Consider the following 72,089-nt stretch of genomic DNA (forward strand, 5'->3'; position numbering starts at 1 on the left):
TTTCGAGGACCTGTCCGCCACCGGGCTCCAAGTGATGGCCGAGAATATGGTGTACGACGAGCTCGTGGCGAACGATGATCTGCCTTCCGGATTAATGGGAAGATTCACGTCCGTCGAGAAAGAGGAGAGGACCTCCATGAATACCTCCAGGGCGTATTTTAAAACCGAGATGGAAGGCAAACTGCTGGAGATGGCGATCTTGGACCATAAGGGCGAGCGACTCTTCAAGGTCTCCGATCTGTGCATCATGTCGCAGTCGCGCGTGCACACGATGCCGTTAAAATCGTTGTTCAAGAACGAAATTAACCAGGCGCTGCTGAAGCTAGTCGATTACGGCTTCGTGAAGAAGCATAAAAAAGATTTTTTCTGGAAGAATATCACGAAAAACGAAAACAAAATCATTGGCAGTGATCATTCCATTAACATCGCTTTCCTCGTTATTCTCGTGGGTTACACGATATCGCTCGTCGCATTTATAGGGGAATTAGTAGCCGGCCAAGTCGCAAAACGCAAGAGTTTGTTTCGTGCTAAATGTCTGAGTAATCCTGAGTAGTCCCTGCAGCCATATTGAAATCGTCAGAAGCGAAAAATAACACGCTGAAAATTCTTGCTTGTCATTTTTAAATAACAAATATTTTGAAAAAAATAACACTACACTGAGGAAAAAATTATCTTGAAATAAAAAAATTTTAGTTAACTCAAGAAAGCTATTTATTCGGTGGATACTAATCACATATTTACTTGTATTCAAAACATCTGTTTGCTTAAGTTAAGTATTTATTTACATATGTTTAAAAAAATATATGTGTTTAAAAAAATATAATTTTTAATTAAATATTTTTATTTTAATTTTACAAAATATTTATTAAGATGCATTTTTTATCTCCAAAAATTTTAAATTTTTTTAATTTTAAAAAGCAATATATTTAATTTAATAAATTATAGTATATATTTTACAAAAATAGTATTTAAATATAAAAAATATATAAATGAAAATAATGTACTTAATATAACATACATATTTAGTTAAAATTAAATACTTTTGCTTAAATGAAATAAACAATTCTTTGCATTTAAAGCAAAAGTTTTAAGAAAACAAATTTATTTGATTTAACTAATTTTTCCCTCAGTGTACAGATGGTTTTAGCACACACTTGTAAAATATTCCGAAAACTAAGTTTTTCCCTTGACAGTTAATAAATAGCCTTTAAATAAGTGTGAGATCAAAGTGAAAGAAAACACATGGTTTGAGAACTGTTGAAAAAAATAGTGGGAAATGGTTTTTTACACAATATATCTTGCTAAACATAATTTTCGGAATGCTTCATAAACACATTATTAGTGTAAATGTATCATAGCACTATTAATATAAAATGAATAATAATTATTTACAGCTTAACATCGTATTTGATATTTAAGTTTTTTTATATATTATGGAAGTAAGAAAAGAAAAAAGTTTATAAGTGTATCATTAGAGCGTTTCAACTATATCATTTTATCATATAAGTATTGGTTCTATTATATGTTAGTCATGTTTGATAATTTCATGGATGCCATTGTGGTTATTATGATAATATTCCTAATAATCATTGTTATTAAGCATTATTATTATTATTGGGCAATATTCTTACCTTTAGGCAATATTACTATTATTTGATACTAATAGTATTGTCTGCAATAAAAGTGCTTGTATTTAAGGAAAAATTCTTTAGATATTTGGAATTATTTTTATAAGTTATTAAATAAAAATATAACGAAGAAGATATATAGCATACATTAAGTAATTTACAAGTAATACAAATTTCTCTCTTAATCTGCATTTTTCTCAAAAAATTATTTATTCAAAATTTTGTAAGAAGAATTATTGTTTAAATCATTAATGTATCTAAATGCAATATTCAATGTATTTAATGCAATTGTATATCTCTTTATATGTAACTCTTCTTTATTTTATGTGTTACATTATATAATAGTTATATTGATTAATTTTTATATTGTTTTATATTTTTTTATATTGTTTTAAATGAAACAACTAATAAAAAAATATCTTTCTCTATATATTCTTTATAAGAATTTACAATTATTTTTAAAACTCTCAATAGGTATTATAAATATTTTAAAATAGATACTTTAAAATTTAAATTTTTGCACAAACATAAAAATACATTGCAAATAGCCTATTGTAAAAGCTGCAATTAGTTGGAAATTAGTTTGTTGCGAAAGAACTTAATAATATGTGCAATTTTATATAATTATTTGACTGTTTTATAAATGCAGAACTGAACTATTGTATGTCATTGTGTAGCAAAATTTAACATTGTAAAACTTGTAAATTTGTAAAATTTAATTTGTTAAACTTTGCAATTGCAATTTAACTTGAAATTTGGATTACAAATTTCTCCAAGAAGGATTAAAAATGAGTATTAAATAAATTTTATGTGCATTATATATATAAAAAATAGAGAATAAGAGAGAATAAGATATTTTAATAGATAGTTTATTGATTAGATAGATATTGTGATCTTTGTTTCTATTTTCTATATTCTTTTTTTAAAGAGAATTATTTATATTAGAATTATTTTATTGAAAAAAATGATTAAGTTTTACAATAAATTAAATTTTGCTACACAATAACATACAATATTCAGTTTTGCATTTATAAAACAGTCAAATAATTATATAAAATTGCAGATATTATTAAATTTTTTCGCAACTAATTTCCAATCAATTGCAACTTTTACAATATATAAATTTTTATCAATATTAATAAAATGAAAACAAGTAAAGATTTATTTCAGTGTACAATTAAATTGTACTGACGATATTAAAGATTATAAATATTAAATAGAAATTAATTAAAAAACAGATTAAATTTTTATAATTTTTATTATATTTAAAATAATTTTTTAGAAAAAATAACATGAAAGAAAGAGAGAAGAGAATTAATATTTTTAATAAAATTATAATCTATTATTTCCTGAGATATAAATAATATATTCAAATTCAAAAACACGAATTATTAATTATTATTACATGAGTCATTGAAGTTTTAAAATTTGCAAATATACCCAAAATATTTGCGAGTTTATTTACATCTCATTATTGTAAATAAATTAATGTTTGCTTCAGGTAAATATCTCGAAAGAGAAAGAATTAAACAACCTATTTGTGTGTGGCTGTCCTTATTTGTCTAAACCTTACTGATCTAATAATAAACTTCGAACTCATACATATATGTTCTTTCTTTGTGTGCGTTTCACGCTTAATGTTTAACAATTCGTTATTTGATGTCATTAATTGATTGTTTTATCAATTATAGAATTGCACAAGATACCAAGATTAGTTTTGATATTGTCTTGTCTTGTCTTGAATTTCAAAACAAGACAAGACTTTTAATTAATTATCAAGACAAGATTTTTAATTAGTTATCAAGACAATACCAAGACTAAGACTGTCAAGATTATTAGTTTTGTCAAGATTATTGGTTCTCAAAAAAATTAAAATATTTATATTTGTAAATGAAAAAAAATCACTATATATGAATTTAAAAAAATTGTATTCGATAAAAACATTTATATTGATAAATTTAAAAACATTTAATATTAATACAATATAACATTTTTATAAATTAGAAATCAAACTCGCAAATTTTAGACATTAAAGAACATTTCCCCAGGAATTGATGCACATTAGTGCTTTTAAAGATTTACATTGTAATCTGGTTCTATTTCTTGACATAGTCAGAGTTTCTATTGAGACAAGTCTTTCTACTGGCACGGACGAGGCAATTGAACTTAAAATGTCTCAAGCCATTTTTGACAATGTGGGATAAATATGAACCTGATTTTTTCACCACTCCAAAATATTTATATCTGAACATTCCCTTGGAGCCTGTAAATAGTTATTAATTTCTGTTTTCCATGAAACAGTAAATGTTTTTTTATGTAAATAGACGGCATTTATCAATTACATAATAATCATTATAATTAAAATATAATACAATAGTAATAATTATTTCAAATTATATTACAAAAATTATGTTAAATATTATTTAAATAATTTTTTTATATTAGATAAAAAATTGTTAATAAAATCGAGACAAGACAATACAAGACAAGATTTTTGCTACCAATATTCACTCAAGACAAGATTTAAATTTTTTAAAATTTTCAATACCAATACAATATTTTTACGAATATTGTCTTGTCTTGGGTCTTGTGCAATCAATTAGTAATATACTTCACTTATTTGGTAAATCTTATTCTTATTGCATGGTTTTTATTTTTAGTTTTTATGTCGTCACCGTCAATTCAGAACTTCGCGGTGAATACTCAGAAGCCTTTAGAAAAGTCGAAGCAGCCGAAAATTAGGTCTAAATAGAATGACACATTAATTCTATGCGTTTTCAGATATATTTACTCCTAGAAAAATGCTTTAGAATGATTAATATAACACACATATCATGAAGACAAATTAATAAATATTTACAAGGGTCACATATACCTAAATGATCCATTTTACAAGCATAGATATTTCTAAATGATTCATTTTACAAGCATAGATATATAATCTTATTTTTTTATGCTTTTTTTTTTAAATCTGTACAAAATTATTTAATTATATAATAATATCTTAGCAGCTTTGAAGCTTAATTTAAAAAAAAATCATTTATTTTAATATTTATAATTAAAAATCCAATTTCTCAGATATATTTTCGTGGAAGAAAAAGAATGATTCAAAAGTGATGGAAAATCGGCGGATTAAAGAAAAAAAATGTGTAGAAATAGATAACACTAGACATTTAATATATGAACTTATGTGTAATGTACGAAGCTCTTCACTTCAATGATGCGATAATATTTTTAAGAATAAAACGTCAGTAGATTGTCGTCTGTAAGCTCAGTGGTTGACTAAAGGAGGCAAGTCCCGCTTCTAGAATATTATCTTACGAAGAATGTATATAGCATGAATTATGACGCAAATATAACAAGTAAGAGCACATCGCATCGACGTTGCGCCTCATTCGCGCCAATAAAATCTTGCAAAACAATTTGCAATTTGCATTTCTCTTAAGATTTGACACCAATAAGACAGCAGGAATATATCGGGCAACTGGCGCGGCGCCAGTCTGCGATATCGTTTGATAAACGTTTGGCCTTTTTATTTTTTTAGCCTTTTTCCTTTTTCTTTTTTTTTTTTTTTTAAACATTGCTGCAATATCTCGCGATTAAATTTATCTTCCCCACCATAATCGACTTAACTACGCACCGACATAAATAATCAATGGAGATTGTGCAATACCTAAGTCTGATAATAATGAGATAAATGGTCATTCTCGTAAAAAGAAAGATAAGCAAATATAAGTCACAGAAAATTTTTCCACAAAAATGTGATATGTTAATTTTTTCAATTTTTTCAATTTTTTAAATATTTTAATTATTAAAATTTTTTTAATATTATTTTAATTATTAAAATTTTTTAAATATTATTTTAATATTATTTTAATAATTGAACTTGTATAATTCCACGATTTATTAAGATGACTCGTCATGCTTTAATTGTTTCGTTTCGAAAATTATCAAACCATGAATTATTAATGAAATGATACGATGTCAATTGTTCCTGCCAGTACATTTCCTTTAAAATCGATAGCGAGAGATAGATTGTTGGCTCTAATATCCACAGTGGAAGATTTGTAATGCATGAATGTGATTTATGTTTATCATAGACGATATAATAGCTAGTCGCTATAATGGTCATATCACGAGATCATTGATGTTATCTAAATTGCCCGATAGCGCATATCACGTGTCGTACATCGCTATCATCGTCGAAACGTGAATACTACACGTGAACGTCTTCATCATGACCACGATATTTGTCCATGATTCTGCCAATGGACTTTACGATATTAATATATATATACTTTATGATATTAATTTATAAGTCATTTGAAATATTTGCGAACTCTGCTTACGTTAAAATATCTTTATGTAAGAGTCTTTTAAAGTTTTATAAAAGGATTAAAAGTGAGAGAAGACGACCTCTCTAAAATCAGAAATTTTTTTAAGAAGAGATTTCCCAACTATACAAACAACCATAAATGTGACTCGATAATTGTAATTTATTACATTTAAATTACACGCCTATTTGCAATATTCCTTATCTAATAATTTCTATTTCCCTCGAGTTTTAAGCTGCAAGCGACCGCAGTCGAAATGCATCAAAGATCTATGCCAAATCTTATTCTCAATATCACCGTGCAAGGTTGTCTTAAATTAGCTACGACATTGCAAAAGTTTGCCATGAAAGCGACTCTCTAAAAGTGAATCAGTGAAAATATCACTAATTGAAACAGTAAAATAAGATTTCACTGAGAATCAGTGAGTATTTTACTGATCTTCAGTGGAAACGCTTATTTTTTTGTTATTTTATCTTATATCTCACTGATTATGGTCGGTTAAAATAAAATTCACTGTAAAATCAGTAAATTTTATTGTAAAACCAGTAAGCGCTAGTTCGTTCATTTATCGCTACAATCGCTATCTCTCTCGTATTTAATTTTAGTTATAAGAATTATATAAAGTTTGCAAAGAGCGACATTTAAAATTAGAAGTATTATTTCGATTTAATTTCTGATGCAAGCTCAATAGAGAGGCTTCAGATATTAAATCGTTCTTTATAAGTCGGACAAATAAATATCTGGCGACTTAATAAAAATTATTTGTTCGTTATCTATTGAAAATAACAAATTCAATATGTATGTAATATAAATAAAATAAAATTTTTAATATAATAAATATTTAGTAAATATAAATAAAATTTTTAATTTTATATGAAATAGATAGAGAGATGAATTCTAGTTAAATATTACTGACAATAACGAAAGAAATATTATTGATATTGAGAAATATTACTGATTGAAACAGTCAAAATTATTAACTGATTCTTTCAATAAAATATCACTGATTTACAGTGCTGTACTTATAACTGCTGTAATCAGTGACTATTTACTGTTTTTCAGTGATAATACACTGATTCACTTTCAGAGAGGACTGTCAAATTTCATTTTTATATTTGTAGGACGTTTTACATTTTTCTGCAGCATTAATATAATTGCGATATAATAAATTTAAATAAAATTGACTGATATATCTTCAATAAAATATTCAACATCTTAATTTAATATCTCAGTTTCAAGTGGAACGCTTATCTCATGTCATTCATGTGTTGAATGCTGTAATTACTATACACACAATAAGTTTGATTAAATGAACAATTGCGCGGCATTTAAATGACGCACGTGCGTGGGAAGTGGGATGTCGATTATGGAGGGAGTGTGCGTGCCATTGGTCCGGCACGCGTGCGCATCCCCGCATTTTTTTACCCCCGCCGATTCATTTCTCTCTATATATGACGTCACTGTTACAGGGTCGTGGCACTGCTTTCGGCTGCACTCGCAGTAATCACAGCGACGGTGACGTCGAACCACGACAATTCAGGTACGATCACGACATGCACAGAATTTCTTTTACTATTAATTATTGTATTTTATTATTAATTACTGTTGTAATATTTTTCCATCAAAATAATATGCATTTTAAAATAATAGCTAAATTATTTTGAATATGCTTATTGTGTGTTAATATTGTTTCACAGATGCACATTTACCAGTAAATTATTATGTATGTTTATTTTCTTTTGCAAAAGTTTGCAGTATAAAATTACGTTTTCAATTTTTATTAATTATTTATCTTTAAAGAATAGCACTACAAATAAAATGGCTCACTTTTCGTTGATTATTTTTTTCTTTTTACAAAGATATTGAAGGAATTCATTTTGTTAACTATCGAAAACTTTTAAGCTACTTTCTGTACAAATAAAAAGTTCAATATTATGTTATGTCCAATCCATGTACTATGTTACATAATTGTCGTAGAATTAATTATGAGATAAATGTAACTAGAAAAATAATTTTTTCACGAGAAATTAAAATAAATAAATTTCTCTTACATATTCGTTTTCACAAAAAAATATATATAAGTAAAGATTATAATTTAAAACTTGAAAAACACTTTAAAATATCGTTAAAATAATAATAATTAAAAATTATTTTTTATATGTATAATAAAAAATATAAAAAATAATTTTTAATCATTCTTGTCTTAATAATATTTTAAAGTATTTTCCAAGTTTTAAATTATTAATCTTCACTTATATTATGTTTATTATATATATTATTTATTATATATATTTATATATATTATTTATATATATATATATTTATATATATTTATATATATTTATTTATATATATATTTATATATATTTATATATATATTATATATATATATATATTTTTTTTTTCTTGTTGAAGTTTCTTTTGCAATATGAGGTCACGCACGAGGCCACGTGCGGAAACATTATATACTTATACATAATCATGTACACTTATCAGCTACCGGAAAATTACTGTTCAAATCTCCTATCTTATTTACATTCACTTGCTTATTGTTTTAGATTTTCGTTTCTGTTATCGCACTTTATTTTCATAACGAAATCTATATTTGAAGATGATGATTAGTTGATGATGATTTGATGATGATTAGTCTCTTTAGCGAAATAGATAGATTGCAATAATATCTTTCAATTAAACGATTGAGGAAGAAAAAACTTTTTATGATAGAGAAAAACTGGAAATGAGTAGTTAAATTGCATTTGTCAGCTATAATAATTTCAAACAAAATTTGCTTTGACGTTATTTTAATATAGGCTTCAACAATATATGCATATAATTTTAATATAAGACTGGTTGAAACCCAGTTATTGATTGGTCGAAAACCAATATTTTGCATAACGAAAAGTATGTTCGAAAGAGAGAGATCGCTGAGATGTTCTTTATTAAGAGATTTAATAATCTAATCAACCTACAGAAAGACATGGATAGTTTAAACAACATTTATGACAAAATAATAAAGGTCACGTAGTCTCGTGTTTTCCTCTGGTTGTGTTTAGTTTCTTGTCGAAGTCTCACACGGACGCATCAGTTTCCCTCAAATTCGAATCTAGTTAAATAACGTTTTTTTGTTAATGTGACTTGTGCAAAATTGCAAGATTATCGTCTATGCCTGTCTCCTGATTATTATTACATCGGTAAAATTGTTCACACTTTATTTCGTTGTGCTTGTTATATTATTCAAACTGAAAATTAATTGTTAAATTTATTTATAAATCTTTCCAGTATATACTTGATAAGGACCACAACCATATGGTCGAAACGTCGTATTAATAAACTAAATTTCTGGCTAATTCGGTCGACTACACTTTTTTCAACGATCCTTTAATATAGGCTTATAAAGATATATAATGCTAAAAATTAGAAAACTATAATAATTTCTAATATTTTACACTATTTTTATTAAGAAAAGATCTATATACAAATTAGTCAAATATTTTAGCAACGCACACTTGATTATAGAATCTCCTAAATATTTCATAAGTTTAACGATACGTAAGAACTGATCATAATATCATCATAAATATTATATGTATGATCTCATTTGTATTATCAGGAAAATTTGAAAATGATAAATTAATTGCGATAAAAGTTCTTATCTCATCCTTATGTTTTTACCATTAAACTTCGTTCTATTAAACAAAGTTAAATGGTAAAGACATAAATTCGTTCCATTAAACAAAGTTAAATGGTAAAGACATAAGGATGATAAGAACATTGTTTAATGGTAAAGATATAAGGATGACAGATAAGAACTTTTCGGAAAAATTTGAAACATCGGAAAAATTTGATAATGCTTATGTGCTTCGTTCTCTTTCAATATATTTATCCGATATCATAAAACATATATAACTAATATGGGTATATTCCATAAATGTCTCAAAGAGAGTTTATCGTGTGATTACATGTTAGAGAGTCAAATAATGCATAATCATCAGTTGTTGATATGATAAGTCAAATTATTAAATTTTTCATAAGGCGCCGAAGATTGCAACGTTTATTATATTTTGTAGATATTGACAGTATCAGCAACCTGGCGAAAAGTTCAGTTATGGAGTCTTTAGAACAGATGCCAAAATCTGATACCATAAGACTTCGCGATCGTCATATCGGGTAAGTAAAATTTAAATCAACAGGATAAATATATAAGATACATAACGAAACATTTCGCTTCTGGTTCAACGCGCTTTAGGTCTCGCGAAAATAAATAAACAATAATTTCAGCTATTTTATATTTATTTTATATATTTTTTTATATTTATTTTAATTCCAGGCAAGCGTGTAAGCTGTTTTTCAAGTCGAATCCCCTCAAAATTGTAAGGGCCGAGGGACAATACATGTACGATGAAAAGAACAATCGATATTTGGATTGCATAAATAATGTCGCGCATGGTATGTATTTTATTAATTCTCAAGAATCAGACAATCTACTCCTCATAATATCGCATCGGTTATGCATTACACGATAATTGCAAATTTTTAATGTAACGCAGTTCTCTTAAGGATGTTTTATATGTACAATCCCAAGCAAAAAGTAGCTGAAAATTACTATTGACGAATATATCCACTTTTGGTATATTTTCAGTAAGAAATTGTATGGAATATTACAATTTGATCTTATTTTTTAATATTTATTACGTTTTTACTGAAATATTCCGAATTTTGTTAAGGATGTATTGGACGGACCGTCGGTCTCAAAAGTTAATCCAAAATATCAAAAAATTAAAGTTGGGCAGAATACGAATTCTAATTGATCAAAAATTTTTTTAAAAATCACGAAATCATACTTCGAAGTATTCTTTAATATAAATAGGTCTTAATTTCCAAGAAAATGTTGCCACGTTTTATCATCAATATTGCGTCAAACCGATAATCACAATCATTTTTTAATTATAATTTCAAAACGAGCAAGTAAATCGTTCGAAAACTTTGTGGGAACATTTTTACATGTATGAAGAATATAATATAAGAAAATGAAATTTTTATCATCGTTTTTTTATAGTTTGTGAATAATTTACTACCTGTCTCTTGAACGCTTACATAAAATCCTATGTTAAAATCGCAAAATTCAAAAATTAATAACTTTTAAAGGAGCAAGTAAAAAAATTTAAAATAATTCATGACAATTTAGAATGTTATTAAGAATGTTAAATTAAAAATTCACGGCGATCTCATTGATTGTAATACATCTCCAATACATCCTTAATCCAAATGATTAACTTTTGGCAGAAAATTTCGTCTTGTCAGATAAATGGCTAACTTTATTGAATTATATTTAATATGTTTTTAACCAGTTAATACTTGTATAATATTATTTGACCAAATATTTTCTCTGTATCTAAACTTTTGCAAATTTAAAAAAAAATCAAATTCTTGAAAAATTCTAAAAAAATCAAAAATTTTAAAAAAACAAATTCTGAATATTATTTCCATGTGTTTTTGCCATTTAAATCGACGTTATACGTTTCCCATCAGAATACATGTTAATTCGGTGCAAATTAAAATCCTTATAACTTGTGAACGCTTTAGTGAATCGATTTAAAAATTGTACCGAAGATTCTAAACATATGTAAGGACATTCTGTACAATTTTCATTAAATTCTCAATATTTTGAAAATAGGTACAAAACATCCTTAAATAAATTTATTTATATTTATATGTTTATTTTATAAACTATAAATACAAAGAGTACTTTTATTATTAACATTATTAAGGATGTTTTGTATGTACAATTCCAGCAAAAAATAGCTGAAAATCAATATTTACGAATATATTCACTTTTGGTGTATTTTGAGTATGAGAAATTGCGTGAATATTTCAATTTGATCTTAGCTACAGTGCAGAGATGTATTTTTTAATATTTATTGCGTTTTTACTGAAATATTCCGAATTTTGTTAATCGAAATGACTAACTTTTGGCAGAGAATTTCGCCTTGTGACAGATACATGGCTAACTTCATTGAATTATATTTAATATCTTTTTAATCCGTTAGTACTTGTATAATATTATTTGACCAAATATTTCCTCTGTATCTAAACTTTTGCAAATTTTAAACAAATCTGAATATTATTTCCATATGTTTTTATCATTTGAATCGACGTGGTTATACGTTTCCCATAAGAACACATGTTAATTCGGTGTAAATTAAAATTCTTATAACTTGTGAACGCTTTAGTGAATCGATTTAAAAATTGTACTGAAGATTCTAAACATATGTAAGAACATTCTGTACAATTTTCATTAAATTCTCAATATTTTAAAAATAGGTACAAAACATCCTTAATTAAACGCAAATTAATTAATTTGCAGTTGGCCACTGCCATCCGGACGTCGTACGAGCCGGGCAGGAACAGATGGCCTTATTGTACACGAACAATCGTTTCCTTCATGACAACTTGGTGATATGCGCAAGCCGGTTGGCATCATTTATGCCGGAACCGCTGTCCGTTTGCTTCCTGGTGAATTCTGGAAGCGAGGCTAACGATCTCGCTCTCCGTCTCGCTCGGACGCACACCAAGTGCAAGGATGTCATTACGTTGGACCAGTAAGTTTCCCTCTCGCTATCCGAGGTGCTCTACATGCGATATTTCTGTAACATTCTACATTAAGCTCCACGTGCTCCACGTTCCACGTCTGAAATGAAAGTTCTGTCAAGTTAACGAGACGAATATGAAAAGAACTTCCATTGTTCGTGCCTACTTCGGATCGGACTTTGGTCTTCTTGGCGCAAGCAATTCCGCAGTGTTGTTGTCTCGAATATGTTGAATATTTCAGGCTGCGAACAAACTCGAGCGAGAAAATTCACTGCCGAACTAATGGAATCGATTTGTCTTTTGCTTGTTTGCAGCGTCTTTCCACTCTAAATCAGCAGGGACGTCGATGAGCGTCGACGAGCACCGAGATCGAGCGTGTCCAGCAGATTCGGACAAATCGGATGTGGACATCCGATTCTTTTCACCAAGGCGAAAATAGAATTCACCGCCATAAAGATCTTGTCGCTGTTTTAGGTGGCGACGACGTATGTGCCACGTATGATACACACACTATATTTATTTTCTCCTTCTATCGGTGAGGATGATGTCGCTGAATGATGATGGACTGGACTTTATCCGAGAGAAAAAGAGAGAGAGAGAGAGAGAGAGAAAGAAAAAAAAAGTGATAAATGATCTGAGAATGTCGTAAACTAGACAAAGCGGGGTCACATCACACAAAGCGAAATCAATCAGGCTCTATTAGACAAGTTTCGCGTCAGCATTGGAAATGTATAAATTTATGAAAATTATTGTGTGAGATAATAACAGAGAATCTGAAAACAATTATATCGAAAATATAATTAATCTCACAAATATATTATACAGAGTTGGAAAAAATTAATATCAGTGCGTTTGTACTTTTATTGTCGCAAAGTGTTGTAGACAATTGCGCTTTGTCTTATTGTCGATATTAACGAAAGTTCGCACGAATTAACAATAATTACTTGATATCGTTGATCGAGTTTATAAATGAGTAGCCCTCCCGGCAACTTTTAGATATTGTAACCACGGTGAGGTCGTTGGTCTTCGACAACAATGGAAAAAAATGAAAAAGTTGTATTTTCAGGAACTGTGTTTTTTGATTAGATAAAATAACATTTATTTAAAAATATATATTATAAATGAGAAAAGACTATATAATAATCTTTAGAAAATTACGTTATAGCTTTAGAGGGCTTCGAAGAGTTTTTAGTTTCAGTAAAAGCAAAGAGGAAATTTCTGTTCACGTTTGCCTTTCTACTTTTAGCGCTTATCATGGACACCTCACCACGACAATCGATATCTCACCATACAAATTCAACAAGCCTAACGGTACAGGCAAACAAGACTGGGTACACGTGGTAAGTATTTAGAGTCTCAAAAGAATTATTAAATAACATAGTGGAATAGCGTATGAAGAGTTAAATCAACATCTTATCATTTCTAAAAAGTTAACATAGATTAAGATATCTTATAATTAAAGACAAAATTATTTATAACATTAATTCGGCGATTTGAAATATCGAGATTTGAGAAGCACTCTCGCAAGAAAAAATTTTTATTATTAGAAAATTAATATTATTTTTAATCAATATGTGATGGACAAATTAAGATATCTTATAATTAAAGACAAAATTATTTATAACATTAATTCAAGAATTCGACGATTTAAAATATCGAGATTTGAGAAACACTCTCGTAAGAAAAAATTTTTATTGTTATAAAATTAATATTGTTTTCAATCAATATGTGATGGACAAATTAGATATCTTATGATTAAAGATAAAATTATAATGCTGATTCAAGAATTCGACGATTTGAAATATCGAGATTTGAGAAGGACTCTCGCAAGAAAAAATTTTTATTGTTAGAAAATTAATATTATTTTTAATCAATATGTGATGGACAAATTGAGATATTTTATGACTAAAGATAAAATTATAATGCTGATTCAAGAATTCGACGATTTGAAATATCGAGATTTGAGAAGCACTCTCCCAAGAAAAATTTTTATTGTTAGAAAATTAATATTATTTTCAATCAATATGTGATGGGCAAATTAAGATATCTTATGATTAAAGATAAAACTATATATAAAACGCTGATTCCAGAATTCAGCAAATCAAAATATCGAGATTTGAGAAGCATTCTTGCATGAAAAAATTTTTATTGTTAGAAAATTAATATTATTTTCAATCAATATGTGATGGACAAATTAAGATATCTTATAATTAAAGACAAAATTATTTATAACATTAATTCAAGAATTCGGCGTTTTAAAATATCGAGATTTGAGAAACACTCTCGCAAGAAAAAATTTTTATTGTTAGAAAATTAATATTATTTTTAATCAATATGTGATGCACAAATTAAGATATCTTATGATTAAAGATAAAATTATTCACAACATTAGTTCAGAATTTGGTGATTTAAAGTATCAACATTTGAAAAACATCCTTACATAAGAAAATATTTTTATTTTTAAAAAAGTAATATTATTTTAGCATTTATATCATCTGTATTTTCGAAAAAAAGAAGAGTCATATTTTATACATTTGATACATCATCCTGGTTCTGTTTCTCTTAGGCTTCTTGTCCGGATGTGTACCGTGGAAAATATCGATCCAACGATTACATCGACGAAGATCTTGGTGTTAAATATGCCGAAGATGTAAAGCAAATCTGCGATAACATCAAAGCCCAAGGACGCGGGGTTTGCGCTTATATTGCGGAAAGTCTCATATCGGTCGGCGGTCAGATTTTACCCCCAGAGAATTACTTCCGAAACGTATATAAGTAAGCAACTATTTCTTTTTATACAAATTTTTATACGATCTAATTTTTATATGAATAATTTTTCGTACAATTTTTTTATTAGATCTTGATTAAATTTTGTTTATCCACATGAACACACACAATCTAGGAACAGCAAATATGGCATATATATGAATGTAAAAAAAAATACTGATTTTACAGACATGTACGTGAAGCTGGAGGTGTCTGTATCGCGGATGAGGTGCAAGTCGGTTTCGGGAGAGTCGGCACTCACATGTGGGCGTTTCAATTATACGGCGAGGACGTCATTCCCGACATAGTTACGTTGGGCAAGCCTATGGGTAATGGTCATCCCGTTGCGGCTGTCATTACTACGCCTGAAATCGCTCGCAACTTTCGCGACACTGGAATTGAATACTTCAACACGGTCAGTTTGCGAAAAAAAATACTGATGTCAACTTGTTGAAATGTGCTCTCTAAAAGTGAATCAGTGAAAATATCGCTAATTTAAACAGTAAAATAAGATTTCACTGAGAATCAGTGAGTATTTTACTGATCTTCAGTGGAAACGCTTATTTTTTTATTATTTTATCTTATATCTCACTGATTATGGTCAGTTAAAATAAAATTCACTGTTTCAAAATTCACTATTTTTCAAGATAATATCGACAATATTCAATAAACTCATCATGGATGTAACTAACTTTGATGGATTTATCTTCCATCAATTCGAGATTGTATTTATCGTCGCTTTGCATCACAAGATTGCCATCATTAATCTCTTTTTATTTATTATCTTTTGAAAGCTAATCGAATCGATAGCCTCTTAATGACGAAACTTAAAGCGTTGATCAAGGATTATTATTTGAAATATATTTTCATAAATAAAAATGAAAATATATTTGAAATCACACAATCATTAGCAAAATTATCATCTCAAAATCGGATTTTATTCTAACAATGATCTATTTATATGGACAACTAGCTTCAATCTTTTGAAGAGCGTGAATTTTTAAAAAATGTTAAAGTTAATTATAGTCCTTCTTCGCTTCTCTTGAAAAAAAAAGAGATGAGGAAAGACTGTAATTAAATCTTGCTTTAAAAAGTGGCGGATAGCCTTAACTTTACAAACGCGAAAATACATCTGTCTCTAAAAGTGAATCAGTGAAAATATCACTAATTTAAACAGTAAAATAAGATTTCACTGAGAATCAGTGTATTTTACTGATCTTCAGTGGAAACGCTTATTTTTTTGTTATTTTATCTTATATCTCACTGATTATGGTCAGATAAAATAAAATTCACTGTAAAATCAGTAAATTTTACTGTAAAACCAGTAATCGCTAGTTCGTTCATTTACAATCACTCGTATCATACAATATCTCGTATCATATCTCTCGTATTTAATTTTAGTTATAAGAATTATATAAAGTTTGCAAAGAGCGACATTTAAAATTAGAAGTATTACTTCGATTTAATTTCTGATACAAGCTCAATAGAGAGGCTTCAGATATTAAATCGATCTTTATAAGTCGGACAAATAAACGTCTGGCGACTTAATAAAAATTATTTGTTCGTTATCTATTTAAAATAACAAGTTCAATATGAATGTAGTATAAATAAAATAAAATTTTTAATATAATAAATATTTAGTAAATATAAATAAAATTTTTAATTTTATATGAAATAGATAGAGAGATGAATTCTAGTTAAATATTACTGACAATAACGAAAGAAATATTACTGATATTGAAAAATATTACTGATTGAAACAGTCAAAATTATTAACTGATTCTTTCAATAAAATATCACTGATTTACAGTGCTGTACTTATAACTGCTGTAATCAGTGACTATTTACTGTTTTTCAGTGATAATACACTGATTCACTTTTAGAGAGTGTGTTTGAGAAAAAAAATATTTTATAATAATTAAATTTCACTCGTTCACTTCAGTATGGTGGCAATCCTGTATCCTGCGCGGTGGCGAACGCGGTGATGGAGGTCATAGAACGCGAGAACCTGCAGGAAAATGCCTTGCAAGTAGGCAATCATCTGATCGCGGAATTGAAGAAACTGGCAAAACGACGGAAGATTATCGGCGACGTGCGCGGTGCTGGATTATTCATAGGCATTGAGTTAGTCCGCGACAGAATTAAGAGGATACCGGCGACGGCGGAGGCGAAACACGTTGTATCCAGGATGAAGGATAAGAAGATCATCGTCAGTAGCGACGGACCTGATAACAACGTTTTAAAACTGAAGCCGCCGATGGTCTTTTCTATTGAAAATGTCAATCATTTTGTATCCGTTCTTGACGAAGTACTCGAAGAAGTCGATATCGATTTCGACAAGGTAATTGCACACATTTTATATATTTTATATTTATCGGAAATTATACTTATTTTTATTAAGGCAACATGTGCTTTTTGTCATAATAAAAAATTTTTATTTAGAGTAAAATACATTTTTTACATTAAATTTGCGCGATTTAAAAATAATTTAATAATTGTATTTTAATAATTGTTTCAGGAGCAAGAGCCTACTACAACTATTATCAAAGCAACGATCTCCTCCATAGAAGTCGATACAAACACCGCAGTGAATAGCGGAAATTCATTATTTATTCGCGCTAATTAATAATATAATCTGCAAATATTGAAAATACTGGAAATAAATTTTTAGTAATTTTATATATTTAAAGTATTATTATTTTTAAGATAATTAAGATAATAATAGGAGATATTAATTAAGATAAATAATATCGCATAGTATCGCTTATCATATATGCATATGTATACATATATTTTATACTTCATCTAAAACATATGTATAAATACAAATTAGGATTAATTTATTAAAATAAGACATATATGTTATAATTAAATAAATATAATTTTATATAAATAAATTTATTTATTAGTTTCATCCTTCTCTATAAAAGATTCAATTCTTCGACAAAAGTTGTAATTCTATAATTTTCAAATACAAAAATAAATTTTTAATAAAAGTTTATCATGCGCTATAAAAAATTGTTTGTTAAAATTAATAAATATAAAGGTAAGAAAAAACAAAATGGCTAATGTTAAAAATCTGCTTTTAACAAAGAAAACCAAAAACATGATACAATCTCAAAGACATGAGAATTATTGTTGTTCTTGTCACTATTCAATAATGAGTAATATCAGTAATGAAATAAATTTTCTGTTAATAAATTTTAATAATATTTTGCTGTAGTGATATATGTTGTTTATAACTCAATAATACATGACAATTTACTTGAATATATTGAAATCTTTTTATTAACACAACTCTCTATCAAATGTTTATACATAAAAAATATACATTAAAAAAATACAATGAATTTTATAAATAAAATGAATTTCGTGAATTTATATTTGCATAAAGAATTTCTTTGACCTGTAATTTATAAAATATATTCATCTTCTCTCCTCTCTTTTATGGATGTTTCTATGGAATATATTTTAGGAGATAATTTCCACTAAGAGAATCAATCTTTGTGAGAAACTCATATTTTTAGATTTATTCTACAATAACTAATATATCAGAGTCGGATGTCAGGCGCGGTGTCAGTTGTCATATAAAATTACTGCAAATCAGCTGTCGCAATCGGAAAAATGGTCAACTCCTATCTAGTAATATAATCTGCTTTCGTAATTTTGATTATAAGGATGTTTTATATCTATTTTCAAAATATTAAGAATTTAATAAAAATTGTACAGAATGTCCTTACATATGTTTAGAATCTTTAGTAGAATTTTTAAATCGATTCTAAGCGTTCACAAGTTATAAGGATTTTAATTTGCTCCGAATATTAACATATGTTCTTATGGGAAACGTATAATCACGTCGATTCAGATGACAAAAACACATGGAAATAATATTCAGAATTTGTTTAAAATTTGCAAAAGTTTAGATACAGAGGAAATATTTGGTCAAATAATATTATACAAGTACTGACTGGTTAAAAAGATATTAAATATAATTCAATAAAGTTAGCCATGTGTTTGTCACAAGGCGAAATTCTCTGCCAAAAGTTAATCATTTCGATTAACAAAATTTGGAATATTTCAGTAAAAACGCAACCAATATTAAAAAATACGTCTCTGCACTATAGCTAAGATTAAATTGGAATATTCACGTATAAATCTAAATAAATTTATTTAAGGATGTTTTGTACCTATTTTCAAAATATTGAGAATTTAATAAAAATTGTACAGAATGTCCTTACATATGTTTAGAATCTTCAGTAGAATTTTTAAATCGATTCTAAGCGTTCACAAGTTATAAGGATTTTAATTTGCTCCGAATATTAACATATGTTCTTATGGGAAACGTATAACCACGTCGATTCAAATGACAAAAACACATGGAAATAATATTCAGAATTTGTTTAAAATTTGCAAAAGTTTAGATACAGAGGAAATATTTGGTCAAATAATATTATACAAGTACTGACTGGTTAAAAAGATATTAAATATAATTCAATAAAGTTAGCCATGTATTTGTCACAAGGCGAAATTCTCTGCCAAAAGTTAATCATTTCGATTAACAAAATTTGGAATATTTCAGTAAAAACGCAACAAATATTAAAAAATACGTCTCTACTATAGTAAGATTAAATTGGAATATTCACGTATAAATCTAAATAAATTTATTTAAGGATGTTTGTACCTATTTTCAAAATATTGAGAATTTAATAAAAATGTACAGAATGTCCTTACATATGTTTAGAATCTTCAGTAGAATTTTTAAATCGATTCTAAGCGTTCACAAGTTATAAGGATTTTAATTTGCTCCGAATATTAACATATGTTCTTATGGGAAACGTATAACCACGTCGATTCAGATGACAAAAACACATGGAAATAATATTCAGAATTTGTTTAAAATTTGCAAAAGTTTAGATGCAGAGGAAATATTTGGTCAAATAATATTATACAAGTACTGACTGGTTAAAAAGATATTAAATATAATTCAATAAAGTTAGCCATGTATTTGTCACAAGGCGAAATTCTCTGCCAAAAGTTAATCATTTCGATTAACAAAATTTGGAATATTTCAGTAAAAACGCAATAAATATTAAAAAATACATCTCTGCACTATAGCTAAGATTAAATTGGAATATTCACGTATAAATCTAAATAAATTTATTTAAGGATGTTTTGTACCTATTTTCAAAATATTGAGAATTTAATAAAAATTGTACAGAATGTCCTTACATATGTTTAGAATCTTCAGTAGAATTTTTAAATCGATTCTAAGCGTTCACAAGTTATAAGGATTTTAATTTGCTCCGAATATTAACATATGTTCTTATGGGAAACGTATAACCACGTCGATTCAGATGACAAAAACACATGGAAATAATATTCAGAATTTGTTTAAAATTTGCAAAAGTTTAGATACAGAGGAAATATTTGGTCAAATAATATTATACAAGTACTGACTGGTTAAAAAGATATTAAATATAATTCAATAAAGTTAGCCATGTATTTGTCACAAGGCGAAATTCTCTGCCAAAAGTTAATCATTTCGATTAACAAAATTTGGAATATTTCAGTAAAAACGCAATAAATATTAAAAAATACATCTCTGCACTGTAGCTAAGATCAAATTGGAATATTCACGCAATTTCTCATACTCAAAATACACCAAAAGTGGATATATTCGTCAATACTGATTTGCAGCTACTTTTTGCTGGGATTGTACATACAAAACATCCTTAACTTTTTTTCTTATTCTCGAATCGCACATTAATTGATTAATTTCGACTTGAAAATAAAATGGAAAATACTTTCTGACAGAAACTTTATTTACGAATTCTTTGCATAAATTAATTTATACGATTAAATAGTAGCAAAAATGTTATCTTTTGCATCATATATTTTTAATAATGAAATATAACAATCAAATGTAAAAGATGCATTTATTATTTGGAAAGAATTTAAATGTCCTGAGTTAACGCATATTACCTCAATTTCGCCTCATTTTTATATTCCGCTTTTAATTAATTTTTTCGAATTCCATGGCAGAGAGGAGACATTATAAATCAAATAATTGTACTGACATTTTTGTAGATTTAAAAAATTCCTTAATTATCAGTCATTCGAAAATATATAAAAAACAAAAATTAATATTTAATATTTAAATTATCTTAATGCTTATTCCGTGACTTGCAATTCAATAGAATGATAAATCGTATTCATACTCAAAACATACAATAAATGACAAGCGACATCTGATACCGATATATGACTTATAACAGAGCTCGGCAAGAACTGCACATTTCGGCCGATTTTCAGCTGGCTCCGTCTAGCGCGTCCCCCCTTTCTTCACCGTCTCGCACAAAGCCTACGAGCCGCTCGGCGGTCAGGAGCGGGCGTATGGCAATAGCTTTCCACGTCACCCATGAGGTAGTATTGTTGACGCGTTTTTTTTTTTTAAGTGGTATCCCCAGTAGGCCTAATCCACTGATTAGCTAACACGACCCTTTAACTAATTGCATAAGACGATAAAGTTTATCACGTCTTATGCGACTTGCTACATGCCGTATGCAAATAGATGTTCCTGATCTCGCTTATAAAAAATCCCGAAAGTCATAAATATTCATATCAATTATTATTTATAATTTCGTGCAATTAGTTAAAGGGTCGTTTTAGTCATCAGTGAATTAGGCCTATTGAGGATATCACTTAAAAAAAACGCGTCAACAATAGTACTTCATGGGTGACGTAGAAAGCTATTGCCATATGCCCGCTCCTGACCGCCGAGCGGCTCGTAGGCTTTGTGCGAGACGGCGAAGAAAGGGGGGACGCGCTAGGCGGAGCCAGCTGAAAATCGGCCGAAATGTGCAGTTCTTGCCGAGCTCTGACTTATAAGAAAGAGACGAAGTCTCAAGCAACTATTCGAACCGCCTCGAGATAGGCAACAGCTTACATATGAGCAGCAGTGACACATTTAATTTTTAAAATTAAGAAAAAAACAACAAAAAATCAAAATTAAAGATTTTCTTGAAGAGATCCTACGAATTTTGTCTCTTAGATCCTGGAATATCCTTTGTAAAACTTGAATAAACACTTTAAAAGTATTTTATATCGTACATATATATAATCTACTATTTATTGTATATTGTATGTCCCCAATATTTTCTTTTAAACTACGTAGTCTTCCATTTAACAAAGAACGGATTGATTGATTTCTTTTCAATCATGATAGATTTCAATCTTTATTTTATAATTAAGGATATAAGAGATGTGTTATTTATTATTATTTATTTGTTAGTATTTTATAAATACTATTTTGTATATCGTGAGAGATTGAAAGCGCGTAAAATATTGACGAAGGAAACCTGCATATGCTTCTTGTACGTGCAAAAGTTTATCGCGGTTTGGAAAAAGACACAGGCGGAAAAATGCGTCAACGGAAATGTTATTCACATATAGATTTTTGATCGCGTAATCATCATTAGAAAATATGTTGACACCGATATCTCGCGACCTGGATCAAAGTTTGATATTTTTAAATCTTCACTTTTCGTGAAAAATATAATTTCACATTACATCCGCAAATATCTCCTGCTGCATGTCTTTCACTGCCGTTTTAACGTATGATATAATGCAAAATAAAAAGGAGTAAAATAAAATAGTATTTGATGACATAGGAGTATTTATATGAATGAATTCTAGATATTTAGCGGAAATTTAACACTTAGAGAAAATTATCAATGATGTGTTGTAAATTTATAAGTTGCTTTTCTGTTTATTCAACTAAATTAGGTATAACGCAATGAAATTTGCCGCTTTTATCTACATTATGATTAGAATTAGATAAAAATTAGCAAAATACATGCGTGCGAAAACACTCTATTTTTTCGTATGAAATATAAAATATTATATTAATAATAAATTTTTATATTAATTTTCATATTATATATTTTCATCACATTAATCATATTAATCATTTTCATAGTCATATAAATTTTCATACAAAATTTAGAATATTAATTCTAATCTTTAATAAAAAATATATGATGTATAAAAATATACTTTGTAAATAAATGCAAAATAAAAAGGAGTAAAATAAAATAGTATCTGATGACATAGGAATAGTTATATGAATGAATTCTAGATATTTAGCGGAAATTCAACAATTAGAGAAAATTATCAATGTTGTGTTGTAAATTTATAAGTTGCTTTTCTGTTTATTCAACTAAATTAGGTATAACGCAATGAAAATTGCCGCTTTTATCTACATTATGATTAGAATTAGATAAAAATTAGCAAAATACATGCGTGCGAAAACACTCTATTTTTTTCGTATGAAATATAAAATATTATATTAATAATAAATTTTTATATTAATTTTTATATTATATATTTTCATCACATTAATCATATTAATCATAATAATCATATTAATCATTTTCATAGTCATATAAATTTTCATACAAAATTTGGAGTATTAATTCTAATCTTTAATAAAAAATATATGATGTATAAAGATATACTTTGTGTGCAAGTTTTAAAATTTCGCTTCATTATGTGTTATATCACAAAGAAGAGTACTTTTCGATTAATTTTCAATTACATCAAACGCACAACTTGATAAATTTTAATATAATAATTTAAAGACAGCTCTTATTAATATAGATATTAATATGATTTAATCGACTAACAAAATAAATAATATCTACGAAACAAAGTCAAAGTTCTAGCCGGAAGTCCGATGTCACGACCGCGTCTCGACTTTCTATATTGAGGATGTCAGAAGTAATCTATCGCGCACGAGGTTAAAAAAAATTTTGTCACGCGTTTATGAATGATATAGTTTCAAGTTCGTGCAGACACAGAATCTGTGGCCATCGGAGGGTCAAGCTGAGTTGGCACCACTCCTGGATATAAATTCAATCAATGAGAGGAAGCTTCCATTTCGCATCGGGTACTGGCCACAAAACACCATGTGGTCTCATCTTAGCTTGTTCTTAATCGGTAAGTGGACATTAATTTATCGATAAGTAGCAGCTTTTATGACAATTATAAATATAATTTCGATTCTTCAATAAAAGTGTTCAATAAAAGAAACGGAAAAATATTTTTTTCTGAAATTGTAAAATTATGATTGTAAAATCTTTAACTTATGTCTCATATACACATCTATCGTTGAAAATAATTTATATTTTGCGAGAGCAAGTCAAATATTTTAAACAATGTTATAAACTATTATTTTACAATGAAATATACGGATATTACAATTATTATAATTTGGCTGTGTAATTTATCGATAAGTAGCAGTTTTTATGAAAATTATAAATATAATTTCGATACTTCAATAAAAGTGTTCAATAAAAGAAACGGAAAAATATTTTTTTCTGAAATTGTAAAATTATGATTGTAAAATCTTTAACTTATGTCTCATATACACATCTATCGTTAAAAATAATTTATATTTTGCGAGAGCAAGTCAAATATTTTAAACAATGTTATAAACTATTATTTTACAATGAAATATACGGATATTACAATTATTATAATTTGGCTGTGTAATTTATCGATAAGTAGCAGTTTTTATGAAAATTATAAATATAATTTCGATACTTCAATAAAAGTGTTCAATAAAAGAAACGGAAAAATATTTTTCCTGAAATTGTAAAATTATGATTGTAAAATCTTTAACTTATGTCTCATATACACATCTATCGTTGAAAATAATTTATATTTTGCGAGAGCAAGTCAAATATTTTAAACAATGTTATAAACTATTATTTTACAATGAAATATACGGATATTACAATTATTATAATTTGGCTGTGTAATTTATCGATAAGTAGCAGTTTTTATGAAAATTATAAATATAATTTCGATACTTCAATAAAAGTGTTCAATAAAAGAAACGGAAAAATATTTTTTTCTGAAATTGTAAAATTATGATTGTAAAATCTTTAACTTATGTCTCATATACACATCTATCGTTGAAAATAATTTATATTTTGCGAGAGCAAGTCAAATATTTTAAACAATGTTATAAACTATTATTTTACAATGAAATATACGGATATTACAATTATTATAATTTGGCTGTGTAATTTATCGATAAGTAGTAGTTTTTATGAAAATTATAAATATAATTGCGATACTTCAATAAAAGTGTCTAAAAGAAACGGAAAAATATTTTTTCTGAAATTATAAAATTATGATTGTAAAATCTTTAACTTATGTCTCATATACACATCTATCGTTGAAAATAATTTATATTTTGCGAGAGCAAGTCAAATATTTTAAACAATGTTATAAACTATTATTTTACAATGAAATATACGGATATTACAATTATTATAATTTGGCTGTGTAATTTATCGATAAGTAGTAGTTTTTATGAAAATTATAAATATAATTGCGATACTTCAATAAAAGTGTCTAAAAGAAACGGAAAAATATTTTTTCTGAAATTATAAAATTATGATTGTAAAATCTTTAACTTATGTCTCATATACACATCTATCGTTGAAAATAATTTATATTTTGCGAGAGCAAGTCAAATATTTTAAACAATGTTATAAACTATTATTTTACAATGAAATATACGGATATTACAATTATTATAATTTGGCTGTGTAATTTATCGATAAGTAGTAGTTTTTATGAAAATTATAAATATAATTGCGATACTTCAATAAAAGTGTCTAAAAGAAACGGAAAAATATTTTTTCTGAAATTATAAAATTATGATTGTAAAATCTTTAACTTATGTCTCATATACACATCTATCGTTGAAAATAATTTATATTTTGCGAGAGTAAGTCAAATATTTTAAACAATGTTATAAACTATTATTTTACAATGAAATATACGGATATTGCAATTATTATAATTTGGCTGTGCAACATGATATTTTATTGCTTTAACAGTTGGCGTAGCCGTGAGCTACTGCGATCAGCATCGATTTGCCGATGAAAATCATGATTATGGTTGGAGTAAAAACAAGGAATATAAATATACCGTACGAAGTACGACGATGACGAACCTGGACGACCCACATCATGAAGCTACCGGTATTACGATGAAAGGTATTCTCACTATTCAAGCGATGACACCAAACACGTTATATGGAACACTTCGCGAGCTGCAATATGCTCACAAGGAAGAAATACGACCAACAATACAACCACGCGAGGATTCTCAGGAGGAGGATGAAACATATCACAACGTTCCGATATCCGGAAAATCGTTCCAGATTAACAACAAGAATGGAATGATCCAGGAAATGACAGTCGAGAGGGAAGTACCTTTTTGGGAAGTAAACATACTAAAGAGCTTCATGAGCCAGTTGCAGGTCGATTTAAGTGGTCAAAATATAATACCGAGCAAGTATAATCAAATGCCCGAGGACGCCCAACAGCCATTCTCCTCATATAAAGTCATGGAAGACTCTGTCGCCGGCAATTGCGAAGTTTTTTACGATATCCTTCCGTTGGACGAAGATGTTGTGACAAACAGCCCGGAATTGATGCCTCGACCGAGCTTTGACGGAGGCTTTGACGGAAGAAATTTTATTGAGATTAGGAAAACGAAGGATTATAAAAATTGCAAACAGCGACATAACTATATTTATAATCAAACTAATGAGCGTCTGAGTTGGCCGTACACAAAAACTCCATCAGACACATCTGTTTCGGTAAGTTAAATATTGTATAAGCTATTCTATAACTGATAAAGCACGTCACATTATTTAGCAATATTTGAAAAAATTTTCTTTCAAATATTGTTACTTTTCTATGCCAATTATGCTTCAAAATGCAATTACTGTACGCAATAGATTTATTTGCAATCATGTGATTGTTACAGCAAATATCTACGACTCGCATGATTATCTCGGGCAATCTGAGAAAATTTACCACCCAATCGTCTGTGACGCATAGTACTATATTTATCAAATCTGACAGAAAAGACCGTATCATTGGAAACGTTCGCAGCATGATAAATTTAACGTTAGTCGAAGTGAATGATAAACCAGTAGGACAGAAAGCGGAGGCAATGGTACCAACCGGGAACTTAATGTACATGAATACAAACCCGTTCGCCGAATCACATACCCAACCACACCTGATCGCTAGAGAGTTCCACCAAATCCAATCGTCCGATAGATCTAGACTTAAGGAGACTCTTAGGTCAGACTTTTTCAACAGCAACAGCAACAGTGATTCAAGCTCTAGTGAGGAGAACATTTCTCCATACAGGAATCCTCTCCATACAGAATTCATACCACCGCGCTTAATCGAGGTTCCGTATAACTCGTTCATGCCATTGTTCATCGGCCTTAGTGGCAAGAACAGTTCTGAAGGTTTTATTGCCCCAGAGGTATTAGCCGCGAACTTGATAATGCGAGTAACCAAAGCATTAGAGGATCCCACTGTTTTCAAATCCGATGAAATGATAGAGACGTTTATGCTCTTGCAAGATCTGCTTCGTACCATGAATAATGATCAGCTCACTGAGGTAGAGCGACACGCATTAAAATCGTCAGATGACTCAACGCGTGATACAGTCCAGAAGATCATTTACAAAACTATAGCGCAAATCGGAACAGGACCTTCCCTCATAATGTTCACAAATTGGATCAAGAATCAAGCGTTCACGGACGTAGATGCGGCAGTCCTCGTTGCGAGAATTCCCAAAACTGTTCGCGCACTTACGTCGGAATATCTGAAACACTTTCACGTAAGTAAATATTTACATACAATAAAATTTAAAACAAGAAGAGAAATTCCAATTTGCACAAAAATAGTCATATCAGTAAATTATAAATTGCGTTTTCGCATCTAAAGTATTAATTTTAATTTGTTGCAATCTGATCTGTACGCAGGAAATGATTTCCACGCCAGAAACAATGGACAAAGATGTCTTCAACGTATCCGCGCCTATAGCATTCGCTGAATTGATTCGTAGTGCCCAAGAGAGAAAAAGGTACTCACCAAACAGTTTGGGTTATGTCACGGATGAAGATTTGGAGACGTATATTTCTTACTTCGCCAAACAATTGAAAGAAGCTATTGAGAAAAATGATAGGCAACGAGTACATACATATATAGTAGCATTGAGTTATACCGGTCATCCGAAGATACTTTCAGTTTTCGAACCATATCTGGAAGGCAAGCAAGCGATAACCAAATGTCAACGTACGATGATGGTCACTGGATTATCCAGTTTGGCCAGAATTTATCCGGCATTAGCTAGATCCGTCCTTTCCAAAATCTACATGAATACACGTGAGGATGATGAGATACGTGTCGCAGCATTTTACTCTCTTATCAGAACCGATCCACCTCTAGTTACTTATATGCGCATGGCACAATTTACCAATTTCGATAGAAGCCCTCAGGTGAACTCTGCCGTTTCAACCACCATAAAGAGTCTTGCTTCGTTAAAACAGGCGAGGGCGCAAAATATCGCTATCAAAGCTCGCATCGCCAGAGAATTATTAAAAAGGAATTACGTCCACTCCTTGAACTCTATAGCCTACTATGCAGACACGGATAATGAGGACAGTATTTTGCGAAGCTTTCATGTTGAAACAATGGGGCGCGCAAAAACTGACGTGAACTATATGCGCGTAGGAATAAATATGGTAAACGATTACTTAAAACTATTCAACTTCAGATTTGGGTATGGAGTGTCAGACATTAGACAGATAATGAATGTCTTCAACGAGTATTACAACCAATTATTGCCTAAACCAGATCTACGGGAAAGATCGCTTATCGAAGAGCTCGTGAACGCACTTAATATTAAGCCCCTACCTGTAGAGCCATTCGAAGGATATATTTTTTCTGACAGCAAATATGAAACGCAATTCTATCCCTTCGACAAGAACTCTTTTGAAAGAGATATCAGCCGTAAGTATAAATTTTTATTTTAAAGAATTCTGTTTTTACACATATAAATTGTAACTGATATTGTATTACAGGTACGATAACTAATATCAGTAGAGCATTAAACGAAGATTTTAGCGTGAATACTATGTACAATCACGATGAAGTCCTCGGCTTCCCAACGGAAACTGGCCTGCCTTTTGTTCATACTATACAGACACCAATTGTACAGAAATTTATACCAAAAAATCCAAAGATATCAATTGACAAGGACATCGACCTAAAAACCTCAATCCAAATGTTATTTACCAGTAGAGTACAGAACAGATGGGGTTTCACAGTACCTTTCGAACTTCAGCAATATACGGCCGGTGTCGATAGAGATTTCTATACCTACCTACCAGCAAAAGTCGAGGTTAAAAAGCAATTTGATAGAGACCAGATTCAGTTGCAGATAGGAGTAGACCCGGCACTATTGCAAAAGAATCAACAAGATTACAGTTTGATGCACTTCAGTACTGTTCCCTTCGTAATACGACATGATGTCTTGGATCTTGAACCATTATCTCGCAACAACAAGATACATGATAAGATTCAAGAAACCTCGAAGCGCAACAAGTTCCAACTAGGTATATTCGAAATCCTAATCCAAGGCCATAGAAAAATGATAGAAACGCCGAATCTGAATAATATCGTAAAGTTGTTCTCTGCGGGTCAAGAAGATAACCGTTATAAGAAAATCGACGTATCCGTAAGTACAGCAGTCAAACCTGTTCAACTGACTATTGCACACGCTAAAAACAATATCGATACACCCACACTTCAAATAGAGATAGAGAAGGACTTAGAGAAATTTGCAGTAAATGATAAACAACCAAACAGTGAAGCGAGAAGAAAACAATTTTTGGCAGAAGTTAGCAAGGGTCTGCAATCTTCCCACAATCATGTATGGGACATAGATGTGGGATACCCGACGAATACATCACAGAAACGGTCACATCAAGTTTTCACTATCGGCGTGGGACATAGCAATGCGGACAAGAGATATCATACTATTTTCTACTGGAATATCCAGCCGGGAACAAGTGAAAATGTCGATTATGAAATTTGCGGTAATGGACGAATGGCATTATCACGAGAAACTCCTCTAGATTTGCAAAGAATGTTAGACTCGGAACAACGAGACACTTTCGAATATGTTCTGCAATATGGAAAGAATTATATTGACGGCAGAAAAGTGAATATCGTAGGAAATACGTCACAAAGTAGCGATCTGAAGAATATGTTGAGAAATAATAAAATAATCAAGGAATGCCTAAGAGATCTTAAATATAACAAAGAGTCTCAAGCTTGTCAAAAGGGATCTCACTTGGCCCAGATAAAGGATCGAGTAAATTTCTCAGTAGCTACGAATTCTGATTCGGACTCAATAGTAATTGAAATTCTTTTTAATGTTTTTAGTCACATCTATAGCAAAATAGCAAAAATAATAAAGCCAAGAGAGAATAGAAAGAACTCGATCGACGTGGAAGTTAAAATGTCACAAGATCGTGATCAAGCAGACGTTTTTGTATCTAGTTTTGACAAGGATATTTCTCTTACCTTATCCAGTTATTCCAATATTCCATCATTGACCCTTATGCCATCGACATTGACATGGGAATCATGGCTATCAGAAGTGTCACGTTGGGCATCAAAATTGTCATGGCCGTTGCCACTAGAAGCAGCGCAGCATTTAGCAACGGGATTGCTGTCATCGCGATGGCTGGAACGCATACAATCACTATGGAACCCATCATGGAAATTATTATCTCTTGAGAAGCAAATCGATTATATGTCAAAATACGCAGAGAAACCATGTAAGTTGTACATGTAAATTTTTATAAGACAGGAAAAAGATGAAAACACTTATTAATATTATCAAATATTAAAAGAGTAAACCAGAGTATTAACAATAAATATATATAAATAAGTTCTGAATAATATAATTGAATATATATAAATTGAATAATATATATATATAAATTATATATATGAAATTATATATATGAAATTATATATATTGAATAATATATATATATATAATAATATATATATATAAATTATATATATATATATATATATATATATATAAATATATATAAATTGAATAATATACAAAAGCCGACTATAAGAGCCGTACGCGCGGTAATAATCGTAAATAAGAATATTCAATGTTTATTATACTTCATTTCGATCCACTTTGAGTAAACCATTTTTAGTAAACTATCGAACACGAAAAGAATATAATAGCCAATGCAGCACAATAGACGCGTATAAAGTGAAAAGTAAATATTAAAAAAAAGGATACTTATATTTTGATTTAATATATTAATAGCATGTGTTTTAATTTGAAAATAGGATAATGCGTTCGAATAATAATACGGAAAATGATTATACCATATTTACATTTGATTTCTTAATGCTTTCTCAACTATTCTATAAGCATATACTTTTTTACAATCATATTAATTTGATAAATAAAATAAATAAAATAAAATAAATAAAATAAAATAAATAAAATAAAATAAATAAAATAAATGAAATAAATAAACTAAAATAAAAAAAATATATATTATATCTGTATAACAAGCGTATACTTCGTACAGATAAGTCATTTATAAAAAAAATTCTGTAACGCAACAATTACAAATAATTGTTAAATTTTTTTTCGCAGCTATATGCAATGTTGGCAAACGCCAGATTACTACCTTTGACAGTAAAACCTATCCCATGTATGGAGAGAAATATTGGCAAGTACTCGTGATTCCTATTCCGCCAAATGAGGAGACAATTCCGGAAGAAGAGAGAATGAGTATTTTAAGTAGGGAAAAGAATGGCCAAAAAGAGCTCCGCTTCATCCTTAATTATAAACAAATTGATATACGGAGAACGAATGATGGTATCCAAATCTCAATCGATGGACAGCCAGCCAAGCAATATAACACGCATGATAGACCAAACAACACAAGCTATCAGATCCGTGACAATGATAATGTTGATCTCGAAATTTATGAACTACCAGATAAATCAATCGAGATAAAATCTTGCACACGTGGAGTCGATGCCATATATAATGGAGAAACTATTGCAATTCGGGTGAGTAAAGTGGAAAACGGAGAAGGAAAAATTGGTAAGATTAAAGATTATTTATGGTAACACAAGAAATAAATATCAATATAAATTTTCTCATCACAGGTAGCGGATCAGTATGCCAATGAGATACGCGGTCTTTGTGGCAATTATGACTCTCGACCCGATAACGATTTCCTCAGTCCGCAAAATTGCGTCGCACAGAAACCTGAACACTTCCATGCCATGTATACTTTGATGGAGGGCAGCCACGAAAGATGGATTGCAATAAACAAAGATAAACAATATCCATGCGTTCCGGAAACGAATTATCCGAACAATGTTGTTAGCGACATAGAGGCGGGAAGACCCCCACTGGATTGGAGTCCATACAGCAGAAAGGCTTCGCGCAAGGAAATCAAAGATCCTCAAACTGAAACTCCATTCATTTATCGCACACAGATCGAGGAAAGGGATGATAATATTTGTTTCTCTACCAGACCTATCCCAGTGTGCCAAGGCAGTCTACCTGACCCCAACAAAAGAAAGATGAAGATCATTGAATTCTTCTGCTTGCCGAGAAACGAAGCTTCTGAACAATTGAAACTCAGGGTCAAGAATGGAGCCAATCCGGATTTCTCTCAAAAACCCGTCTCATTTAAGAAGCCTTATGAAGTTCCTCTTACTTGCCGAGCTGCATAATCATATGATATGTAGAGATATACCGACCGCGCATGTTTAATTGAAAGAAACGATCCTTTTTTGTTTCCTTCCTTTTTTTTTTTAGGAAACAGATATGTTATTTTAGTAATTTAGTAAAGATATGTAAGCAATAATAAAGTTGAAGATTTTCAACGTGATTACGGTTTTTTCCTTCTCATATGATATTCAATCAGATCAATTATAAGCACATTAAAATACACGAGATATATATTTACGATCATACTTAATGATAGAAGCAAAAGTGAATCTTATTGATGTAATAATTATTTACATTTATTTACATTTTCAAATTTCTTCTTCTAAGTTGCAATAGAAAATTTTAAATAACGAATAATCAAATAGTTTAGATCAGGATAATTTAGTTAAAAGACCATTTTGTCGATAGCTTTATACGTAATATTCTTACATTTTCTATTGCAAATTTTGATACACAGTTACAAGAGTTATTTATTTATTGAAACAACGCTTGTTTTTAATTATAGTAATAATAAGTAATTTTAAATTATAGTAACAATATCCAATGAATAATATTCTTCTTCTAACAAATATTTAATTTATTAAAAAAAAATACACGAGATATATATTTACGATCATACTTAATGATAGAAGCAAAAGTAAATCTTATTGATGTAATAATTATTTACATTTATTTACATTTTCAAATTTCTTCTTCTAAGTTGCAATAGAAAATTTTAAATAACGAATAATCAAATAGTTTAGATCAGGATAATTTAGTTGAAAGACCATTTTGTCGATAGCTTTATACGTAATATTCTTACATTTTCTATTGCAAATTTTGATACACAGTTACAAGAGTTATTTATTTATTGAAACAATGCTTGTTTTTAATTATAGTAATAATAAGTAATTTTAAATTATAGTAACAATATCCAATGAATAATATTCTTCTTCTAACAAATATTTAATTTATTAAAAAAAAATACACGAGATATATATTTACGATCATACTTAATGATAGAAGCAAAAGTAAATCTTATTGATGTAATAATTATTTACATTTATTTACATTTTCAAATTTCTTCTTCTAAGTTGCAATAGAAAATTTTAAATAACGAATAATCAAATAGTTTAGATCAGGATAATTTAGTTGAAAGACCATTTTGTCGATAGCTTTATACGTAATATTCTTACATTTTCTATTGCAAATTTTGATACACAGTTACAAGAGTTATTTATTTATTGAAACAACGCTTGTTTTTAATTATAGTAATAATAAGTAATTTTAAATTATAGTAACAATATCCAATGAATAATATTCTTCTTCTAACAAATATTTAATTTATTAAAAAAAAATACACGAGATATATATTTACGATCATACTTAATGATAGAAGCAAAAGATGTTATTGATGTAATACTTTACATTTATTTACATTTTCAAATTTCTTCTTCTAAGTTGCAATAGAAAATTTTAAATAACGAATAATCAAATAGTTTAGATCAGGATAATTTAGTTGAAAGACCATTTTGTCGATAGCTTTATACATAATTTTTTATTGCAAATTTTGATAAACAGTTACAAGAGTTATTTATTTATTGAAACAACGATTGTTTTTAATTATAGTAATAATAAGTAATTTTAAATTATAATAACAATATCCAATGAATAATATTCTTCTTCTAACAAATATTTAATTTATTAAAAAAAAAAAAAAAAAAAATCTTACGATAAAATTTCTAAGAAATAGAATACAATTTAAATTTGTAAAGTTGGAGAAATGAAATCGCACATACGCTCTTATTCGTTAAATATAAAAATAAAGAAAAACAGACGATAAAATGTGATTTAGCAATCGTTATGAAAACAGTTCTTATAAATAGTGATTATTTTACAAAATAACGGTTTATTTATAAAGAATTATCAATGACCTGTTATGAAGTTATGTTCTCTGTTTTTCTGCTTATCATTTAAACAGCAAATATATTAATACATTGTGGAAACACAGCTGTGAAAGATTGCAAAATCTATATCTAAAGTTACGATTATGATTACATAAGAGAATGAAAGCTGAGATGAATAAACAGTCTCACATAAATTTCGAAACTAAAATGAAAGTTGCGATTCAGATTAATTTCTTTTAATATTTAGCAAAATAATTAGAGTTTTTATAAATTTTAGGATTTTATATTGAAAAAATATAAAAACATGTGAAAAGACATGTGACGTATAAAATTCTTTATTGAAAAGGTACACAAAAAGAAAGAAATCGAGAGAATGCGCTAGACACGTTGGAAAACTGTTAAAGTTAAAGTTTAGAGAACAAATATAGATCGAAAGCAGTTATTCTTAGAAATCCTTATTTCGAAACAATTTCACAAAAATTGATTGATACATAAAATCAGATACTGCAGAACAACTAATGTACATACGTATATGTGCGTTAGAATATCCGCAAAGTGTTGATTAAAGAAGAAAGAGTAAACACATCTAATGATAAGCAAATCTTTAACTCGACAGTATTTCAATATTCTTGAGAAATAACGAGAAAAATTACAGACATTCAATATTATAATTTCAGAAACGATTAATCGATTAGAATAAAGAAAAATTAAGAGCATGAATATGCACGATTTTTAGGAATTAATGGGATTACTTTGAATACAATTACAGATTTTTTAATAAAAATAAACACATAGTTTAATATATTAATGCTTAATATATTAATAATATATTAATATAGTTAGATCTATTCGATCTTTTCATGTTATATTCAGAAAATGATTATTTACAACGAAAATCATTCTGCAATTAAGGAGATTATCATCTTGTTACTCAATCACAACTTATTACATAACAATCTTGTGAGTTATAATGACCGAAAATACTTAAGCAAAGATATAAATATTTTATTTTTATAATGTTTTATATATATATATATATATATATATATATATATATATATATATAATATTATTGTGATCTTTTCTGAAGTTTAATGCAGTTTCAGCGAATTTATTAATTTTGGCGACCAAATTTATCTTTTAAAATGTTAACACGTGATAATCATATGTCATAATAATTTCAACAAACAATTGTCTATTCTGGAAAAATTGAGAGTCTATTCCGGAAAAATTGAGAGTATCATCTTTATGATCTCTCTTTAATTCAAATTACATATTGGAGAAAACATAATTTTAACTGCCAAATTTATTTATACATTATATTTTATACATTATATTTATACATTATATTTTTTTCTTTCAATTTTTTGCAAATAATATTTTTTTAATAATTAAAATAATGTATGCTTTTAAACTGTTTTAATTTCTTGTTTTTATGTTTAAAAATCATACACAGTCAAATAGAATAATGATATTTTAAAATAGAAGATTATATTTATTTAATATAAATTTATATTAAAATATAAATCCTGTAAATGTGATTGATATTTTTTACATGTGGGATTTTTTGCTTTAATGCAGACTTTTAAAAGATAAGTTATGGTTGTGGATTGGACAGTTTAAGGAAAGTCGATGCATTTGGCAATCCATTTTATTAATAGCTTTGTACAATTCACTCGATTGCATTTCTGTGAAATTTTGTAAACATTTTCTGAAATCTTTATATTTTTGTTGATGACCTAAAATTTTACTTTTGATGATATTTCTACTTCTTTCTTTGAAAGGCTGATCTAAAGAAAATGCAGAGAGAAGTACAATTATTATCTTTAAAACTATATATAAATTATATATTTAATTTTTTTTTAAATCAGCATAAAATTTTGAAAAATTAGCACACATGATCATAATTTAATTTGCTAATCAGTTATACTTCTAAAAATGGATGCGTTCCCAGCTTCTAAACTCTTCTCAAACTCTCGAATCTCTTTTTCACATCTCTCGAAATAAGTGCTACGAAAAATTAAGGAAGGTTTACGATCGATTTGACAACTTTTGCAAGTAGATTTTGCTCTGGAAATATATTGATCGTATTCGAGACACTTCAACATTTCTTCGATGTATGTAAAACGAGTTTTATCGATTCGCGTGATGACACCTGGACGACACTTGGTCCTCAACAGATGATGCAGCTTCAGAAAGACGAAGACAGAAATATCGTATCAGCAATATTTGCATATTAAATTTCAGATAAAAAATTATGATACAAACATCTAATAGAAAAGTAATCAATTATATTACTTTAAATAAAATGAATAAAATCCCGAGCATCGCTTCTTGTTCGGTTACATTTTCCGCATATTCAAGTTCTCCCTGTCTAAATCTATAAAAAGATAACTCATGCTAACAATAGAGCAAACAATAGATGCATGCTCTTTAAAAGTGAATCAGTGTATTATCACTGAAAAACAGTAAATAGTCACTGATTACAGCAGTTATAAGTACAGCACTGTAAATCAGTGATATTTTATTGAAAGAATCAGTTAATAATTTGGACTGTTTCAATCAGTGATATTTCTCAATATCAGTAATATTTCTTTGGTTATTGTCAGTAATATTTAACTAGAATTCATCTCTCTATCTATTTCATATAAAATTAAAAATTTTATTTATATTTACTAAATATTTATTACATTAAAAATTTTATTTTATTTATATTACATATATATTAAACTTGTTATTTTAAATAGATAACGAACAAATAATTTTTATTAAGTCGCCAGACATTTAGTTGTCCGACTTATAAAGAACGATTTAATATCTGAAGCCTCTCTATTGAGCTTGTATCAGGAATTAAATCGAAGTAATACTTCTAATTTTAAATGTCGCTCTTTGTAAACTTTATATAATTCTTATAACTAAAATTAAATACGAGAGAGATAGCGATTGTAGCAGTAAATGAACAAACTAGCGATTATTGGTTTTACAGTAAAATTTACTGATTTTACAGTGAATTTTATTTTAACTGACCATAATCAGTGAGATATAAGATAAAATAACAAAAAAATAAGCGTTTCATTGAAGATCAGTAAAATACTCACTGATTCTCCCAATCAGTGAAATCTTATTTTACTGTTTAAATTTGTGATATTTTCACTGATTCACTTTTAGAGAGTGCGAACATACTTTTTCATGTTCTTCAAAGTTTCATCGTTCTTCATATAAACGTCTTTCAACCATCGTCGTAACTGCAGAAAGTTTATCTGTGTTTTTCTAATCCAGTAGCCTCTCCAAACAGCTTGGATCCTCGTCGCCATGCGATTATAATAATCCTGCCACATCTGCTGAACATGTTGAATTAAATATTGATTAGCGAACATCCTGGTGCGATAACCGCGCCAATGACGTTGTATAATCATTGCGTTTCCGTGAAGCTTACGGAGATGATTGCGAGTGACGATACCACGGAACCAAGCCTAAAATTTACAACTTTGAAATTTTATATTTATTAGTAGCATCAAAATATAGAGTCGTTTTATCATATCAGATTATTATGACTAACCTGAATTTTACGAGCCGCGATAAAGTGCAAGCGTCTCGACGATTCGGCCAAATCATGTTTAACTTTAATCGCGTTTTGCAATTCAACAGGATTAACTAAGAATCTCAACATCGACGCCATTCTTATCTAATGAATGAAAAATATGTGTTTTTGATAATGATAAATATATAGGAAACCACAATTTTTTGGGAACATTTGCAATCAACATGAATATAGTTTTAATTAAAGAAAATTGTATACAATACATATAGATATAAAATATACATATTTATATGATATACATGATATATATAAAGTATTTGTATGATATACATGATATATATAAAATATTTGTGTGATATACATGATAAATAAAATATTTATATGATATGCATGATACATAAAATATTTATATGATATGCATGATATATAAAATATATATTATTATATATTACTATATGCTCATTTAAAGAAAATACTATAGAGAGTCATTTTCACAGTCATACTTACAAATAAATAATATAGAAAATATGCAATGTAGAAATTAAATCAAGAAACGTAGGCCGCTCGCAATATTGACGCTATTCTCAAATAGGCAGAAATAATTCTGTTTATCTGGCTGATAATTCTATTAAGAGAAAAAAGTTAATATAGACTTTCAAAGGGCACATTTAACATTATTACACTTTTTTAATAAATATTTTAATCGTTCATTTTGAAACATTTTATGTAAGAGAAGTCTTGATATTTGTTTCCAATGTTTTTATATAAGAAGTGATCACAATATTCCTGAATATATCAGAATTATTAACAGAGAAGTCGATACTAACATCAACAGTACCCCACCGGCCGCTACGAAAACGTTTTTTTTCTTCTTCTCCGGAATCCTTGTTACTACGTGAAAGTCGCGTGTCTGTAAAAAAAAAAATATTCATAAATGTTATGTATCGAACGAGTGGCGATTGTCATAATCGTCTCGAGGTCAATTATTCGTGGCTTCTTATAATCTGCACGCAAGATTACTATAATTCCATTTCTTCAAACCGTTATAGTTATCTATAAACGAAGTCACGTTGGCACTAAATTACCACTCTCTAAAAGTGAATCAGCGTATTATCACTGAAAAACAGTAAATAGTCACTGATTACAGCAGTTATAAGTACAGCACTGTAAATCAGTGATATTTTATTGAAAGAATCAATTAATAATTTTGACTGTTTCAATCAGTAATATTTCTCAATATCAGTAATATTTCTTTCGTCATTGTCAGTAATATTTAACTAGAATTCATCTCTCTATCTATTTCATATAAAATTAAAAATTTTATTTATATTTACTAAATATTTATTATATTAAAAATTTTATTTTATTTATATTACGTACATATTGAACTTGTTATTTTAAATAGATAACGAACAAATAATTTTTATTAAGTCGCCAGACATTTATTTGTCCGACTTATAAAGATCGATTTAATATCTGAAGCCTCTCTATTGAGCTTGTATCAGGAATTAAATCGAAGTAATACTTCTAATTTTAAATGTCGCTCTTTGCAAACTTTATATAATTCTTATAACTAAAATTATATGCGAAAGAGATAGCGATTGTAGCGGTAAATGAATAACGAACTAACGATTACTGGTTTTACAGTAAAATTTACTGATTTTACAGTGAATTTTATTTTAACCGACTATAATCAGTGAGATATAAGATAAAATAACAAAAAAATAAGCGTTTCCACTGAAGATCAGTAAAATCACTGATTCTCAGTGAAATCTTATTTTACTGTTTAAATTAGTGATATTTTCATTGATTCACTTTTGAAGAGGAGGTATTAAATGAATTTAACAAATCGATTTGGAAATCGTATGAATTATTATGCAAATTGGCAATTTTTAATTAAATATAACATTGGTATCAATAGAATTGCGTCACAATTTACATACTTAATTAAAACGTTTCACTTTTACGAACAATATCATTAATAGTTAACAGAGAAAAAGAACATGAAAATAAATGATAATTTTTTTATACCGAAATTTCGAGGCTCTGCGTCTTTCGGAGAAGTTCGTCCAATTTCTCGCCCCTATCGATCAATTTTTGAACTCCATCCATCAATAGGCCACGTATCTCGGCCAAATCTTCCTCTAACCGCGATATCAGACTCTTAGAATTAATATCTTGACAATTATACTCCTCCTGAAATAATATCGATTTCATTTTTTGTATGACTACATTTGTGTGACTACATTTTTGTATATTATTTTTTATATTATTTTTCTTTTAAAAGATTTATAAAAGATCAATTTTGCAATAATAATAGAATTGTTTATTTAGACGAGAAGATAATATTTTGAATTTTTTAGTGAGAAAGATAATATTTTGAATTTTTTAGTGAGAAATTGATAAACTATTGTGGTATCTTCTATTTACTATAATACTTTATATACATGTAAGTAAAAGTGTCAGCGAGATATATATACATATATATAATAATTCAGTCAGTATTATTGTCATACCTTATAAAATTTTGATATCGATATAAATACATATGTGTATGATATAATATATATATATACACGATATTTTTAATTTATCCATAGGAAATTTAACAATCTAAGAATTTAACAATCTATAATATACTCCTGGAGAAAATTAACGCATAATTTTTTTTAACTTTTTCTTTAAATTTTTTCGTTAAAATTTAAATATCAGCTTTTAAAGAAAAAGTGAAAAAAAATATGCGTTAATTTTGTCCAGGAGTATATATATATATATATATATATATATATATATATATATATGTATATTATTAATAATATTTGCATTAGCAAAAAAAATCAGTGCCAACGGTACATGGTGTTCCCAAGCGGTCACCCATCTAAGTACTAACCATGCCCAACGTTGCTTAACTTCAGTGATCGGACGAGAACTGGTGCTTTACAACGTGGTATGACTGTTGGCATAAGTATTCACTTATGTAAATTATTATATATAATTATATCGATATTAAAATTTAATGAGACTAAAAAAAAATAAATTTTATATTACTGCCTCTTTTCACCTCATGTTTCATAAAATTATTTAATTACTTACAATTATCTTCCTTAAAGGTTTCGAGAAATCAGCCACTGCGAGATTGGTCAGGTCTTTCGATAAGTCCGCCAATATCGGTAATTCTCTATAAACGTCACGCAGCTTCTGAAGAAATATTTGAGAGCAGGATTCTATTTGTATTGCTGACGTAGGGCAATTCGATTTCGATGTCAGACAGGCATAATGAAGTTCCCCGATCAACACATGCACCGTATATCTGTAGAAAAATTCAACTTTATGTTCATTAAGGATGTTTTGTACCTATTTTCAAAATATTGAGAATTTAATGAAAATTGTATAGAATGTCCTTACATCTGTTTAGAATCTTTAGTACAATTTTTAAATCGATTCACTAAAGCGTACACAAATTATAAGGATTTTAATTTGCACCGAATTAACATGTGTTCTTATGGAAAACTTATAACCACGTCGATTCAAATGACAAAAACACGTGAAAATAATATTCAGAATTTGTTTAAAATTTGCAAAAGTTTAGATACAGAGGAAATATTTGGTCAAATAATATTATACGAGTACTGACTGGTTAAAAAGATATTAAATATAATTCAATGAAGTTAGCCATGTATCTGTCACAAGACGAAATTCTCTGCCAAAAGTTAATCATTTGGATTAAGGATGTTTTGTACCTATTTTCAAAATATTGAGAATTTAATGAAAATTGTACAGAATGTCCTTACATATGTTTAAAATCTTCAGTACAATTTTTAAATCGATTCACTAAAGCGTTCACAAGTTATAAGAATTTTAATTTACACCGAATTAACATGTGTTCTTATGGAAAACTTATAACCACGTCGATTCAAATGACAAAAACACGTGAAAATAATATTCAGAATTTGTTTAAAATTTGCAAAAGTTTAGATACAGAGGAAATATTTGGTCAAATAATATTATACGAGTACTGACTGGTTAAAAAGATATTAAATATAATTCAATGAAGTTAGCCATGTATCTGTCGCAAGGCGAAATTCTCTGTCAAAAGTTAATCATTTGGATTAAGGATGTTTTGTACCTGTTTTCAAAATATTGAGAATTTAATGAAAATTGTATAGAATATCCTTACATCTGTTTAGAATCTTCAGTACAATTTTTAAATCGATTCACTAAAGCGTACACAAGTTATAAGGATTTTAATTTGCTCCGAATATTAACATATGTTCTTATGGGAAACGTATAACCACGTCGATTCAAATGACAAAAACACGTGAAAATAATATTCAGAATTTGTTTAAAATTTGCAAAAGTTTAGATACAGAGGAAATATTTGGTCAAATAATATTATACAAGTACTGACTGGTTAAAAAGATATTAAATTTAATTTAATAAAGTTAGCCATGTATCTGTCACAAGGCGAAATTCTCTGCCAAAAGTTAATAATTTCGATTAACAAAATTTGGAATATTTCAGTAAAAATGCAATAAATATTTAAAAATACATCTCTGCACTGTAGCTATGATCAAATTTAATTGTGGTAATATTCCACACAATTTCTCATACTCAAAATACACCAAAAGTGGATATTCAACATTGATTTTGAACTACTTTTTGCTGGGATTGTACATACAAAACATCCTTAAATAATAACAAAAAAATAAAGCAATCTTATCTCGCATAATTAATCCACTGCAACCTATTATATAATTCATACAATTATTATATAATACTTGTTTAGCTCGTAGTATGCAATAACAAGGAAAACCGCTGACTCTCGCATTTCTCTAATATATCTCGTAATAAATTTCATTCTTTACCCTCTAATCAAAAAACAACTTTGGAAATGTACAAATCTCGAAGGAACCTTGCTTCTATAAATATCAATCTTATTATTACGACATAAATATGTATCCTTCACATACGAGAAGAATGTTTCGTGTGTGATCGAATACACAAGCTAATGCGAAGAAGGAGGATCTTACTTGCCCCGATCGACGCTGATTTTCTCATCCTCGACCGTCTTCAGACCATCGACGGTGCTGAGGGTGAGAGCACGATAGATCGGGTCCTGATCCGCGGGATAATCCGCGACGATCCTGCAACCGGTCTTTTCCCAAAGGGCCACCAGAGCGTAATGCACGGTCCCGTTCGTTTCCATTATATTGAAGAGAAGACACTCTCGCCGCGGCCGAATGACAGGCAGACTGACTATCGCACTCTCGCAGACACCAGAGGCAGCGAATATCGACGCTGCCGGCTGTTTACGCTAGCTCGGCTTGTACATAGCCCAACGAGTAAATGAGAAAGAGATTTTGATAAAGTCGATAACAACATGCTCGTGTTATGCTGTACATGAAAATTGACGGATTACAAATATTGTTTCAAGAGACACACTCTTTGCATCACCCCATCATCTACTGAATTCTCGATTTTTGCGAAGAGTTTATCTGTCACCTGATTAGGCAACTAAATATATCAAATATCTTTCGCAGCTTGAAATCAGAGGTCATAAAGACAATTTCTAAAAGTAAATCAGTGAAAATATCACTAATTTAAACAGTAAAATAAGATTTCACTGAGAATCAGTGAGTATTTTATTGATCTTCAGTGCAAACGCTTATTTTTTGTTTTATCTTATATCTCACTGATTATGGTCAGTTAAAATAAAATTCACTGTAAAATCAGTAAATTTTACTGTAAAACCAGTAATCGCTAGTTCGTTCATTTATTGTTACAATCACTATCTCTCTCGCATTTAATTTTAGTTATAAGAATTATATAAAGTTTGCAAAGAGCGACATTTAAAATTAGAAGTATTACTTCGATTTAATTTCTGATACAAGCTCAATAGAGAAGCTTCAGATATTAAATCGATCTTTATAAGTCGGACAAATAAATGTCTGGCGCCTTAATGAAAATTATTCGTTCGTTATCTATTTAAAATAACAAGTTCAATATGCATGTAGTATAAATAAAATAAAATTTTTAATATAATAAATATTTAGTAAATATAAATAAAATTTTTAATTTTATATGAAATAGAGAAATGAATTATAATTAAATATTACTGACAATAACCAAAGAAATATTGAGAAATATCACTGATTGAAACAGTCAAAATTATTAACTGATTCTCTTTCAATAAAATATCACTGATTTACAGTACTTATAACTGCTGTAATCAGTGACTATTTACTGTTTTTCAGTGATAATACACTGATTCACTTTTAGAGAGCATAATTCTTATTTCGAAAGGCACATATGCAATCTCTCATTTTGAATAGTTTTTTTATGTGAAATATTTCTAAGAAAGAACATTATTATATATATAAATATTCACATCAATAAATTTATTTAATTCTTGTTTGATATTTTATTATGTACACTGAGGAAAAAATTATCTTGAAATAAAAAAATTTTAGTTACCTCGAGAAAGCTATTTATTCGGTGGGTACTAATCACGTATTTACTTGTATTCAAAACGTCTGTTTGTTTAAGTTAAGTATTTATTTACATATGTTTAAAAAAATATATATGCTTAAAGAAATATAATTTTTATTTTACAAAATATTTATTAAAATGCATTTTTTATTCCCAAAAATTTTAAATTTTTTAATTTTGAAAAATAATATATTTAATTTAATAAATTATAATACATATTTTACGAAAATAGTATTTAAATATAAAAAATATATAAATGAAAATAATGTACTTAATATAACATGCATATTTAATTAAAATTAAATACTTTTGGTTAAATGAAATAAACAATTCCTCGCATTTAAAGCAAAAGTTTCAAGAAAACAAATATATTTGATTTAAAAAAATTTTTCCCTCAGTGTAGTGTGTGTATATCTTCTATATACGGTTCTTGTACGTTGTAAATGTGCTATATCCTTTTCTGCTTGATTACTTTTCAAAAATAATTGTAATATAAAAAAATAATTAGTAATATTAAATTACACTACACAATAAAATTATTAGTAATATTAAATCACACTACATAAAACACAGAGCACAAAATCGATCGCTTTTAATCATTGATCGAATCTCTATGAATTTATTTAGAGTCAGTCAAAGTGTTAAACTCTTTTTCCTCGATATCGCTCACCCTCATATCTTCTGGATGTTTGTCATATTTTATTCAAATTCTTTGTAGCATTTCTTATATAAGCGAAATAATAGCGAAGTTGAATTATAATAGTGTGTAATCATGAAAGCTGTATCTTTTTGTCCGACGAACGGAAATCCGGACAGCATCGGTCCATGAACTCGATGATATCAAAATCAGCTTAACACAAGATTTCAAGGAATTCTCGAGATTTTGCATTACTTTTTTAAATAATTTTTAATATTGTAGTAAAATTGAATCGATTTTTCTATAATATTGATAATTATCATATTGTCAGCTATAACTGATAAATTCGAATGACATTTCAAATGACATTTCAAATTGTAAGTGGTATCAATATGAGGTAAAAATCGAGTCAATTTTACTTTTTTTAATTCTCCCCAAGAGAGAATGGAATGAAGCAAATTGAAGACCTTGGAGAATTCCATATATGGAACATTCAAGAGTCAATATTCCAAATCAGAGATTTGATCTTAAGTACACAGTAAAAAATAAAATGTTAATTATAACATTTTTTACCCATGTCCCAGAAAGTCCACTCTAAATTTTAAGTTAAAATAATTCATTCGTCGTATGTTACTTATTGACAAACTAAAAATGTTCAATAATTGACACGATACTTTACATTTATTTTTGTTATTGTGACTTTAAATGATGTAAAAATAACATACAAATTAATTAAAAATTACATGAAAAAATAGTTACAATAACTCGTAAGAATTGTTGTAGGAGATTAACATATAACAGTTATTATTTTGACTTAAATTATTTGTAATAGAAACATTTGATTTTAGTAAGTTTGATTATTTTGTACGTCAAAGTTCAAGATTATTTGAAGATTTACTTTAACTTTTCCTAGAATGTTAAACTGACTTTGAGATTGTTGATTGTTTAAAATTTTGATTATGTTAAAAATACTCAAAATAATATTCCATTTCTAAGAATCATATACAAAGTGTTAAGTTAAAAAGTTGACGTAAATGTAACACATGAAAACGTTATAAAAATAATAACATATAAGTTGTATGTTAATTTTACGTTGAAGTATTGATCAAATCTTGTGGTAACACAAGAAAATTTTAACATATGGACGCACAGTTTATTACTGTGTAAGAGCTCCCTCTTATTGTTAGCTGATAATCATTGTACTGCTCAGCCATTCATGGTCATATTCTGTATTCCTTCTACTCGTTTACATAATGTTTCTTGACGCTTACAATAGGAAATATGGAAATGTATAATATTGATAATGTGAAAGTTCATCCAACGAGATAACTTTCAATATAAGGAATAACGAAAATAACAAATATAACAATATAAGGTCGAAGGTCCTGATGCGATTCCAAAAGTTTTCGACAATTTCCAATATACTGCGATAAATGTTTTCAGCAATCGGAAGGATATACGCAACATTAGAAGATAGGAAAATGAGATCGAAGAAATATTTACAACTGCAAAAGAAAGCAATTCTGTTAGTGCCATTTTTTTATGTAAGTGAGGAGCATTTTATAAAAATTAATTCTTTTAAAAGTTTTAATTAAAGACAGAACTTAATATTATTATTAAGAAGATTTTGTAAAGAAAGCTTATTCTTTTATAGAGCTCGTTCATCAATTCCTGAAACAAAGCAATTAATTTCGATTTATAATTTAAATATTTTATTTAATATATATAAACATTTCATTTATATAAATTTGATTTCTTTTATATATTCTTTCCATCTCCTTTTTGCTTTTAATCCTAAATGTTTCTATTTTTTTTAATTATTAAAAAATCGAGATAAAATTTCATCAGTTAAATGTGAATAAAATGTGAATTAAAATAAGAATCTATTATCTAATTTATGTGTATTTTTTAAATTTAATATACTGTCTTTCATTTCAAAATATATGTAACATATTTTTCTCTTTTACAGTCAATAAAGCCAGCTGTATGGAAATGAATGGCGAGATTTGCACAGACATAATGATCTGCTATTATGTTAAACAAGCACTACTTTGCACAAAGTGCTTTGCGGATTAATCCTATCAAAGCTCTTCATAAATTTATAAAACGTTATAATTTCTTAATTTATAATCTTCTACATTTTGATTGATAGATTTTTTAATATAATAACTTTATTTTTAAAATGATGATAACTGACAAATATTGCACATTACTTATTAAATATCTTATCAAGCGAAAACAGATATTAACTTTACTGGCTGTCGTTTATATGCGTTTGTTTATTACCAACGTTGGATAAAATTAATGTAACGTTTTATCTTTAATCACATTGTGCTCTTATCAATATCTGTGCACAAGAAAAATCAAATCAAGAGAGACGCATCTTCAAAATCCTCCGTCTTACTTAAACTTCTATCAAAGTGAATTTTATTTAATAATAAGTGCAATAAAAGCGAGATTTTTTTAAATATAATTAAGATTAAGACAAAAATGTGATAATTGAATTTTACTATATTCAATTCTTCCTCTAAAACGCGACGAGCGGATATTTTCGCTGTACGTGAAACTGGAGCAGATTCGAAAAATCTCTCTTTGAAATTGCATTCAAATACTCGGATCTTCACGCGTGTAAACGGATATCCCGCGAAACGCACATAAAGGATACCCGATAACACTACTGTGCCTTGATGTTCATTTGTTCATGGGAAAATAAAAATAAAATATTCCATTCGCATATATAAATATCATTAACACAGGGTGAGTTTTATTTCGCGTGTCAATCTTTTTATCAGACGGGAGATTATCGACTGCATAATAAATTGATCGGTATATAAATGTCAATTTTTTTGATAGACCGTATCGAAGGTTTGAATATAATGTGTACAATAATAATAATAATAATAATAAATACGTAGCTTCAATAATAATAATAATAATAATAATAATAATAATAATAATAATAATAATAATAATAATAATAATAATAATAATAATAATAAATCCATACTACATAAGTTCAGATTTAAATTTGCTTTAATTTTACACATTATATTCGAGCATTTGAAACGGTCAATCCAAATAATTGGCAATTATGTACCGACAATTTATTATGCAGTCGATAATTTCCCGCATGAAAAAAAGACTGACACACGAAATAAAACTCACCCTGTATAATATAAATAATAAAATTAACCTAATATCGCTCGAGCAATTCTACAGTTTACGCTCGAGTTTTTATACAGTTCATATTGATTGATGACATATTCAAAAATTCAAAAATGTCGCGCTATAAAATGCATGTTTTATTTCGATAATTCCAACTGTACTTAATCTCCGTTCCTTCTCCCAGATTTTATCCGGATCTAGAACGATCCTCATTTTACATCGTTGGAAATGTGGCGAGCTAAACAAGAGCCGAGAAGAACAGATTTAAGAATGTTTTGTAAGCATAATCCCGGCAAAAAGTAGCTGAAAATCAATATTGACGAATATATCCACTTTTGGTGTATTTTGAGTAAGAAATTGTGTGGAATATTACCACAATTAAATTTGATCTTAGCTACAGTGCAGAGATGTATTTTTTAATATTTATTGCATTTTTACTGAAATATTCCGAATTTTGTTAATCGAAATGATTAACTTTTGGCAGAGAATTTCGTCTTGTGACAGATACATGGCTAACTTTATTGAATTATATTTAATATCTTTTTAACCAGTTAGTACTTGTATAATATTATTTGACTAATTTCCTTTGTATCTAAACTTTTGCAAATTCTAAACAAATTCTGAATATTATTTCCATGTGTTTTTGTCACTTGAATCGACATGGTTTATATGTTTCCCATAAGAACACATGTTAATTCGGTGTAAATTAAAATCCTTATAACTTGTGAACGCTTTAGTGAATCGATTGAAAAATTGTACCAAAGATTCTAAACATACATAAGGACATTCTGTACAATTTTCATTAATTTCCCAATATTTTGAAAATATTTCCAAAACATCCTTAATCAGACGCGTGACGCGCCGAGTATCGACGAGGAGAGGTAGGCCCTCGCGCCGTCAGTGGTCAGTGGCGCCTCTACCGTCGCTCTTATAGCGCCGCGGGTGGCGGCAGCTGGTGGCGGCGCGGCCAATCAGCTGTCGCGAATGATCGCTGCGCGCGGAGGGCTGCGCGACCGTTCGTCCTCCTGTCCGCGGGGAGCCGTCAGTGTGCGCGCCGCGGAGAACCAGAGAGACAGACATCTTGTAGATAAAATTTAGCGGCGTGCTGTCTCGACCGTGGGTGTCGGTGTCGCGGTGCTTCGTATCGTTATCCCGGAGTCCCGGTCCGCGTCGGTTCTCGTCCTTGCGACCGTAGCCGCCGCCGTCTCCGTCGTCGACGTACTTCACGTCGTTCTCGTCACCGCCGCTATTCAACACCTCGTAATCGTCTCGCTTATCAAACTACTCTCCGTAATCGCGACGCGTTAGTGTCGCGAGGAGCGGACGCTCGCTCGACTCGTCGTCCTCGTCGTCATCGTCATCGTCGTCGTCGTCGTCGTCGTCGTCGTCGTCGTCGTCGTCGTCGTCGTCGTCGTCGTCGTCGTCGTTGTTCCCTCTGTCACTCGAGTTGTCGCCATCTAAATCGGCCATCGTCGTCGCCGTCGTCGTCGTCGTCGTCGTCGTCGTCGTCGCCGCCGTCGTCGCCGCCGTCGTCGTCGTCGTCGTCGTCGTCGTCGTCGTCGTCGTCGTCGTCGCCGCCGCCGTCGTCGTCGTCGTCGTCGTCGTCGTCGGACGGCTCGCGCGTGGTCCAACGATCCCGAGGCGAGCGAGAGCTCCGATCGAGGATCCCCGCGTGCATTCGCTAGGTGCACGGTCGCGCCTACCCCCCTAAGGGTGTGTGCCGAGAGGGGACCGCCTTGAAGGAAGCGGAGGAAGAAGAGAGCAGCCGTCTCCCCTTTCTCCGTCAAGAAGAGATCCGTCAAGAACGCCCATGAACAGTTCCTAGGCACCGATGTGCCGCGCCGTGCGATAACTTCCGTCACCTCTCCGCCGTCACCCTCCCTCCCCCCCGGCCCCCCGTCGTCCGCTCTCTCCCTCCCGGCGTATTTCCGTGCGCGCGTGTGTTACATGTGTGTGTGTGGCGACCGCGCCGGGCTCTCGAGGTGAAAATACCGCCCTCTCCTTCTACCCAACCCCTCCGAAGGTAGCCGCTATAACTCTCGCGCGAGTGAACACGCGAGAGCAGGGAGGACGAAGAGAGAGAGAGAGAGAGAGAAGGAAGGAAGGAGGATAGATCGACCCGAGGAGGTGCGAGGATCCGAGGAAGACGAGGAACAGTGAAAGAAAGCGGAAAAGAAACGGTGCGGGCGGAGTGACACACGGCGGAGCGCGCGCGCGAGTGACAAGGACAGCGCGAGAGGCCATCCCGCGCGCGAGAGAGAGAGAAGAGGAGAGCGAGGGAGAGAGAGAGGCGCCCACTCGTCATTTATCCTCGTACAGCATGACCTCCAACAACTCGCAGAAGCTCCCCACGACGGACCGAGTGATTAAAAGTAAGCCAACAAGCAATAAGCTAACGATCTCGCTCCTAACGCGAGTATGCAAATGTAAGTGAGTGAGTGAGTGAGTGAGTGAGTGAGTGAGTGAGTGAGTGAGTGAGTGAGCGAGCGAGTGAGCGAGTGAGGGAGTGAGTGAGTGAGTGAGTGAGTGAGTGAGTGAGTGAGTGAGTGAGTGAGTGAGTGAGTGAGTGAGTGACCCCGCGGCCCCGTCTTTTCCGGCCGTCCCTCGGTCGGTAACGTCGCCTCCTCTATTTTCCCCTTTCTCTTTACTCCGTTTTGCTCGTCGCGACGACGAGGAGGATCGAAACCGGTGTCGGAGGCGTAGATTCCAAGGGCTCCCTCCAGGAGAGAGGCAAATCCCAGACGGCGCACATGTCCGAAAGACATCCGAAAGACGACTTAAAGACGTCTTAAAGTCCCTTAGGCATCCTTAAGACACCCTTAAGACATCTTTCGGCATTTTCGTGCTGTCCGGGATTCGACTTGGCTTCCCCCCGTCGTCGCTCCCGAGATAGGCGCGTCAAAACAGGTGCCGCGTGTCGTGCACGCGATTGATTTTCTGCCCGCCCGCTCGGCGACGCCATTGCTATCGACCTGGCCCGCCGGTGCCTCGGTGGTTCGTTCGCTCGCGAGAGCGGAGCGGAACCGCGGGGATGATTCCACGGGAGCGGAGCTCCCGCGTCTTCGTCGGGGAGAGAGAACCCCCGACCCCTTCGAATTTCCCTCGCGCGTTCGGGATTGAAAGGCCGCGGTCCAGCGATAACCTAACCCAACCTAGCCTAACCTCGACGCGCCGCGATCGACTCCCCCTCCCCCCCCCGACTCCCCCATCTTCCCCGGAGGTTTCATCCCCGGAGGAGCGGCGCGCTCGGTTAGCCTCGTTTCCACGGGGTCGAGGAACGCGATCGTCTCGGAGGAGACGAGATTCTCGTCTCTCTTCTTCCCTCCGTCCCTTTCTTCGGACCCGACGCATCGCTCGAACAGCTGATGCGTCGCTGTCATTTAAAGAGCACGCGCGCGCGCGTGTATGTGTGTTGTTTAATACGCGGCACGACATCATCGTCATTTAAAGAAACCAAGAACACTGAGCGTATCTAGACGATTGAGAGATCGAATATTTTATCGCGGAGGGAGATACTTGTTGCGTATTTTGCGCGAGTTGTTTTCTCTTTGAGAACGTCGAGAGGAAACAAATTTTACGATGACATCGATGTTTCGATATCCGGGGAGGGAGGGGAAGGGGAGAGAGAGGCGGACGTTGCAGTTTATCACCGAAAACAAGCGTCGAAAATGAGACCGGTTTAGGGCGCACAGGTGGTATGGTACCTCGGGTCATTGACCTCCGTCGAATAGCGCTTATTTCTGTTTTGCTCGCCTCGATTTTTTTCTCCGCTCTTTTCCGGCACGGCTTTTTTTTTCGCTTTTTGTCTTCCTCTTTTTTTTCCCCCCTATGGTCTCTATAGGCGAGTGAATGCCGCATCTCCGGCATCCCGTTTCCGGCTTTGTACGAACGCATAACTCTTCGATTCTCTGGACGGGCGAATATCCAGGTCACGAAATTGACGAAATAAAAGCGCGCGCGCAAACGATAAATATTTTAACGCTGCGTCACGGGGAGGGAGATCTTTTTCGACGCGAGAAATCGAATTTCACGCACAAAATTGTGCGCGCGCGATAATAAATATTATTTAATCACGCGCACTGAGAAAAAAATCTGGTTGCATTAATTAGAATTCTGGTAGATTCAATCAGTATGTCTGTTGAAAAATGGACGAATCAGAATTCTTGTAGGAATTACCGGATGAATCTGATTAATTTCTTCCTGTTAAATTTACCAAATTTTCTGATTAATAATTCTAAACTCGCCAGCATCAAGTCGTCTAAAATTTTTTCTATTTAATCTCAAAAGTCTGTTTAATATTCTGAATTCCAACAAGATTATTGGATAAATTCAATCCGCATTATTGAATAAATTATTTTAAATTCAGTTTGTTAGAAATTAAATTGATAAACAGTGATGCAAAAATTAAATATTATTTAATCACTCGCACTGAGAAAAAAATCTGGTTGCATTAATTAGAATTCTGGTAGTTTCAACCAGAGTGTCTGTTGGAAAATGGACGAATCAGAATTCTTGTAGGAATTACCGGATGAATCTGATTAATTTCTTTCTGTTAAATTTACCTAATTTTCTGGTTAATAATTTTAAACTCACCAGCATCAAGTCGTCTAAAATTTTTTCTATCTAATCTCAAAAGTCTGTTTAATATTTTGAATTCCAACAAGATTATTGGATAAATTCAATCCACATTATTGAATAAATTATTTTAAATTCAGTTTGTTAGAAATTAAATTGATAAACAGTGATGCAAAAATTAAATATTATTTAATCACTCGCACTGAGAAAAAAATCTGGTTGCATTAATTAGAATTCTGGTAGTTTCAACCAGAGTGTCTGTTGGAAAATGGACGAATCAGAATTCTTGTAGGAATTACCGGATGAATCTGATTAATTTCTTCCTGTTAAATTTACCTAATTTTCTGGTTAATAATTCTAAACTCGCCAGCATCAAGTCGTCTAAAATTTTTTCTATTTAATCTCAAAAGTCTGTTTAATATTCTGAATTCCAACAAGATTATTGGATAAATTCAATCCGCATTATTGAATAAATTATTTTAAATTCAGTTTGTTAGAAATTAAATTGATAAACAGTGATGCAAAAATTAAATATTATTTAATCACTCGCACTGAGAAAAAAATCTGGTTGCATTAATTAGAATTCTGGTAGTTTCAACCAGAGTGTCTGTTGGAAAATGGACGAATCAGAATTCTTGTAGGAATTACCGGATGAATCTGATTAATTTCTTCCTGTTAAATTTACCTAATTTTTTGGTTAATAATTCTAAACTCGCCAGCATCAAGTCGTCTAAAATTTTTTCCATCTAATCTCAAAAGTCTGTTTAATATTTTGAATTCCAACAGGATTATTGGATAAATTCAATCCACATTATTGAATAAATTATTTTAAATTCAGTTTGTTAGAAATTAAATTGATAAACAGTGATGCAAAAATTAAATATTATTTAATCACTCGCACTGAGAAAAAAATCTGGTTGCATTAATTAGAATTCTAGTAGTTTCAACCAGAGTGTCTGTTGGAAAATGGACGAATCAGAATTCTTGTAGGAATTACCGGATGAATCTGATTAATTTCTTCCTGTTAAATTTACCTAATTTTTTGGTTAATAATTCTAAACTCGCCAGCATCAAGTCGTCTAAAATTTTTTCCATCTAATCTCAAAAGTCTGTTTAATATTTTGAATTCCAACAGGATTATTGGATAAATTCAATCCACATTATTGAATAAATTATTTTAAATTCAGTTTGTTAGAAATTAAACTGATAAGCAGTGATGCAAGAAGAGGATGCAACTCAAACACTCACAATCAGAGAGCTAGCGTCCTCTTTCTGGCAGTACTGCTCGTAAGAGAAAAAAAATATACTTTGGATTTAATGTTAATACTAGTTCTTTATATACATTTTATGGTAAATATTGAATACGAATTAAATTAAGAAGCAAGCAAAGAAATTAATGTAACAAGAAATTTTATAGATTCAATCAGAAAATACTAACCAAATCCTTATAGTAAAATCTATTAAACATTCTAGTTATAAAAAATTGAGTCTTATCATAACTAGAAATTCTTGTTTGATTTAACCAAAATGCCTTCAATCATACGTCTTGTTGGTACAATCAAACGATTTTTCTCAGTGCGCATTTGACTTGACGCTTTCAAACATGAGATCGTGAATTTGCGCGTTTTTTTATTCTTTCTGTTCCACGTATACGCGTTTATTTGCCGTGTCATCGCTTTATGCGCAACCTTGTTTCGCGCGAGGCTCAACGTTTGTCTGAAATGTCGGCGGCTTAACCGGGATCGTAAAATTTAATGGCGTAATCCGATACTCGAGCGCCGGATAATCCGGCTCTAGTATGCCGATTATGTAGTTAGAGATAGATGTGTATCAGAATGCGTGTGTACATACGTACAATGGATAGTAGCAAGTTTCGTTCGCACACAACGATTCGTATCGCGAATCGAACGAGACAGATTAAACGTCTCTCTTTCGGATAATCGAAAATCGATTAAAGCGTTCCATAAGAGACGAAACGCGGAGCGCGGACACGTGTACCTCTCGTTTGACAGATGTTTATCTGTCAAGCGTCAGATGTTTACTTCTTTTATCCGGAAGATTGAGAAACGCCGCGAGCGACAAATCGTTTTTGTCACCGTCGTAATTGGCTTACGGAAGGTGTAAACTTGCACCCCCGCCCACTTTTGTCCCACTCTCCGTACGCAAATGTCAAGCCGCGTAAATAATGATCTCGGCCGTAATTTATTGTGTCCGCAGCGCGGATGATTAGACAATATTTATATCGCGTACAGTTGTTGTGTAAAATTTGGAAAATCTCCAAGAAACGTATCCGGTAATCGATGACTTTTAACCGTCAGCTTCTCTCGACGTCCCATCTCTCTTCTCGTCTCCCCCCCTCGCGTCCTCTCTCCCCCCTGCGTCGTTTCAAGATTGTATCGTAATCTCCAAGTGGCTGATGCATTAGCATGATTTTTCGTTGTAAATGCACGCGCTCGTAGGAAAGCATTTAGCGCCGAGCACGTTGTTGTTGTAATCGTTCCTCTCGAACGTGCCAAATCGTAAGGAATGATCTTCGGGTCATGGCTTATCTCGGCTTTCTCTGATACGCGAATAAACGGAGCGCGTCCGGCGATTCTCGGTTATCTTTTACGTAATTTCGAAATGTCACCCGAATAAGGGATCGAGCGCGAGGTCCCCGTCGTAATTTATTCCGCGGACGTGTACTCGTAATTTCGATGTTTCACGATGAGATGCGAGGGGGCGAGAGGGAGAGAGGTGTGTGCGAAGTTAAAATTCAGGTCGACGCGTTTCGAGATGTATGCGTTTAATATTATAAATCGCTTTGGCTTTAGCTTTTAAGAGCGCGACCTCGCGCGCGTTTAATGCAAAACATATTCTCGGAACATTGTGTGCACGGTCTCTTTGAAAAGGAGTTCCTCGGGAGAAAAATTCCACGGTTGAAAATTGGATCACGCTTCGATCGCGAGATTCCCCGCAATCATACTTATCAGGCTTGGCAAAAATCCACATTCTTTTGGATAAAATCCATGCCACTGGTAAAAATCGGTATTTTTAAGAAACGGGAAAAAAAATCAGCATAAACTGGTCGTTGTGAAAATAAATAGAAAGTCTTTTCATCGATATTTATCAATTGAGAAAATACTTTTTGATTTTACAATAAGATTTGTGCATAATAAAATTCGTAGATTAAAAAATAAATTAATTTCCTTTTTATTAAGAAAAGTTGTTTATTAGGAAAAGTAAGCAAGATGTATATTGGCAAAGATTTTTAATTCTGTTATTATTATTTTTCTTATCAAAAATTAATATATTTTTAATATATTTATATATTTTAATATATTTTAATATATTTTAAAATATTTATTATATCTTCTTATTTTTTTTTCAATATATTTATTATATTTTCTTATGAAAAATTAATATAAAATTTCGTAATGGATACATCTCCCAGAAGTTTTCGTTTTAAAAATTTAATAATTTAAATATTGAATTGAAAAAGGCTCTATTATTATATTGATTTAATTTCTTTAAACTGTGACGAGTATAAATTTATTAATCAAAGTAAAAAAAAATGTCTTTAGTTATATAGATATATTTTAGTATTGCATATTACTTTTATAATTTTTACCAGTTTACTTCGCGATAAATAAAATTAGAAACCGGAATTTTTACCACAACTTTTTCTGGACAATTCCGAAAAATTCCTATTTAAGCAAACGCGAGCATCTCGTTTGATCTATATGTGTCGTTGAATCAGTCCGGTCAAAATTAGATTACGTAAGCCCCGTTCGTCATTAGAATGACGCCCGGTGACGTCGATGACAATCGATTCGTCTAATCGTGACGACAGTCGCTGCCAAAAGTCGCGCTGCTCTAGCAGTCGCCAGTGACGGACTCGGCTCGGCTTGGGATTATTTTAAGAATCTGACGACAACGCGCGCGAAAAACGGGGGGGGGGAGGGGGGGAGGGACGGGGCGAGGCGAGGCGAAGCTAGACTAGGGCGTCTCGCAGCGTCGCGACGCGTCGTCAATTACGTCGGCCGCGCTTTCTCACGCCGGGACAATTACCGAATTTAAAAGGCATCGCGTTACGGTCGCTCTCGCGTTACCGTGCTAATATTTTTGCAGTCTAATTGCGTCCGTCGTGGGTGGGCCATGTTGTAATCGCATTGTCCATCGTGCATCGCGGGTGCCCCCGATCTCCCATTTTTTTTTTCCGATTATACACAATGAGAAAAAAAATCTGGTTGCATTAATTAGAATTCTGCACAGAGAAAAATGTATACTGTATTTAAGTAAATATTATTTATTTTAAGTATATCATAAGTTCGTATATCCGCAAATATATCGTAAGTTCATCACAAGTATTAAATTTAATTGAATATATTCTGAATTTTAGTAAGTGCAGTAGTTTAGTCAAGAATATTAAATTGAAAAATGGTTTGGTTTGATTACTACAAGAGTTGACGTAAAATAAGTTTGATTTTTCTTTGATACAGCTTTACAATATTCTTGAAGAGAAAATATATTCTTCTTTTGAATATATGATAATGAGATTTTCTAACACTTGTGATGAGTATATTTTAAGATTGTTATCAAGAATATTCTTTGTTAAAGAAAACTATTACTTAAAAAAAGAAAAATAAACTGAGTAATCGCTTCTTTTGGCAGTAGAATGATATATTTCTCTATGTGGTAGATTCAACCAGAATGTCTGTTGGAAAATGGACAAAGAATTCTTGTAGGAATTAGCAGATGAATCTGATTAATTTTTTCCTGTTAAATTTACCAAATTTTCTGGTTAATAATACTAAATTCGCCAGCACCAAGTCGTCTAAAATTTTTTCCATCTAATCTCAAAAGTCTGTTTAATATTCTGAATTCCAACAAAATTATTGGATAAATTTAATCCAGATTATTGAATAAATTATTTTAAATTCAGTTTGTTCGAAATAAAACTGATAAACAGCGATGCAAGAATTAAATATTATTTAATCACTCACTGAGAAAAAAAATCTGGTTGCATTAATTAGAATTCTAGTAGATTCAACCAGTATGTCTGTTGGAAAATGGACAAAGAATTCTTGTAGGAATTAGCAGATGAATCTGATTAATTTTTTCCTGTTAAATTTACCAAATTTTCTGATTAATAATACTAAATTCGCCAGCACCAAGTCGTCTAAAATTTTTTCCATCTAATCTCAAAAGTGTTTAATATTCTGAATTCCAACAAAATTATTGGATAAATTCAATCCACATTATTGAATAAATTATTTTAAATTCAGTTTGTTCGAAATAAAACTGATAAACAGTGATGCAAAAATTAAATATTATTTAATTACTCGCATTGAGAAAAAAATCTGGTTGCATTAATTAGAATTCTGATAGATTCAACCAGTCAGAATTCTTGTAGGAATTACCAGATGAATCTGATTAATTTCTTCCTGTCAAATTTACCAAATTAATTTCTTCCTGTCAAATTTACCAAATTTTCTGATTAATAATACTAAATTCGCCAGCACCAAGTCGTCTAAAATTTTTTCCATCTAATCTCAAAAGTTTGTATAACATTCTGAATTCCAACAAGATTATTGGATAAATTCAATTCAGATTATTGAATAAATTATTTTAAATTCAGTTTGTTAGAAATTAAACTGATAAACAGTGATGCAAGAAGAGGATGCAGCTTACACAATTAGAGAGCTAGCGTCCTCTTTCTGGCACTACTGCTCGTAAAAAAAAAAATATACTTTGGATTTAATGTTAACACTAGTTCTTTATGTACATTTCATGGCAAATATTGAATACGAGTTAGGTTAAGAAGCAAGCAAAGAAATTAATGTAACAAGAAATTAGATAGATTCAACCAAAAAATACTAATACTACCAAATCCTTATAGTAAAATCTATTAAACGTTCTAGTCATAAAAAATCGAATCTTATTATGATAACTATAAATTCTTGTTTGATCTAACCAAAATGCCTTCAATCATATACGTCTTGTTGGTACAGTCAAACGATTTTTCTCAGTGCAGAAAGAGGGAAATTTGTACAATTCTGAAATTTACATTCATAAAATTTTACCCGAATATTTACTCGGGAAAATATATACTCTCTATAAAACAGCGATAATTTTGACATAATTTAACGAGGAAGTTCTTTCTCGGTGGATGTTTGACCTGGATATTCCTCGCACAAAGCAATCGAGATGAATATCTTTACTGGAAATATTTTTTTTATGCGCGAGCGACAGCCAGGCCTCCCGTCCGACATGTGTGTGAAACGTATATATTTTTTTTATAAATATCTCGAGAATTTTATTCCGCCGAGTAAACTAGAATCGCATCAGTTTCTCTTTCAATCGAACAGCGTGCATATTTCAACGCGCGAAGCCACAGTATCGCGGATAATACGTGACGTGCGTCACCTGCGTGACATTTCTTTTGTGGGGAGAAAAATAGCGCAGCGCGTCACGATATTCTTGACCCGATGCATTCTGATCGCATTAAATATGCAAAGTGCCCGTGCATTTCTGCCGCGTCCGCCGCTTATATCGCTCGCCTCGTTTCTGTTTATCATTGATAAATAACGGCGCGTCGCGACGAGAGACGGACGTTCTCGAACTTAGGCCGCATTAATGACTCGCGAAGGAACTACGCTTAATATTTATCCACCAGACATGTTTGTCGAACCTCACGAGAGTGATATTTTCCACGTTAGAGGATCGAATCGCAATTACCTCGAGAGAGTCCTTGAACTTGGAGAATCCTTGAGCATGGTTTTTATAAATTGTTAAACTGGAGAAAATCAATTTTATTTACATCCCCAATGGTAGATATGTAAATGATGCGATCTACGAGGAACAGTAACTGCCTCAAATTCGCTCGGTGCTATGCTTGTTAAAGCGAACTATAGATTTTACGAAGCAGCTGGTGTTGTCTCGTGAGAGATTCGATTTCGCAAAGGTTTGTACCACGTGTTACAATACAATAGTCGTATACAATTCCAATTTTTCGAGCGCCAAGAACGCAGTTTTCCAACAACTAGAGCTTCAGACATTCGTCGCATTAAAGCACACACACACATATACAGGGTGTCCCAAAAGTCCCGGACCGGTCAAATATTTCATAAACTACGCACTTTAGAAAGAAATGTTTCAGACGAAAGTTGTATGGCTTGAAGGGGGCCATCATATAGTGGCAATGATTTGCCATGGGATAGTCATTTGAAAGTCACGTGAAGATCACTGTCCATTTCTTAAATGGAACCCCCAATTTTTTATTACATATTCGTGTAGCTTATCTCGAGAGCTTTCCAAAACACTATAATAAAGTATTTCTTCATTGAGTACTTTTCGAGTTATGAGGCTTGAAATAATTTCTTAATTTTACATAAACCATAAAATATCTAGTAAAATATTCATTTTTCGATTATCTTACCTTAATACTTGTATATACAAAATAATGAGAGGAATCAATTGCTGTAAAGAAAACACATAGTTGTTTAAAAAAAATATATAATTGTTAATTGCAAATTACATTTTTTTTTTTAAAACAACTATGTGTTTTCTTTACAATTGATTCCTCTCATTATTTTGTACATAAAATTATTAAGGTAAGATAATCGAAAAATGAATATTTTACTAGATATTTTATGGTTTATGCAAAATTAAGAAATGATTTCAAGCCTCATAACTCGAAAAGTACTGAATGAAGAAATATTTAATTATAGTGTTTTGGAAAGTTCTCGAGATAAGGTACACGAATATGTAACAAAAAATAGGGAGTTCCATTTAAGAAATTGACGGTGATCTTTACGTGACTTTGAAATTACTCTCCCATGTCAAATCATTGCCACTATCTGATGGCCCCCTTCAAGCCATACAACTTTTGTCTGAAATATTTCTTTCTAAAGTGCATAGTTTACGAAATATTCGACCGGTTCGGGACTTTTGGAACACCCCGTACACACGACACACACTCGCGCGCGCAGGCGCGCGCGCGCGCGCGTGATGATTATTTTCGTTTATTACGCGTCTCGCGCGTTAAATTCGTCGCTCGCTCGCGATAAATTACGGCATCCATCGCATATTGTGATATCGTCGCGCATATTGCTCGCTAGCAGCGTCTTGACGGCCGCGTATTATTTACGTATTCCTTCAAATACCTGTCATTCGGAGCGGTAATTTGCATAAATACATTCGTTCCAAGAACGTTGCACGTACAGACATTTCGAATTGTCAACGCGCAAAATAAGAGTCTAATTAAATTCTCGACGCATAATTATTAGAGATGCAGCTCGTCCTCCCCTTTTGTATTTTTTAATTATCATTCTTCATGAAAATCGTCAACGTCGATCCTGTTTTATGCGCTTATTTAAAAATACAATACATGTGGGATTTAATGCTGCTCCCACTTGCGTTGATAAGCGCCGTGTGAATGAACTTCTTTACAGCTCGCGTTTATCTGGGAGCTAATTATTCGATTGCGAGATATGCCGCAAGATCATTATCACGACCACGGATTTCTCGATTACGCGATTACTGCCATTGATCTTATCAGGCGGCGTGCTCGCGCGATGCGTGACGCACGCATGCGTGTTTTCGTCTTACCTAATCGCCGACTCGGCAGATTCTTCGGCTTGTTTGCGCCAAATATCGAGCAATTAACACCCACGTTATTAGCGCTCCAGTTCAATTAATTCCTTTGTCAGTTAATCTTAAATTGATCCTAATTTTCTACAAAATCCGATTTAATCTTTAATTTTAACCTTTTGTTAATTTTAATTTTACAAATATATATTTTGTTAATTTTAATTTTACAAATATTTTGTTAATTTTAATTTTAAAAATATTTTGTTAATTTTAATGTTAAAAAAACATTTAACGTGAAGTGATACTTTTTTTTTAGGAAATTTTACACGAGCTTTCACTATCGACATAACTGTTATATTGGCTCGTTACGTTTCTACGACTTTGATATTTCAATCTTCGCTAAATAGACGAGCGCGAGTGTCGGGATCATGCTTTTCTCAATTAAATATTCCCTCATGAATTTTCTATGTCAACGTGTGCGGTCGATAACAGTCTTTCTACAATCCACGTCGTTTGGCGCAGTGTAACGATATTACCTCGTTCTCATCCGAAGCTTTACAAAATTCTGTTTTGTGTAGAAATGGAGTCTATAGCCGGACGTTTGTAAGCTTATGAATATTTAGAATATGGATATACCGTAGTAGCCGTCTGACTCATGAGGGATTGTAACCTTTGCTTTCCTATATCTTAATATTAAAAATAACAAATCGCATATAATTCTTTTTTTTTTTATTTTCTTTTAAACGAATATACATTATGTACATCTGAATTGTAAAATTACGCAAATATAATTTTTTAGTATTCATGGAATAATATATTTGAGAGAGGGAATTTTTTTTTTTATTTCCGGTTATTAAAAAAGGGACAAGTTTAAATAGAAATGTATTTATAGAACGGAAAAAAAGTGGGACACTAGATTGGATTTATTTGCATATAATATTTTTGTAAATTTTACACTCCTGTGTAATTATTTTATCCGCAATATCGAAAAATATCTAGACATTTTATGAAAGAAATTAATATACTTCTGCATACGCAAAACGAATTTATTAGGACGTCGTATTTTTAATTTCATTCTATAATAATACACACAAAATTCGCGTTATCAAATTATCTGCACTATATTTCTTTGGATAACATTAAATAAAACGACATGAAATTCAGAGATATGTATGTCAATTTCTTGACGTACGCAGCAAAAATTTCATGCGCGATTCCGTGACGTAACATTTAAAATATTAAATCACCAGAGAGGCGAATTTCCAATACCGACCAAAAGTCATATCACCTTTACGTTTTTTTTGAGGATAACTTAATTCAAAATGCATATATTTAATTACTTTTTCCAAATTGCTGTTTCCATTATTGAATGAAAAGTTCATTGTTCATTGTTAACCCATGTACTTATTATTATTACAACATATGAGATAGAAATGTATGCACTTTGAATTAAGGTATCCCCAAAAAAATTAAAGGTGATATATTTTTGGCCTGCCCTGAGAAAAATAGTTTGATTGTAGCAACAAGACGTATATGATTAAAGGCATTTTGGTTAAATCAAACAAGAATTTCTAGTTATTATGATAAGACTCGATTTTTTATAACCAGAACGTTTAATAGATTTTACTATAAAGATTTGATTAATATTTTCTGGTTGAATCTATAAAATTTCTTGTTATATTAATTTCTTTGCTTGCTTCTTAACTTAACTCGTATTCAATATTTGCCATGAAATGTACATAAAGAACTATAGTGTTAACATTAAATCCAAAGTATATTTTTTTCTCTTACGAGCAGTAGTGCCAGAAAGACGACGCTAGCTCTGTGTTTGTGGGTATTTGAGCTGCATCCTCTTCTTGCATCACTGTTATCAGTTTAATTTCTAACAAACTGAATTTAAAATAATTTATTTAATAATCTGGATTGAATTTATCCAATAATCTTGTTGGAATTCAGAATATTAAACAGACTTTGAGATTAGATGGAAAAAATTTTAGATGACTTGATGCTAGTGAGTTTAGTATTATTAACTAAAAAATTTGGTAAATTGAACAGGAAGAAATTAATCAGATTTATCTGGTAATTCCTACAAGAATTCTGGTTCGTCGATTTTCCAACAGACATACTGGTTGAATCTATCAGAATTCTAATTAATGCAACCAGATTTTTTTTCTCAGTGCGAATGATTAAATAATATTTAATTTTTGCATCACTGTTTATCAGTTTAATTTCCAACAAACTGAATTTAAAATAATTTATTTAATAATCTGGATTGAATTTATCCAATAATCTTGTTGGAATTCAGAATATTAAACAGACTTTGAGATTAGATGGAAAAAATTTTAGATGACTTGATGCTAGTGAGTTTAGTATTATTAACTAAAAAATTTGGTAAATTGAACAGGAAGAAATTAATCAGATTTATCTGGTAATTCCTACAAGAATTCTGGTTCGTCGATTTTCCAACAGACATACTGGTTGAATCTATCAGAATTCTAATTAATGCAACCAGATTTTTTTTCTCAGTGCGAATGATTAAATAATATTTAATTTTTGCATCACTGTTTATCAGTTTAATTTCCAACAAACTGAATTTAAAATAATTTATTCAATAATCTGGATTGAATTTATCCAATAATCTTGTTGGAATTCAGAATAATAAACAGATTTTTGAGATTAGATGAAAAAAATTTTAGATGACTTGGTGCTAGTGAGTTTAGTATTATTAACTAAAAAATTTGGTAAATTGAACAGGAAGAAATTAATCAGATTTATCTGGTAATTCCTACAAGAATTCTGGTTCGTCGATTTTCCAACAGACATACTGGTTGAATCTATCAGAATTCTAATTAATGCAACCAGATTTTTTTTCTCAGTGCGAATGATTAAATAATATTTAATTTTTGCATCACTGTTTATCAGTTTAATTTCCAACAAACTGAATTTAAAATAATTTATTTAATAATCTGGATTGAATTTATCCAATAATCTTGTTGGAATTCAGAATATTAAACAGACTTTTGAGATTAGATGGAAAAAATTTTAGATGACTTGGTGCTAGCGAGTTTAGTATTATTAACTAAAAAATTTGGTAAATTTAACCGGAAGAAATTAATCAAATTCATCTGGTAATTCCTACAAGAATTCTGGTTCGTCGTTTTTGCACCAGACATACTGGTTGAATCTATCAGAATTCTAATTAATGCGGTCAGTTTTTTTTTCTCAGTGTGGCATTGTACATTTTACATGTAGCAAAATTTTACTATAAGTGAACAGGTGCCCTCGGATTAAAATCGATTCCGATCTGAGTTCCAAGGAAATTCTGTCGTCGGACATTCTCACCGTTTCTCGGATAAATCGCGTATCGCTCGCACATACGTTCCTCTTCGGTCGGCTCCATCTTCGAGCGGCTTACGGTCGCTGGGCGATGTGTAATAATAGACGCAAACTCTCATTTGGCCGGTCGGCCAACTACATTTGGCTCGGCCGCGGTCCACTGTTCGCTTCGCGGCGGGTCCGGCTGGCCGGTGGCGAAATTTTTGTTGATTTTACGAAAGAATAAATAAACAAGGAGCGAGCCCATTCGGCCGGTCCGGCCGGGTCCTCTGTTTCACGACTCTACGCGTACCACGTGTTCGCCTGGGTGCGTTCAGTCATTCTCATTTTCTCGTTCCTCAAGTCGATGAGGCGCGTCGACCGGGAATTTTATTTTCGTGGACGGCGAACCTGGATAATATTCGCCAAGAGGAGAGATCCTCGGATTCATCTTCTTTCTCTTAATCTTGTTTATCGAGCGCGAAGATTGAAAGGAACAATCGTTGCTGCAGCCTCTAAAAACTCCTCGCGGTTAAAAAAAAAAGAGAAATTAACGACCACCCACGTTTACTCGAATATTTTATGATATTTGATGCTAATTCTTCTCGTTCTTTGGAGTTCATTGAATCTTGGAATTAATCAAGAGATATGATTCTAAAGTATCATGGGGAAATTTATGAAGAATATTTTCTAATAATATAATTCAATTTAATTCATTTTCAATAATATACGTAATTTATTTGTATTTTTTTTTAATCATAGAAGCTGAGAATCCTCGTTAGACGTCAACGTCTGTCGCGCCTGAGCGTCGGCGGACTCCATTACTATACAATTTTATCACAATGAGTGCATTGTGTTGGGCGACAGACATTTACGGCACAACGGCATTCCTTGTAGGAATACTGGCGGCACGTTGTAAACAAGTTGTACGCGCCGAGAGGAGAATGCGTAAACTTCGATATGCTAATACTCGGCAACGTAACCGAGCGCCGAAGATCATCGAAGTCGCGGCGAAGTAGCATCTTGCCTCTGAAGTTCTGGAAATTCTCGCGAAAGCAGACGCTGCACTCCTACGCGTCGCGAAGTTGTCCTAAGAGAGATGAACGCACTCTCGGATACAAAAGCGATTATCAAATTGATCTTTTCCAGAGAGATCGAGATAAGCTTTCTCTCCAGACTCGCGTTGTATAAACTTCAACATTTATTTATACGCGAGAAAGGAACTTCAGGGAAGGTGGGTGTCTATTTTCCCCATTAATCTTCGTAATTTCTCGTGATATAATTATGTACGCGTAGCTCTTGAACACCATCATCTTTGAATCTCGACCCGATCGACATTTTCGAAGAGAGGGAAAGAGAGAGAGAGAGAGAGAGAGAGAGAGAGAGAGACTGTCGTGTGTTTACGCGTATACAAATAAATTGGCGGTTTGGCATGATAGGACAGGAAATTAAAACCCTCAATTAGTGCAACCTTGCAACCTTGTCAGCGAATTTCTCCTACGGAGATCGATACGGCTTCTATATATAACGCGTTTGCCTTGTCGGATCCTATTTACGCTGCTAAAAGCAAATCGTTACTCTCTATTTAATTTTATTTTATCGAGAGAGAAAATAATTAGCCAACATAAGGATTATCTGAGAAAAACTGCGCGATATTAATATCAATGCTCGCAACTTTTCTCGATTTTCTTTTTTTCTTTTTTTTTGTAGCGTCGTCCTTCAAATTTGCCCCCGCGAGTCCTCGGCAAGAGCGAGATGTCCGATCTCGCGGAATAAATATCGCGCGCGAAAAAGCAAACGAGTCGCACGGAGAAATTAAAACGTACTGTATGGAACGGAAATAAAATTTTATATTTACGGTGATTAAATTGGATTAGTCGATTCAGCTCTGCTCTCATCGCGCGGCGAGCGAACTTTAATCCCGGCCACGACTCGGTTTTTCATCCGGGGGCTTAATACGCCCCGGAACAGATTTTCCCTCTCCCCTTTCCATTTTTTTTTCTGCGTACACCTTGCTAAAGAATCGCTAAAAAAAAAAAAAAGGATGTCGATCGTGGCCGATCGTTCGCGATTTGGATCGATCGGCACTCGCTGGAATTTCTGGCCAAGGAGCGGCTGATCCGTGACCTCGCGCGAATCCCATCCCCTCGCGAAGGAAGGTCGTACCTTCATTTAGCATATCGTCGTCCGCAATGAAACCAGGCCAGCCGACGCGAAGGGCGCACGAATTCATTACGTGGCCCGCTTTTCGAGTCACGGAATATATCTGATCGAAGGCAACTATCCGGTCGGCGGAATCGTTTCCCGCTTTTTCCACTTGGCCTTCCTCACGGACGTTCGCTCACGACTGATTCTTAACCCGCTTTCACGATCCGTGTTCGGCGCCTTGAGAGCAGGGAGGGAGGGTTGAATATATAACGACGCTTCATTTACATGTTCTGAGCCGGAAGCGATTTGTTCACCGTCGTATACGGAGTGTCCCAAAAGTCCCGGACCGGTCGAATATTTCATGAACTATGCACTTTAGAAAGAAATGTTTCAAATAAAAGTTGTATGGCTTGAAGGGGGTCATCAGATAGTGGCAATGATTTGACATGGGAGAGTCATTTGAAAGTCACGCGAAGATCACCGTCAATTTCTTAAATGGAACACCCTATATATTTTTGCATATTTTTGTAGCTTATCTCGAGAACTTTCCAAAACACTATAATTAAATATTTCTTCATTCAGTACTTTTCGAGTTATGAGGCTTGAAATCATTTCTTAATTTTACATAAACCGTAAAATGTCTTGTAAAATATTCATTTTTCGATTATCTTACCTTAATATTTTTATGTACAAAATAATGAGATGAATCAATTGGTGTAAAGAAAACATAGTTGTTTTAAAAAAAAAATGTAATTTGCAATTAACAATTACATATTTTTTTCTTAAAAACAACTATGTTTTTTTTTACACCCATTGATTTCTCTCATTATTTTGTACATAAAATTATTAAGGTAAAATAAATGATCGAAAAATGAATATTTCACAAGATATTTTACGGTTTATGTAAAATTAAGAAATGATTTCAAGCCTCATAACTCGAAAAGTATTCAATGAAGAAATACTTTATTGTAGTGTTTTGGAAAGCTCTCGAGATAAGCTACACGAATATGTAATAAAAAATATGGAGTTCCCTTTAAGAAATTGACGGTGATCTTCACGTGACTTTCAAATGACTCTCCCATGTCAAATCATTGCCACTATCTAATGGCCCCCTTCAAGCCATACAACTTTCGTTTGAAACATTTCTTTCTAAAGTGCATAGTTTATGAAATATTCGACCGGCCCGGGTCTTTTGGGACACTCTGTATACTTTGCCTTCGAATAGAGGCGCCAAGTTCGACCAATTTTACGATTTGGTTTCATTATGAGGCACCAGAATCGAGGGAAGATGTTCAACTAGCATTTCCATGCTGGTCTCCAGGTTGCTCAGATGGTAAATTACGTTAAATAGAGAAAGACACAACGATTGGGTGCATATTTCATATTGGTAGAATATGTTGTACGAGAGAATTGTACGAGAGAACAAGTGGGGAAATCAACGAAATTGTTGATAATTTGCTCGACACATTCTTCGTGCGAAGTTAGTTACGTAACCCGGTAACAAATGATTAACTTTATACATGTGTATGTACTCTGCGTTTAAAGGAAATATACGGACGTCTAATTGATCAGTAGATTTTGCGAAGGACTGATTTGTTTCTACCTTGGGAATGATTGAAAAAGTGCTCTTCAACGACCTGAGAAGACGCGCTGGATTGGTTTCTCGCGTCTGCCTTATTTTCTTGTGCGTCGCTTCATTTTAATTTATGCCCGCGGCATAAATAATGGCCGTTCGCGTTAATGTTTGCATTTCTCGTTGATGTTTCTCGGTCCGTGTGATTACGTCGCGACGTTCCACAGAACACTGATGCAGATAGACACTAACGAACTAATTGTCCCATGGCTATTTTCTTCGTTGCTTCTTGCACCCAAGTCCTCTATCTTGCAGCCTGATCATCTATTCTGTAGCGAGACAGCAGCTTGATGACATTCTAATTAATCCTTGGTATCTACAATTTCTTTCACCCACCTCTCTCCCTCCTTCCTTCCCTCCCTCCCTCCCTCCCTCCTTCCCTCCCTTTCTCACTCTCTCTCTCTCTCTCTCTCTCTCTCTCTCTCTCTCTCTCTCTATATATATATATATATATATATATATCTATCTATCTATCTATCTATCTATCTATCTATCTATCTATCTATCTATCTATCTATCTATCTATCTTTCTATCTATTTATCTTCTCTCTATAACGTTTCTTGGAGACGAACTTGAAACTCGTCATCATGACAGATCAGATGTTACGAATGCTTTTGTATTGTGTCACAAGAACATGCCAATAATTTTCTGCTGATAACAAAAAGCAGAGAGCAGAGAAGGAAAGAACAAACTCGATATATTGATTGCGTGATGCCTGAAAACATTTTAAGACTACGGCGTTTCTCTCTCGTGTGGTATTACATAATACGCACACGTGAGCTTTTGTGACTTCCGTTAATTTAACTCGTATTACGAGAAATCAAACGCGGATATATATCATAATTAAAAGCTGATTTTGCTCATTTGTACTTTTAATCTCGAATTTATTGCATCTATCAATTAATAAGGGATTGATATTGAAAAAAAATGCGAGTATTGGATTAATATTACATTAGCATTGGTCTGCAAAAAATATTTATATTGAATCATAAATGAGGAACAAATATACTAGAATTAATTGCTAATCAACTGTTCAAAGCTTTTGTAAAGAAATTTCAAAAAGTAATTAAATAAATTACATTATTCTAAATTATTATTAATTTTATATTTTTCGAGATTATAATTAAATAAATTTTCTAGAATATGAGCTAAATAAATTTTATACTTTCTATTTGACATTTTTTTATCTCCAAATATTTTACAATTATTTTATAATTAATTATAAACAATATTTTATATGCATTAATGATGCAGGCTAGACTTTTTACTGCACAAATAATCAATTTTACAAATTGCAAATAATAAATTAGCAAAGTTGTGAATTATTCACCATGATTGTTCCGCCATCAGATACTTTCTCTTATCTTATTATATTTACGTTTTGTTGCTCTTTCAATTGATCGACACGTGAAAATATTGTTAATTACATTTCTCGCGCGTACTAATCACTGGAATGCGATGAATTTTATATAGAACTGTCGATGTTAATTGCACTGAGGAAAAAATTATCTTGAAATAAAAAAATTTTAGTTAATTCAAGAAAGCCATTTATTCGGTGGGTACTAATCACGTATTTACTTATATTCAAAACGTCTGTTCGCTTAAGTTAAGTATTTATTTACATATGTTTAAAAAAATATACATGCTTAAAAAAATATAATTTTTAATTAAATATTTTTATTTTAATTTTACAAAATATTTATTAAAATGCATTTTTTATTCCCAAAAATTTTAAATTTTTTAATTTTAAAAAATAATATATTTAATTTAATAAATTATAGTATATATTTTACGAAAATAGTATTTAAATATAAAAAATATATAAGTGAAAATAATGTACTTAATATAAGACATGCATATTTAATTAAAATTAAATGCTTTTGCTTAAATGAAATAAACAATTCCTTGCATTTAAAGCAAAAGTTTCAAGAAAACAAATTTATTTGATTTGAAAAAATTTTTCCCTCAGTGTGTACACTTTATTTTATATTACGATGGAATAACGCAAAAATCAACAGTTGCGAAAATCGCACGATCAAGTTCACACGATGATAACGGATAGGCAAAACTCTTTCAAGCTCATCGTATGTAAACAAGTGCGTTCTGAATCTTTCCGATGTATTAAAGTCAGTGTAAATTTATATTATAACATGTTAAATATCGCACCCGTGCGATTAATTACCCTTTGCGATTAACGTGTCTCTAGTAGTCATTAATCATCGAATCCTGCAATATCGGATAAAGCCGATATTATTTTCGAATTTCTCAGTCATTAATAAAACCTCAAGGATTACATACGAAAACGAAAATTTATAACCAAGCTTTACTTGGAAAATTGCGCGATAAAACGCTATCTCTATCGCTAACGTGCAGAATACACAAGCATTTGACGATAATCTTATCTTATTACAACACAAGAGTGACTAAATGTACATATTAAAATTAAAAATACATATCCGCAGAATATAATATTCAAGAATATGCTTTCTCGATTTACTTTGATTAAATCGCGTAAAATGTAAATTAAATATTTTTATTAAATATTTTAAATGTGTGTTACGCGCTTTATAACAAATTGTCGATGCAGATTCACAACAAAACATGACGTAAGCGAGTCAAAATTTATATTTATGCGATTCTAATAAAATAATGTCAATATAATAACGAACGAAGCTGTATTTATAAATTAATTGCACTCAGGTAAAAGAATCAATTCGTTTGTATCTAATCCGTGATGTTTTATTAATGATGAAGAAATTGGAGAAAAATAATATTACGCAATATTATGTGATACTATATACACGGTAAAAAACATTTTGTATTTCTGTTAAAATTTTCTCGTGTAAAAATTGTTGTGTTAAATTTTTAACATACTCTTATATTATTGTAATATATTATTATTGCGTTGTTTTGACATTTGAGTTAATATTCAATGTTTCTAAGAGTTAAAACAATTAATATGTAAACGCACGAATTTTTGATAAAATATGTTATATGTTAAATTGAACAGATAAGTTGTGTTATTTTTCTCTCTATAACAATTTTCATATGTTAAATCGACATATTTCGTTTGTTATTTATCATAAAAATGTAAGAATAACACTTTCTTTTAATTAAATTTAAC

At 31.1% G+C, this 72,089-nt stretch overlaps 4 protein-coding genes and 1 non-coding gene across 6 annotated transcripts; 2 read left to right on the top strand and 3 right to left on the bottom strand.

The window, feature by feature from the left end:
• The first annotated feature begins 7,392 nt into the window (after positions 1 to 7,392).
• Positions 7,393 to 17,995, top strand: LOC105254428 (alanine--glyoxylate aminotransferase 2-like). Its single transcript, XM_011263098.3, is given in 10 exon segments — positions 7,393 to 7,449; positions 7,451 to 7,502; positions 10,030 to 10,129; positions 10,290 to 10,408; positions 12,327 to 12,561; positions 13,797 to 13,890; positions 15,117 to 15,325; positions 15,506 to 15,731; positions 17,259 to 17,657; positions 17,835 to 17,995. Coding segments are annotated over 10 exon segments (1,578 nt in total). The 5' UTR covers positions 7,393 to 7,413; the 3' UTR covers positions 17,943 to 17,995.
• A 6,221-nt stretch (positions 17,996 to 24,216) lies between these two features.
• LOC105254427 (vitellogenin-1) lies at positions 24,217 to 33,161 on the top strand. The gene is made up of 7 exons (XM_011263097.1): positions 24,217 to 24,313; positions 26,230 to 26,996; positions 27,167 to 28,039; positions 28,185 to 29,214; positions 29,286 to 31,049; positions 31,907 to 32,328; positions 32,428 to 33,161. Exons 1-7 carry the CDS (start codon positions 24,283 to 24,285, stop codon positions 33,001 to 33,003), a joined length of 5,463 nt encoding a protein of 1,820 aa, XP_011261399.1. The 5' UTR covers positions 24,217 to 24,282; the 3' UTR covers positions 33,004 to 33,161.
• A 3,676-nt stretch (positions 33,162 to 36,837) lies between these two features.
• LOC109609816 (spermatogenesis-associated protein 17-like) lies at positions 36,838 to 38,983 on the bottom strand. The gene is made up of 4 exons (XM_020026743.2): positions 38,936 to 38,983; positions 38,447 to 38,572; positions 38,071 to 38,360; positions 36,838 to 37,267 (listed from the first exon to the last, which is right to left on the bottom strand). The coding sequence occupies exons 2-4, from the start codon at positions 38,564 to 38,566 to the stop codon at positions 37,177 to 37,179; spliced, it is 501 nt and encodes a 166-aa protein (XP_019882302.2). The 5' UTR covers positions 38,567 to 38,572; positions 38,936 to 38,983; the 3' UTR covers positions 36,838 to 37,176.
• LOC105248810 (putative vesicle-associated membrane protein 726) lies at positions 38,884 to 43,734 on the bottom strand. 2 transcript variants are annotated; one of them, XM_011253815.3, is made up of 5 exons: positions 43,459 to 43,734; positions 41,522 to 41,738; positions 40,460 to 40,624; positions 39,256 to 39,338; positions 38,884 to 39,053 (listed from the first exon to the last, which is right to left on the bottom strand). In XM_011253815.3, the coding sequence occupies exons 1-5, from the start codon at positions 43,632 to 43,634 to the stop codon at positions 38,975 to 38,977; spliced, it is 720 nt and encodes a 239-aa protein (XP_011252117.1). In that variant the 5' UTR covers positions 43,635 to 43,734; the 3' UTR covers positions 38,884 to 38,974. The 2 variants fall into 2 exon arrangements, with proteins under 2 accessions (XP_011252117.1, XP_025263524.1); XM_025407739.1 differs by having other exon boundaries at positions 38,891 to 39,338; positions 43,459 to 43,733.
• On the bottom strand, positions 41,270 to 41,389 carry LOC112637635. The gene has a single exon (XR_003122642.1). It is a non-coding gene; the product is annotated as a 5S ribosomal RNA (ribosomal RNA).
• Positions 43,735 to 72,089: the final 28,355 nt, after the last annotated feature.

The sequence above is a fragment of the Camponotus floridanus genome, unplaced genomic scaffold (assembly GCF_003227725.1).
Source record: "Camponotus floridanus strain SB8 unplaced genomic scaffold, Cflo_v7.5 scaffold186, whole genome shotgun sequence".
Lineage (NCBI taxonomy): Eukaryota > Metazoa > Arthropoda > Insecta > Hymenoptera > Formicidae > Camponotus > Camponotus floridanus.

Excerpts from the sequence above, each read along its gene's own strand:
- LOC105254427 (XM_011263097.1), top strand. The coding sequence starts at position 24,283 with ATGTGGTCTCATCTTAGCTTGTTCTTAATCG. Across the intron at positions 24,314-26,229 it reads TCTTAGCTTGTTCTTAATCG|TTGGCGTAGCCGTGAGCTAC; the intron begins GTAAGTGGACAT and ends TTGCTTTAACAG. Across the intron at positions 29,215-29,285 it reads TTTTGAAAGAGATATCAGCC|GTACGATAACTAATATCAGT; the intron begins GTAAGTATAAAT and ends ATTGTATTACAG.
- LOC109609816 (XM_020026743.2), bottom strand. The coding sequence starts at position 38,566 with ATGGCGTCGATGTTGAGATTCTTAGTTAATCCTGTTGAATTGCAAAAC. Across the intron at positions 38,361-38,446 it reads TCGCGGCTCGTAAAATTCAG|GCTTGGTTCCGTGGTATCGT; the intron begins GTTAGTCATAAT and ends TGTAAATTTTAG. Across the intron at positions 37,268-38,070 it reads ACTTTGAAGAACATGAAAAA|ATTTAGACAGGGAGAACTTG; the intron begins GTATGTTCGCAC and ends ATCTTTTTATAG.
- LOC105248810 (XM_011253815.3), bottom strand. The coding sequence starts at position 43,634 with ATGGAAACGAACGGGACCGTGCATTACGCTCTGGTGGCCCTTTGGGAA. Across the intron at positions 40,625-41,521 it reads AACCTTTAAGGAAGATAATT|GAGGAGTATAATTGTCAAGA; the intron begins GTAAGTAATTAA and ends ATATTATTTCAG. Across the intron at positions 39,054-39,255 it reads GCCGGTGGGGTACTGTTGAT|AATTATCAGCCAGATAAACA; the intron begins GTTAGTATCGAC and ends TTCTCTTAATAG.